This window comes from Oryctolagus cuniculus, chromosome 18 (assembly GCF_051225735.1).
Source record: "Oryctolagus cuniculus isolate XC-2025 breed Fujian yellow rabbit chromosome 18, ASM5122573v1, whole genome shotgun sequence".
Classification (NCBI taxonomy): domain Eukaryota; kingdom Metazoa; phylum Chordata; class Mammalia; order Lagomorpha; family Leporidae; genus Oryctolagus; species Oryctolagus cuniculus.
Genome location: NC_142884.1, coordinates 48,890,731 through 48,961,018, shown reverse-complemented (window position 1 = coordinate 48,961,018; position 70,288 = coordinate 48,890,731). Strand labels below are relative to the sequence as shown.

At 54.9% G+C, this 70,288-nt stretch overlaps 1 long non-coding RNA gene across 26 annotated transcripts; it reads left to right on the top strand.

The window, feature by feature from the left end:
• The first annotated feature begins 32,594 nt into the window (after positions 1–32,594).
• On the top strand, positions 32,595–43,440 carry LOC149120956 (uncharacterized). 26 transcript variants are annotated; one of them, XR_016225151.1, is made up of 7 exons: positions 32,595–32,772; positions 32,902–33,001; positions 37,177–37,289; positions 39,338–39,704; positions 40,188–40,342; positions 41,569–41,864; positions 42,215–43,440. It is a non-coding gene; the product is annotated as an uncharacterized LOC149120956 (long non-coding RNA). The 26 variants fall into 26 exon arrangements; XR_016225152.1 differs by having other exon boundaries at positions 32,596–32,772; positions 40,188–40,320; XR_016225154.1 differs by having other exon boundaries at positions 32,596–32,772; positions 41,648–41,864.
• The last annotated feature ends 26,848 nt before the right edge of the window (positions 43,441–70,288 follow it).

The window sequence follows — 70,288 nt, the reverse complement described above, 5'->3', positions numbered from 1 at the left end:
CTCTGCCTGTCAAAAAATAAAAAAAGATAATAAAGTAATTTTTTTCGATTCCTCCCCATTAAAGTCTACGTAAAACAACCACAAATAAGGCACCCAGCAAGGTGCTTGTGTTTCCATGGAGCAAGGACGCGTCCACAGCGCAGCCCGCCTCTCCTGTGTCTGGCCTCAGCATCCCACACTTGCTCTGCTCGCCCTGGTGCCCTGAGTAAGGCCCACCTCCTGGAGGGCTGTGTCTTGGATCGGAGGGAGCAGAGATGCGGGTGGGGAGCGCCCAGTTTTGCCTGTGGTCTGACTGCCCCCTCGGGTGACAGCGTGGCAGGTGGGGGGCGCGGAGAGAGTGAGAAGCAGGATCCCTGAGCTCGGGGCACCAAGCCTGGGACACGGGACCTCGGCTCCTCCCACATGGAACGCTGCGGGGCCATGTGCCCTTGAGTGCAGAAATCAACCTGGTGACAAAGTCCCGGAGAACACAGCTCTGCGCTAAGGGGGGTGGGGGAGAGGGTGCTCTCCAGCCCCTCCCTGATCCCCCTTCCCAGGCCTCCCTACACCACAAGGGGTCTCCAGGTCGGCTTGTGGGATGTGCATAGCATAAAAATGATGAATGCTGGGACTGGCGCTGTGGTGCAGTGGGTAAAGCCGCCGCCTGCAGTGCCAGCATCCCATATGGGCAGGCACCAGTTCATGTCCCAGCTGCTCCTCTTCTGATCCAGCTCTCTGCTGTGGCCTGGGAAAGCAGTGGAAGATGACTCAAGTCTCTGGGCCCCTGCACCCGTGTGGGAGACTGAAGGAAACTACTGGCTCCCAGCTTCAAATCCACCTAGCTCCAGCCATTGCAGCCAACTGGGGAATGAACCAGCAGATGGAAGACCTCTCTCTCTCTCTCTCTCTCTCTCTCTCTCTCTGCCTCTCCACTCTCTGTGTAACTCTGACTTTCAAATAAATAAAAATCTTTTAAAAAAAGAAACGAATGCTTCATGGGATTCAGCTAGACTGTAAAACAGTAACACCAATCAAAGATGCGTGCTGTGTGAGTTTGCTAGAGTTCCTAGTGCAAACTTCTGTGGACTGAGGAATTTACTGCTCCACAGCTCTGGGGCTGGGGCTCGGAGCTGGAGGTGTGGCAGCGCTCGCTGTGTGCACCTGAGTGTGCACCTGTGCCTCTAAGTCCAGATTTCCCCTTCTTGTAAGGACCCTGGTCGTATTGGCTTGGGAGCCACCCTAACGGCCTGCATTGAACTAGATTAGCTCCCTAAAGACCCCATTTGCACACAAGGTCACCTCTGCAGCTACTGCGGGTGAAGACTTCGACACAGGTGTCCTGGGAGGAAATCACTCAGTTCATGACCAGTGGTGGGGAGGAGAGCTGAGAAAAGAATGGTGTGCATGCTGTTAATGTAAAGTGGCAATGCAGGCCTTCAAAAAACCAAGGGCAGGCGCTGTGGCGTAGCGGCTAAAGCTGCCTCCTGTGATGCCGGCATCCCACATGGGCGCAGGTTCGAGTCCCGGCTGCTCCACTTCCAATCTAGCTCCCTGCTAATGACCTGGGAAAGCAGCAGAGGACGGCCCAAGTGGCTGGGTCCCTTCCACCCACTTGGGAGACCTGTAAGAAGTGCCAGCCTCATGGCTTAGGCCTGGCCCAGCCTTGGCTATTGAGGCCATCTGGCGAGTAAATGAGAGGATGGAAGATTTTTCTCTGTCTCTATCTCTCTCACTGTAACTCTAACTTTCCAATAATAAATGCATCTTTAAAACAAAACAAAGGGGCCGGCGCTGTGGCACAGTAGATTAATCCTCTTCCTGCGGTGCCAGCATCCCATATGGGCTACGGTTTCAAGTCCTGGCTGCTCCACTTCCTATCCAGCTCTCTGCTATGGCCTGGGAAAGCAGTAGAAGATGGCCCAAGTCCTTGGGCTCCTGCACCCACGTGGGGACCCAGAAAAAGCGCCTGGCTCCTGGCTTCCAATCGCCTCAGCTCTGGCCATTGTGGCCATGTGGGGAGTGAACCAGCGGATAGAAGACTCTCTCTCTCTCTCTCCCTCTCCCTCTCCCTCTCCCTCTCCCTCTCCCTCTCCCTCTCCCTCTCCCTCTCACTGTCTGTAACTCTACCTCTCATATAAATAAATAAAATCTTAAAAAAAAAAAAAAACAAGAACACAAAGTGTAGGGCAGCCACTCAGTGCGGTGGCTAAGCCGCCGGTGGGGGGGACGCCCTCCTCCCGTGTCAGGGTCCCGGGGTTGCCGCCCCAGCTCTGCCCCCAGCTCCGACTTCCTGCCAATGCACACCCTGAGAGGCAGCCACTGACGGCTCAAAGCTTCCTGCCAGTGACACGGGGACCTGGACTGAGTTCCTAGCTCCTAACGTTGGCCTGGCCCAGCCTCAAGGTGAGCGAACCGGCAGGTGCAAGATCTCTGTCTCTCTCATTAACTCTCCGCCTTTCAAGTCAATAAGAAATCACTGCATTTTGAAAAGAGAATGACTCCAATTTCTTAATGTTGTTATGATCTCCCCCCACCCCCGGCATTCAATGGGTCTCCTTAGAACAAGCGGCAGAGGGGCTTTCAGCTGAAGTTTAGTGAACCCTTCAAGTCCACTTGGGTTCCTGCTCTGCTAAACGCAGTTCCAGTGGGATTTCTAGAAATCTTTTCATTAGCGCAGTTTTCCCAATGTAGAGCGAGGCAGCAGCCTACGGCGGATGGTTCTAGCACAGCCTGAGAGCTGCTGCCCTACAGGAGTGGTTCTGGAGTGTGAGGGACACCTGGCAAGGTCTGGGGACACTCTCGGTCCTCACTTGGGGCCCAGGGTGGAGAGGCACAGCTGGCGTCCAGTGGGCAGGACCCAGGGATGCTGTGAACATCCTACAGCACAGAGTGCCCACTGTCCTTCCGGACACAAACTCATCGTGTCCAAAATGTCTGCAGAGCCAAGGCAGAGGTCCTGGCCTGGGGGGACGGGCGCCGGGCTGGGGGGAGGGGCACCAGGCTGGGGGGAGTCACAGTCTCGCCCCCACGTGGCCCAAGGTTCAGTTCCCTAAGGCTTCAGGGCCACTGCTATGCTTCTCATGGCAATTTCTAATTTATGCATTTTTCCATTTTATTTGACAGGCAGAGAAAGGGAGGGAGAGGGAGAGAGAGGGAAAGAGAGACAGCGCTTCCAACAACTGGTTTAGGAGCTTGGAAATCCACCTGGGTTTCCCATGCAGGCGGCAGGGACCCGAGAGCCATCACCTGCCGACTCCCAGGGTGTGCGTTACCAGGGAGCTGGAGTTGGGAGCAGAGCCAGCTCTCAAACTCAGGGACTCCACTGTGGGTGCAGGCGTTGCAAGCGCCATCTTTATTTTTTAATTTTTTGACGATTTATTTGTTTATTTTAAAGGCAGAGTTACAGAGAAAGGAGGCACACACAGAGTTACAGAGAAAGAGAGAGAGAGAGAAGAAAAAGAGAGAGAGAGAGAGAGAGCGCAATGTTTCATCCATTGGTTCACTCCCTAGATGGCCATACTGGCCAGGGCTGGGCCAGGCCAAAGCCAGGAGCCAGGAGCTTCTTCTAGGTCCCCCACATAGATGCAGAGGCCCAAGCACTTAGGTCATCTTCTGCTGCTTTCCCAGGCCATTAGCAGGGAGCTGGATCAGAAGTGGAGCAGCTGGGACTCGAACCCGCACCCACATGGGATGCCGCCCCTGCAGGTGGCGGCTTCACCTGCTGCGCCACCACACGCCAGCTCCTAAGTGGCCTCTTCACTGCTGTACCCAGAACTCGCCCTGGGAGGGTTGATTGGCAAAGGCAGTGGTGGGATTGGGCTGTGCTGTCCCGAAGGAACCATCTCTAAGGGGGGCATTGCAGGCACTGCATCAAACAAGCAGTGGGGACTCCCAGCGCCTCACAGACTGTCCCCTGTTTTACCAGCCCTCGTGCCCCCTACACCTCAGTACCCCCCACGCCACCCCCTGTACCCCCAGCCCTCTCGGATCCTGAAGCTCTCGGCTTGCTCACCTGGTCCTCAGAAGCCGCTGGGCTCCACGTGCCCTCCCCAGGGTCCTGGCCCACTCGCAGTCTCTCCCGAGTGCCTTTGAAGATTTCTGGCTCCTCGCGTCCAGAAGCCGCGCGCAGGGTCAGGCACTGGAGCCGGCTAATCACTCCATTCTGCGCGGGCCCGAGTGCCACGAAGCCTCTTTTCATGCCGATTTAAAACCTCCGAGGAGCTTTCAAGTGCTCTTTGATAAATCGCAGTGAGTGTCACGGCGGCGGCCAGGGCCGCGCGCACCTGCCAGGCCCTCCCTGCCCCGCGCCTCCCCCTCCCGGGCCTGGCCCTGGCCCTCCCCGCGTAATTCCTTCCACTTCCGTTTATCTGCGCATTAGGAGCTGCGCCGCTCCGCTCACCCCGCAGACAGTGGACGGCTTGAAAAATGCAACTCTGACAAATACTCGGAAGAGGATAAGAGAGTGGCGAAGAGACTGCGAAAGAGGGGCGCACGCGAGGCAGGGGGATTAAATCTTCGAATCCAGAGACCAGGGAGCTCGGGCACCAGTGAGTCATCCTGCAGTGGCCTCCAGCCAGGGTGGCGTCGGGGTCGCCGCTGGACCGGTCAGCGCCTGCCAATCCTCCCGTTCCCTGCCCGCGGACCTGAGCTCGCTGGCCAGGAGCGGCGCTAACCCGAGGTGGTTCCTGGGGCAGGAAAGGGACACGGGGGCCGAAGCGGTCTCTGCTGCTCCTGAAACCAGAAGCCAGCGCCCCGCCCCTGGGAGGCGGGGCCCCCTGAGTGGTTCCACATCCCCACATCCGTCACCCTTATTGCAACTGGGGTCATTTTGAAGGAGACAGAGGCAGCGCAGAAAGTGACACAAAGCAGGACTTGAAAGGGGGTCTTCTAGAACCCTGCCGTGGCTAGCCCAGGGCCACCTCTTGGAGCCTTGCTCTGAGGTGGAAAGCCACGCCCTCCTCGCTGGCTGGCGGCTGTGACTGGGCTTGCCTGGCCAGCCCCTAGCAGTGCCTCGTGTGAAGACTGGCATGCAGTATATGGCCTGGTTTTACCCCTCACCCTTTGTGCAGTGCACATCCTGCACAACCATACAGGACACCTTGCTGTGACAAGCTGGGACAACTGGTTTCCTGTCTGTGTGTGGATCGGGTGTGGGGGGCATGTGGAGGGGGTGGAATTGGTTCCAGAATCTTCAGGCAGCTCAGGCTGTATCCAGGAAGGGAGGGGGGCTGTGACAAACCAAAAAACTGCAGAAGGATGGAGGAGGAGAGCACAGAACGGCCAGGTCGGGTCGGGCCGAGAGTGGCTACACGCAGGCTGGAGGGGCAGGAGCTGAAGGAGGGGAGGGGCGGGCCTGAGGACGCCGAGGCAGGCACGGCACAGGCTGGAGGCTTGGTGCAGAGGGCAGGCATGGCCCGGACAGGGAAGTGGCAGAGCAGGTGCGAGAGCTCCACCTGCTTGGCTGTTTCCAGACTTCTCTGGCCAGGAGGAGGCTTTTCCCAGAGCAGCTGGCACAGGCCTGGGGAGCGCGGCGTGAGGGCGGGCTCGCCTGAGCCAGCAGCTGTGCCAGCAGCTGAGGCCCGGGGACCTCCCGAGAGACCCAGAGCCTCTTTGCCTGGTGGACAGAGCTCTAGTCAGGCCTTCTTTTAAAAGGATGCATTTATGTATTTATTGATTTCTATGTATTAATTTGAAAAGTAGAGTGTGTTTGTGTGAGAGAGAGAGAGATGGATCTTCCATTCACTGGTTTGCTCCCTGGATGGCTGCAATAGCCAGGGCTGGGCCAGGCTGAAGCAGAAGCCTGGAACTGCATCCTGGTCTCTCATGCAGGCGGTAGGGGCCCAAACACGCGGGCCATCTCCCGCTGCTTTCCCAGGCACATTAGCAGGGAGCTGGATCAGAAGTGGAGCAGCCGGGACTCCAACGGGCCCACACGTGGGATGTTGGCATCACAGGGAGTGGTTTAACCCATGGCACCACAACACTGGCACCAGTCCTCTCCCCTCCCATCCCCTCCCCTCCCCTCCCCTCTCCTCCCCTCCCCTCTCCTATCCTCCCCTCCCCTCCCCTCTCCTCTCCTTTCCTCTCCTGTGTTATTTCAAAGGCAGAGAGACACACAGAGAGCTCTCGGCCACTGGTTCATTCCCCAAACATCTGTGATGGCCAGAGCTGAGTCAAGTCCCCAGTCCAGGGCTCACATGTGGGTGGCAGACACCCAACCCCTGGAGCCATCACCCGTGGCCCGCCAAGAAGCTGGAATCAGAGGCAGAGCCGGGACTTGAACTGAGGCACTGCCACGCGGGGTTTGGGTGTGCATAGTGGCCCCCTGCATCAGGGTCCAAATCCCTGATGCCAAGTGGTGGCCAGATGGTACCGCGCCACGGGGATGAGGAAGGCGATGTTAGCAGGAGGGGCAGGGGACCACCGGGGCTTGGGCCCTGGAGGCAGCAGGAAGGCTGGGCCGGTACAGGAGAGCCAGGCTGTGGGCTCGGCTGCCATGCCTGTGGCCGTGGCCTGTGGCTACAGAATGCAGTCACGGGCCCATGCTCTCCCCACCCGAGCTGCACCAGGCTTGGGAGCCGCTGGCCTTCGCCTCTCAGCGCCTGTGTGCCCTGGCACAAGCGACGTCCTCTGAGACTCAGGCTCCCCGTCTGTACAATGGGCCGCCACTGCCGCATCTGCCTCCGCATTGTCGCTCAGCAGAGGGGGTGCCGTGTCGCTACCCACCCAGCAGTCGCCATCAGCATTAGCAGGGCCCCCGGGGTCTCAGGCCGGCCCCACCCCGTCCTGGCTGGGCTCTGCCCACCTCATGGGTCATCTGGCGACTCCTCCAGTGGCAGGGTGGGAAATACATGGGGTCGTTATCCCCAGGTCCTGACATGGAGCTCTCCAGACCCTTGCATTTCCTGAGTGATAAAGACATCATTTTTTTTTTTATTCGTAACACCCACGGGTTCTTTGCCCGAATGTCCACAACAGCCGGGGCTGGGCCAGGCCGGAGTCAGGAGCTGGGTACTTCTTTGGGGTCTCCGGTGTGCATGGTGGGAACCCAAGGACGTGGGCCGCCATCTGCTGCCTCCCCGGTGCGCTAGCAGGGGGCTGGCTTGGAAGGGGAGAGGGGCTCGATCCCAGGTCCAGAGGCAGTTTACTTGGCTCCTCTACAAAGCTCACCCGGCGACCCCCTCTTATCGCCCCTCGCTCTGCTGACGAGGTATCAGAGGGCGGGGAGACTGGAGGAGGGTGGCGTGGGGACCCCGAGCTGTGGCTGGTCAATCAGAGGTACGTGTGCAAATGTGAGACTTGCCGCCAGCACCCCAGCTGCAGGACTGGGTCCTTAGCCTGAGTGACCTGCAAGCATCTCGCGGGGACTGAATTCAGACTCCCGGGGCGGGGGGGCTACAGAGAGGGGAGAGCCGCCTGCCCGCCCCCGGGGACCCCTCTGTGATGTCACAGGTGGAAAACCATGATGGGGGGCGGGGCAGAGGACAGGACCGCCTCTGTGTTCCGGAGATCACTTTCACTTCTGCTTCGCACACCAGGGCGCGGCAAGGAGCTTGGTCTCGGCCACGTTGGAATCCTGTGCCACGTGGGGTCACTGAACTGGGGCCTCCACAGGCCCCAGAGCCCCTGACCGACTGCTGCGAGCAGATACTGAGCTGTCTTCTCTGTAGTACCTCGCTTTCTTTTCTTCGAATTACCTGATCAAACTGGGAAATGTTGAATGCACACATCTAGATGTTTCCAAGGAGGCTTTGGGGAGAAGCTTTCTTCGAAGGCATGTCACCAAAAGGGTGGAGGGCATCTTAGCAGCACCCCTTTCATGTTCTCTGGCTCCTTCTATCTTGCATTACATACTGTAACACAAAGATGTGATGGTGGGGGTTGTTGCAGCCTTATTGAAGCATGAGGAAAAGACCAGAGCAGTCCAAGAGGACCTTACCCAGAGGCCTGACACTACTGAGCTGCCAAACAGTGCTCCGAGCAGACACGTGTGCTGGGGGCAGGGTTCAGTCAGCTGGGCAAGGCCAGTCTTCCCGGATCAGCGAGAGTTTATCGATGGGCGCTGAGGACTTGATCGACCCTGTGATAAGAAGGGGAGGTCATTACCATGCCGTCCCGCCGTCACAGCCTCTGCTGCACCCAGGACAAGGCGGCTGGCACAGGGGAACAGCTTCTCTTCAGGGCAGCCCTAACCTTGAGTGGCAGCAGGGTCCAGACCTGGGGTGGGTTTCCACGTATAGGGAGCACAAGCCGGTGCGGCCAGGTCTCCAAGGCCTGGCGAAAGATGGCTGTGCAGAGCTGTGCACTGGCTGCTTGAGCGGTAGAGTTACAGACAGTGAGAGAGAAAGAGACAGAGAGAGAGAGAGAGAGAGGTCTTCCGTCTGCTGGTTCACTCCTCAAATGCCTGCAATGGCCAGAGCTGCGCCGATCTGAAGCCAGGAGCCAGGAGCTTCTTCTGGGTCTCCCGCATCGGTGCAGGGGCCCAAGGACTTGGGCCATCTTCTACTGTTTTCCCAGGCCACAGCAGAGAGCTGGATGGGAAGAGGAGCAGCCAGGTCTTGAACCGGCGCCCATACGGGATGCCAATACCACAGGTGGAGGCTTAACCTAGTGCGCCACAGCGCCGGCCCCTCCCACAGAGCTTTATGGCTTGATGAGGTAGCTACTGACACGCGGCTCCCCCAGACTCCAGTGGGGGCTCCTGGGGTGCTGGTGGTGGTCACACTCGGTCTCCCCGGGGCCCGCGTGGGCCTCCCACAGGGACTCTGTGTCCTTGTGATGGAGGCACCCGCGCGAGATGAAGCCCCCCCATCTGTATTACCTATTCATCAAAACTTGCCTGCGTTTGTGCATTTTTCATTACAAGAGTCAACATTTGCCACGTTAATAAAGCAAGGGGCTGCTTCTCTCCGCTCCGCTCCCAGACGGAATATGCAAGGGCTCGGCCTTTGATGTCGCTCAGCCAATACAATATGTATCTGAACGAAGATGAAAGCCGGCCTCTTAGCGCTGGGCTGCCGCCGCCCAGCTGGGCGGGCCCGGGCCGGGGCCGTGGCCGGGGTCAGAGGACGGAGCCCGCTCTCCCTGGCCTTGGCCCTGGCCCCCAGAGACACTTATTTGTGCGAGAGAAGTGACTCGAAAGATCCTTTCACCTCCCAGGCTCACCCACTGCTGCGGCACCCAACATGCAGCGCCCCACTGGGTGGCGTGGGAGGTCGGGACCAGGGGTGAGCCTGTGCTGTGCGAGGCCATCAGCACCCTGGGGGGACAGCACTGCTCTTGTCATCCGAGGCACCGGCGTGTCCTGGGCCCCTGGAGACGGCAGGGAGGGCCTGTGCCCAGCTCTGACCCTGCAGAGCTGACGCCCCGGCTGCGCAGTGGCGCCTGGCACCAGATGTGACGAGCCCAGGTCCCAGGCCAGGTGCAAAGCATCCTGGGAGCCCGGCCAAGCGATGGGCAGGACCCCAGAGCCTTGGCAGCCTGACCCCAGGCCCTCATCCTCGGGGGGCCGCTGCAGGCCGGTTCCTGCCAGGGTCCTGTCACCCCCGCTGTCCCCTGCCAGCCACCTCCCCTGCCTCCTTCTTTCTGGACAGGGCAGTGAGTCGGCAAAGGCTTGGACACTGCACTGGCTCCTCCAGTCACTCCTGGCCTCAGCTGCCGCCTCTGTCCAATGGGGACAAGGGCACCCGTCTCCCAGGTCTGTTGGTACCGGGTGTGAGACCCTACAGAGAGCTGTCACTCTGTACTGAAGGGTCGCCATGGCCCACTCCCTCTACCGGGTCACCTTCATCCCCCCAGCCCTGCCCCAGGCCCCGTGAGTCGGAGGCTCTGGGTGGAAGTGCAGCCGCAGTGTCTCGGATGGAATGCTAGTCTTGTCTGCGGGGGACCTGGTTGTCCACGCACAGCCGCAAAGGCAGCAGGGAGACAGGCTCCAGGTTCTGGCCCTTGGAGCGGCTGTGCCGGGCTGGGTGCTCCTGGTGGCATGCTGCAACCTTGCACGGGCAGGCGCAATGCACTCTCCACAGTTCCTCGGAAGACGGCTGACTCTCGTGAGGACGAGTGGGCGTTCACGGTGCGAGGAAGGACCGTGAAGGCTCCAGGATGGTCGGGGGTGAGTGAGAGGCCCTGATCCCTCAGTTCCACTCAATTCAAGTTCCCGTGGGGCCGACTGACACGGTGCTCGGCCTCAGTGGTGTCGTCTGTAAAATGGAGCGCTTGTTACCCGCTGATCCCTGTGCACGCCTTGCAGGGTCTGTGGAGGCAATGCACATGCAAGACCAGAGAGCCATGTTCTTGCAAGTCCAGTGCCCGTTACTGGGGAACGACACAAGGCAGAGCTAGAACCTTCCTGACGGAGCTGCAAAGAGGATGTGGACTCCTACTCACAGAGTGCCCAGTGCTGTTCCAGACACCCAGGTCCTGCTTCAGCCGCCAGGGGGCTGCAGGGCGTAGGGAGAAGGACAATGACCGCATGGACAAAGTGGCCCTCTGGAGAGGGCAGCCGGAGTCCACTGGCTGAGCGGCTGCCTGGGGTAATTGCTGATAGCACCTCCTTCACTGTAAAGAAAATCAGATCACTGGATGAAAGAGTGACCCAACGGAGCGTGGCTGGATGGGTCTGGCAGGCCGCTCAGAGGGTAAGATATTTCCATGGAGACTTGAGTGGAGGGAAGGGCTGAGCCGTGCCAAAATCTGGGGAGAGAGCATTCCAGTTGGTGAGAACAGCATGGGCAAATGTACTGTGGCATCCTGAGCCTTGGCTGTTGGAGGGACAGGAAGGCTCTTAACACAGTTGGAGCAAAGTGAGCAGAGGAGATGGCCCGGGGTGTGCAGGGCCAGATCACAAAAGGCCTGGGGGCCCCAGGGAAGGGCTTGAACTATCTAAATACTGTTCTCTAGGTCAGAAACCAGCAAACTTTTCCTGTAAGAGGAAAACACTGACATACAGTAAATGTTTTAGGGGCCGGCACTGTGATGTAGTGGGTTAAGTCTCCTCGCATGGTGTCAGCATCCCATATGGGTGCAGGTTTGAGTCCCATCTGTTCCACTTCTGATACAGCTTCGTGCTGGTGGCCTGGGAAAGCAGCAGAGGATGGCCCAAGTGCCTGAGCCCCCGCATCCACATAGGAGACCCAGAAGAAGCTCCTGGCTCCTGACTTCAGATTGGCTCAGCTCCAGCTGTAGCAGCCATTTGGGGAGTGAACCAGCAGGTGGAAGACTCTCTCTCTCTCTCTCTCTCCCTCTCTCTCTCTTTCTCTCTGTAACTCTGCCTCTCAAAAAAATAAATCTTCAAATAAAATTTGAAAAAAAAAAAGTTTTAGACCTTGTTGCAGCCTCTCAACGATTCAACTCTGCTGCTGTAGCAGAAAACGAGCCAGGGACGATAGGCAAGCACATGACAGAGGCTGTGTTCTAATAAAACTTTATTTGTAAGGGCAAGGAATGGACCAGTTTGACGCGGGGCTGTGATTTGCTGACCCTGTTCTGGATAACACGAGACCATGGAAGGATGTTAAGCAATGTCCTGAGGATGGCGTGACCTGATATGGTTTTCATTATTTCGTTGTTCAGTGGCGTTCATTGATTGCCATGAGGGTGAAAGACCGTAGTGGGTCAAGAGGAAGACCTGGTGGCAGGTGCTTGGCTGGTAGTTGACTCTGCTTAGGACAGCCGCTTCCCGTGTTAGAGCACCTGGGTTTGATCCCCGGCTCTGGCTCCCGACCCCAGCTTCCCGCTGGTGTAGACCCAGGGAGACGGCAGTGATGGCTCAAGAACCTGAGTCCCTATCCCTACTCGGGAGACTTGCATTGAGCTCCCAGCTCCTGGCTTCAGCCCCAGCACCTGGGGAGTGGACCACTGGATGAGAGCCCTTGTCTGTCTCTCAAATAAATAATAATAATATGTTCCTTAAATATAGGACATACTTACCCCCCAAAAAACCCTCCACCAAACTGCAGAAGTCCATGGTCTTGAACTTGGGGACCAACAGGGGGCTGGAGAGAAGCGATTGATTCGTGAGCCATTGCACGGGGAGAAGCAATCCAGGAGGGTTTTGCACTAGCTGTGAAGTGTGGGTCAGATACCAGGTGTGGCTCGGAGTGTCCTCCGCACCTTTGCTGCTTGTCGAAGACAGCGGCCCCCAGACCCACCCAATAAGCCGGGAAGAAATTGCCTCCCCAGTTCAAACCACTTACAAAAGCCCAGGCTGCAATTATCAAGCCTCATAGCTGTGCAGCATCCATAAAAAGAGGTAATTTTAATATTTGGTTCAACTTCAAAGCAGTAACTTAGAATTATATATACCCCATTAAAATATAATGTTTTTCCCCAAACTAATCAAATGGCTAAATCAATTGTTGGTGGATTGCCAGTGGCCTGAGGATCAATGGGAATAGAAAATGTATTCTATATTTTCCTTGTTACATAGAGTTAGAGCGCATATTTTATTAATGTTCATCCTTTAGAGACCAGATTTGTGCGTTCGCTAAAATAAACACTCCAATCTTCAGGGCTTGGCTGCATAGAGAGTGCGGAGTGTAAGGGCGAAAATGCCTCGGTCCAGAGCCCCCGCGGGGTGATGGGAAGCGCCCAGGGCTGGGACCCAGGGGCTGAGTCTTGCTCCGACTCCTCCTGTGCTGACTGCCTTTGGAATTGTTCTTTCTCCTCCTAGTCTCCCCGCTGGCCGAAGGAGGAACTTGAACACCGTCAGTCAAGGCGAAAGGGATTCAACTTCATGTAATGGAGCTGGCGGGCGCCACTTGGGGCCTTAGCTGGGAGGACTGGGAGGCCCCGCCCGGGGCCAGGGGAGGGAGAGGGTTCACTTTGATGTATCAGCTGGGCTGGGCTGAGGAATGCCCAGATACCTGGGAAAGCACTATCCTGGGTGTTTCTGGGAGAGAACAGCCCTGGAATCAGTAGACTGGGCCAAGACCTCCCCCACCCCTGCCAGTGTGGGTGGGCATCGCTCCAGTCTGTGGAGCCCCCTTCCCCAGAACGTTCTCCCTATGTTTTCTCACTCACTCGTTGGAGCCGGGACCTCCGTGATCTCCTGCCCTTGGACGCCTGTGCCCTGTCACACGTGGGCTGAGTTCCATCACCAGACGACTTGGCCTCCATAAGTGGGTGAGCCACGTCCCGTACTCTCACCCCCTGCCCCTCTCCCACCGCCCGCATATGTTCTTTTATGTGGGTGGTATGTTAGTTCCCTTTCTCTGAAGAACCATCAATAATACACAAAGAGTGCTGTGATTGATTGGTGATGTCTGCCACGGGCAGAGGTGTAGCCTCTTGTACTCCCAGTGTCTGTGACCCCAGGTTGAGTGAACACAGTTCTATTTGGCTGATGCAACCATGTCTTGTGACTTGTGGGATCTTCTCAGGCCCTCCACAGATGTTCTCTCACCCTTTTCTTGGGCTAGGCTTTGCTGATCTGGGGCCTCCTTAAGGACAGCAGAGTCTGTGCTGTGTCCAATATGCTAATGGCCATGGAGGTGGTGCTGACTGTGTACCAGGCAGCACAGGAGGAGAAGTTCAGAAGCCACAGCCACAGGCTGATGTGAGCAGAGACTGCGGAGAGGGGTGTTTAGATTAAAGCAGGACCAGCAGCCAACACAAAGCACCAAGGCAGCCATGTCCCCCAGAACGTTCCATCCACCCCAGGAAGGAGCCAACCAGGAGGGTGGCTTCTCCTTGTCTTCCCCTGGAGAGCTGTCGCCTCCTCTGTGACAGTCGTACTCTGGTTGCCAGCCACCGTGGCTGACCCAGGCGACAGAGAAATGGATTGGGAAGCTATAGGGAAAAGTTGGGTTTACTGGAAGGAGACCCGGCTCGGCGAAAGGGGTCCTGGGAACAGAAATGGAGCAGTCTGACGGACACTGCCCTCGGAGGCTTTCCTGCTCCAGGTTCTGTCTACGCAGAGAGGGCAGCAGACCACCCTAGCCTCTCTTCTTGACAGGGGACTACAGAGGCCTCGATTTATAGACCCACACTAAGAAGCGGAGAGAACAGCTCCAAAGAGAGGCAGGTGCAGACGGCGAGGGAGGAGAGGTGGATGTTGGGAGACGAAACCCGGAACACCCCTGCGGTAGCGGCCCTTTCGGTTCTTCTGCCGTGAGAGCCAGTGGGAGCCTCCGCTGGTCTTAGTTGAGGGTCACCGAAGGGTACTGACTCTGCTTTTTAAAGGCTTATTCGGTATCTTTGAAAGGCAGAGTGACACAGAGAGAGAGAGAGAAAGAGAAAGAGAGAGAGAAAGAGAGAGAGAGAGAGAGAGCGAGCGTGCCAGGTGTGGGCAGGCTGAAGCCAGAAGTTAGGAACTCCGTCCTGGTCTAAGGACTTGGGCTGTCTTCCACCACCTTCCCAGATCCGTTAGCAGGGAGCTGGACCCAAAGTGGAGCAACCAGGACTTGAACCGATGCTCCAACACAGGATGCCGGCATTGCCAGCGGCAGCCTAGCCCACCGTGTCACTGCACCGGCCCCAGCTCGTCCTTTTTCAATCGACGGTGAAAGCTGTGTCTGGCTATTCTGCAGGATTCGTTTCCTGTGGCTTCCGTAACAAATGGCCTCAGAGTGACTTACAACAACAGGAACGTATCTGGAGGCCCGAAGCCCAGTGTTAAGTGCCACCAGGGCCCAGCCCCCTGGGGGAGCCTGTTCCGCTCCTCCTCCATCACGTGGCGACTGCTGACGGTCACTGCCTTGCGGCTGCTAACCCTTCCCTCCAGCGTCGCCTTCTCCTCCCCCCAAGATCTCCCTGTGTTTGCTTTTTTTTTTTTTTAAAGATTTATTTCTTTATTTTGAAAGGTAGAGTTACAGAGATAGAGAGGGAAAGACAGAGAGATATTCTTCCATCCGCTGGTTCACTCCCCAAATGGCCGCAACGGCCGGAGCTGTGCCAATCCAAAGCCAGGAGCCAGGCGCTTCTTCTGGCTTCCCCACGGGGGGAGCAGGGGCCCAAGGACTTGGACCATCTTCCACTGCTTTCTCAGGCCACAGCAGAGAGCTGGATCGGAACTGGAGCAGCTGGGACTCGAACCAGCGTCCATATGGGATGCTGGCACTGCAGGCGGCGGCTTTACCAGCTGTGCCACAGCACCGGCCCACCGGTGTTTCCTTCAGAGTGACACTGTCGCTAGATCAGGAGCATTTGGGTAATCAGGAGGATCACTTCATCTTAGAACCCTTAACCGAATGATACCTACAAGGATCCGTGCTCTACCAAGGTTGCGTTCCCAGGTTCCAGGGATTAAGCCTTCGGTGCTGGGGGCCGCCGGTCAGCCCATTCTCTGTGGAGACATCACTCTCCCCTGTGAGCTACCTACTTCTCCTGCGGTGCCAGGAGTGGAAGGAATTCGCCCCTTTCTCTGAATCCCTTTTATGAGGTTTGTTTTTTTATATATAGCAAAAGCGTGCTTTGTTAAAACTTTGGAATGGCCAGAGTTCCTACTATGTGCTGGGCATCTTTATGCAGGAGGTTTATCTCAATCCCGACCACCGCTCTCCATGCAAGAGCAGGGCTGCCGGTGGCTCTGCGTCCTTGTGCATCTGGAAGGCACATGACTGAGGCAGCTGCGGAGTGGTGGAGCTGGGACCCTCCCCGGGCCCCTCTGGCTGTCACACCTGCACACTTGCCAGGGCAAACAACTCCTATCTAACTGACCCCTTGCCATTTCGGTTTGAAAAAATACTTGTTTATTTATTTAAAAAGCAGAGGGGGGCAGAGAGAGAGAGAGAGAGAGAGAGAGAGAGCACTTTTGTCCACTGGTACACTTCCCAATTGGTCTCAATGGTCAGGGCTGGTCCAGGCCAAAGCCAGGAGCCCAGAGTTCTCTCTGGGTCTCCCACATGGGTGCCAGGGGCCCAAGGACTCGGGCCATCATCCGTCTTCCCAGGTGGATTCACTGCTTGGGAAGCAGAGCGGCTGGGACTGGCGTCGCGGGTGGTACCTTAACTCACTTCGCCACTACACTGGCCTCCTTGCGGTTTCTTTTTCGCCTGTTTCCGCAGTGACCTTGAGGGAAGTCCCCTGAAGACTAGGTAGCAGGACAGTGTAGACGGCTGCTTGATTGCCAGCTGATAAGTGTCCCTGATGCTGAGTGGATCCTGCCTTCCTCACGGGGGGCTCAAGGGCTCCGTGCCTTTATATGAGGCCACCTCAGGTGCCTCCAAGAGGGCCTAGGGACATGGGGGCACTTCCAGGTAGCCCCTCAGAGCTCATCTGGAAGCGTGGCGGCCTGGGCCCCCACCCAGTCCCCAGGGCTGACCACCAAATGGCTTGGTCCAGAAGAATGGCCTCCGATTCCCCTGTGGCGCCGCGTCTGGGATTCCTCCAGGTTCAAGCTGCCTGCCCCTGCACCCAAGGCCTGGGCTGCGTATTCACTCCGGAAACAAAGTGGTCTCCCCAGGGATGCCATGGGTCCCTGAGCCCCCGTGATGACCCGAGGGGACAGGGCCTTCTCAGTCCCAGAGAGCGTCCCGCTTCAAGCCCGAGACGTCCTTTAGAACTTGGAGTGCTATTAGCAATCATCCCGTCAAACCAGCTCCTGTTCCAGCTGGGGAAACTGTGGCCCCAGGAGGGGCAGAGAGCTGCTCAGGGCCTCACGTCACTCACCGTCTCCCCTGCCGCCCCGGCAGGCAGCACAGAGCCGCGGACTGGCCGGATGAGGCGGTGCCTACACAGACAGCCGGCTGGGGAAGGAGCTCACCAGTTAGTCTGGGAAAGTGACAAGCACATGAAAAATGACCACGAAAAGAAACCTACACATTCCACAAGGTAAATTACATTTCCTCAGAGCCTCAGAAACTGCCCCATGAAGGCTCCTGGCAAGACACCCGAGCACACGCGACGGTCGGGACTCCTGCCCAAGCCACAGTTAAATGTTTTCACCTGGGGCGAGGGTCGGCCTTATTTTTTTTCCCTACTTGAAAATAAGAATCAATTTAATGGCACAAAGGGAACGGGAAGCATGGAGTCATTCATTCATCCCCTCATTCATTCATTCACTTCACAAGCATCCTTTGTCTTCTTATGAGTGGGGCACTAAGGATACCCCAGTGAGCAAGGAAAACTTGGCCTTGGCCCTAAGGGTGTGGTGAGGAAGGAGGTGCAGGCCAGGTCAGTGATGGCCAGGACAGTGCCGGCCAGGACAGTGACGGCAAGGTCAGGGCCGGCCAGGACAATGCCGGCCAGGACAGTGCCGGCCAGGACAGTGACAGCAAGGTCAGGGCCGGCCAGGACAGTGCCGGCACTGAGCTCCTGTTAAGGTGGTGCCAGGTGTTGCACCTGCTCCCTCTTTGCTTACCTCATTGTATCTTTGCAACAAAACCTGTGAGGCAGAGACCGTATCAGCTCCTGCCCGAAGACAAGGACACCAGGCCTGGAGGCTTTCGGGAGCTGTCCAGTGATGCTCGGCTGGCAACTGCTGGGGGCCGGGTTAGACTCGGGCTGGGTGATGTGGCGAGGACACAGACGTTATACTGTTTCCAAACTGAACACGAGGGTGCTTCCAAAAGTTCGTGGAAAATGCAGTTAAAATGAATTCATTTAGGTGCAAAACAACTGGAAATCCACACATAATTTTGTTGTGGGTTGCCTTTTCCGTGAGCTTTTTGAAGACACCCCCCCCCCAATACCACCACGAAGAGTGTGACTTCCAGGCAGCCTGGTGCCGAGCCCTTTAAGGGAGTGCAGGGTAAGGATCTCTTTGCTAAGGGATTTTAGAGGAAGCCTGGAGTGCGAGGAAAGTTCAGCGAGAGGGAAGGGAGGCCACGTGAGTTTCATTACCTGCACCCTGAAACCCTGTCCTTCAAGCACAGTTCCACGTCACACGGAAGACAGGAGGGAGCAGGGCCTGCACAGGGGAAGCTGGAGGCCTGGGCCTTCTCTCTGGTCCCCTGCTCCCTGCGACACCAGGGTGAGCCCCACTGGCAGGAGGGTGAGATCCCAGCCCGGGCTGGATCTGGTGGCCAGGGGCTGTCTGGGCAGAGGAGCAGGGAGTGATGGAAGTCTTCTCCGCTGGCTTAAGACCAGCCTTGGGCGCAGGCAGTGCCGTGTCTGGTGGGTTCTTGGGATGGGAACATGAGGAATGGCAGGCAGCGACACAGGGGTCAGGGCACAGCTCTGCCCCTCCACCGCCCCACTCTGTTCTGCTCTCAAGCTTCCCCATATGGACCCCAGTAGACCCAACCCGGCTGTGCCACTGGCCATCTGTGCGTGGTCCCCACGCCCACCCCATCTTGTGTCTCTGTCAGCCACCATGTCCACATGGATGGCCATGTTTCCCTGCGTGCTCGCGCACTCGCCTCCATCTTTCCCACACTTGACTCATCACCCATGACAGCCTGGTTTCTCCGGGCCTAGCCCTGAGCTCCTGGGAAGGCAGCCTCGGTGCAACTCGCCCCAGACCCCCAGAGGGTGGGGAGGCACAAGGCATGCAAGGAGCCCAGAGGTCACGTGGCTGTGTGACCCCAGGCCAGCTCCTTAACCTCTCAGAGCTGGGGTCTTCCCATCTCTAATGGGGGGGGGGGGTATACTGCACTAACACCTTTGCTGGTGCATCGTGGTCTGTGGCTCTGCTTGTGGGCGGTTGGGTCTTACCAGACAGGGACCACATCAGCACCACCTGCCGCCAGGGGACTGGCAGTGGCCCCTGGTGGCCAATGTACCCTCTGGGTAATCTGCTCTCCCCCCAGGCAATTTCTAAACTCAGACCCCGCAGCTCCAACCCCAGGCCGAGTTTATTGACTGGCTCGCACAGATGGGTGGTGCCCATCAGACTCCTGCATCCGGGAATAACTAAGAGGAAGGGAACAGAACGTCCGCCCACCAATGGAGTCCGAGGAGCGAAGTGGAGAAGGAGGGGCAGCACCAGAGGCACCCTAGTGCTGAACGCTTCTTGGGGCTCAGAGAGCATGAGTGGGGGGAGGGAGGGAGAGGAGCAGAGACACGTGGAGATGCCCTTGGAGAGGGAGCACACAGCCCCCGAGGATGTGAGAGGGGAGGAGACGGAGTCTCCTTGCAGTCGGACCCCAGCACTCACCACCAGTCAGCAAGGAGCCTGGTTAGGAAAGAGCAGTGGCCGACACTAACCAAATCCTGTGGCTCCTCTGCTTCTGATTCCAACTTCCTGTTCAGGTGCATCCTGGGAGGTAGCAGGTGATAGCTCAAGCGCTTGGGCTCCTGCCACCCATTTGGGAGACCCGGATGTAGTTCCTGGCTCCTGGCTTCAGCATGGCCCAGCCCTGGCTACCATGAGTATTTGGGGGGAGTGAACCAATGGATGGAGCATCTCTCTCTCTTCCTGCCTTTCAAATATAGTAAAAGTTAATTACTTAATTAAGTGAACAACCAGGGGGCAGGAATTCAATGCTGTGGAGTACACAACTGTTTTGGAGACCCAGAGCTCAGTGATCCTCACACTGCTCCTACCTGGACAGACTGAGATTACGAAGCTGTGAAGACCACCTGTGACAATTTAGAAATTAAACTGGCCTGAGTTGCAAGGGTATTATTTAAGGAACCTATAATACCACCCTCAGGTGCACCTGCAAGACTTGTGAGTGAGAAGAGCCAGGAGATTTTTTTAGGGGAAAAAAAAGCATAACTAGGGGCGTTTGTGCTGGGCTGTGTTTTCAAGCGGATCACAGAGGCGTGGTAATTGAAACAGTGTGACCTTGGCTTTCGAGTAACAGAAAGATAAAATGCATGCAATTAAGTATTTGCTATATGATAAAGGAGGTGTTTCATTTAAATGAGGAAAAATACGCCATGTATGCCTAAATTAATTCCAAATGAATTCAATATTTTCATGTAAAAAATGAAACTATTATTTCCTCTCAAAAACATATAACCTGAATTTAATCAAAGGGAAACATCAAACAAACCTGGATGAGGGGCTTCTACAAAGCGGTTAGTCTGGAATCTTCCAGCTGTCAGTGCAGATGCAAGCAGAGGCAGAATGAGCTCATAGAACTCAGGAAAGGGACCCAGCGCCAGTGGGCGGGCAGTTACTGAGGGGCAGCACATGTGGCGGTGACACACAGCGGGGCAGCTCGTGCCACCAACAGGCCCCGCCTCCTGCCCCGCTGCTGGTCTGAGCTCCTCTCCAGTGACTGCTGAGTTGTCCATGCACCAGACATTGGAAACTCAGAGAACCAGTCGTGGAAGATTTCTAATGGGGTCCAAAAAGACACTTGATGTAATGTGGGTTTTTATTTTTTTAAGACTCATTTATTTATTATTTGAAAGGCATAGCTACAGAGAGGCAGAGGCAGAGAAAGAGAGAGAGGTCTTCCATCTGCTGGTTCACTTCCCAAATGATCAGAGTGGCCAGAGCTGAGCTGATCCGAAGCCAGGAGCTTCTTCCTGGTCTCCCTCGCGGGTGCAGGGGCCCAAGCACTTGGCCATCTTCTACTGCCTTCCCAGGCCATAGCAGAGAGCTGGATCAGAAGTGTAACAGCCAGGACTCGAACTGGCACCCACGTAGGATGATGGCACTGCAGGCGACGGCTTTACTTGCTACACCACAGCGCCGGCCCCTCAATGTAATGTTAAACAAGATACTGTATAGAGTTTATTACATGCCTGGTTCTAATTCACTCCTCACACTTACCCTCTGAATCAGATCTTATTATTTAAAAAATTTTTTTTAAATTTATTTGAAAGGCAGAGTGACAGAGAAGGAGGAAAGGAGGGAGGGAGAAGGAGAGAGAGAGGGAAGGAGAGAGAAATCTTCTATCCATTGATTCATTCCCCAGATGGCCACAATGGTCAGAGCTGAGCCAGGTGGAGTCTGGGTCTCCCACGTGGGTGGCAGGGACCCAAGCACCTGGGCCACCATCTGCTGCCTTCCAGGTGAATTAGCAGGGCGCTGGAGAAGCGGAACAGCGAGAACTCGAACTGGTACGCTGATACGGGGTGTGGGCACGGCAGGCAGAGGCTTACCTGCTGCACCGCGACATTGCTCCCTGCATAGGTATTATTATTATTATTATTATTACACTTAAACTTGAAGAAACCAAAACAGGCAAAGATGGGCGGCTGTCACTGCTGAGGCTGGGATTTGGTCGTTGGCAGCTGAAAGCCAGGAAGTGCACTCACAGCCACCAGTCTCTACTGCCTCTGCAGAAACCACAAATGTGCCCAGAAGCAAGAGCAGAGAGCGCCCAAATTGCCCAGAGAGTGGGGTGGACTTCTAGAATATTCTATGGTGAGTCAGCACTTTTTTTCCAAGTACGTAATCCATTTTTACACCCTCGTTATGTCTGAGGTCTCCAGGACTTCCTCCTTTCAATGAAGGCTGGTGGCCGCCGTGACCAGTAGCTCCCTTCTCTCCCCACGCCCAGCCCCTGGCAGCTGCCACTGCACTCTCCGTCATTGTGAGTTCAACTGCTTTGTGAGATCCCACGTGTGAGTGAGACTGTGCAGTATTTGTCTTCTTGTGACTGGCTCATTTCCCTTGGCATCACGTCCTCAAGCTTCATGCATTATAGTGAATTATGAGATTTCCTCCTCTTTTCTTTCTTTCTTTCTTTCTTTTTTTTTGACAGGCAGAGTGGCCTTTTTTCAGACCAAATAATATTCCACAGTGTGGGTGGGTGGGCGTCACATTGTCTTTACGCATTCTTCTGTTGGTGGGCACGTGGGCTGTTTCCATATAAGGTCCAGGGAATAACACTGAGCTCAACAAGGGAGTGTAAATATCTCTTCGAGACAGGGTTCTTTTTATATTTCTAAAAATTCTAAAATATAATTATTTCATCAATTTCTAAAAATGCAAAATACAATTATTTCATTAATTTCTAAAAATCATTTCTCAGGAAAAAAATCAACAACTAAATTAAAAAGTTCTACCTGCCCTTCCAGTTCCTTCTGTGGGATTCTGGCCACTGAAGTCCACGCTGCAATCTCACAGCACTCAGGTCCCGCCCTGGACAGCCAGGTGACTGTCAGGTGAGCGCAGCCTTGTGAGCCCCTGAACATGGCCCTGTCTCACCCCCAGGGGCCAACGCAGGTGCTCACCGCTCAAGCCTTTCTTGCTTGTTTCACCCTCTGCCAAGCTCTGTGCCCTGGGCGCCGTCACTCTGCTGCTGTCAGAGAGCTTCAGGAAGCAGGGTCAAGTCAGACATCCCCCAGCTATGCGAGCCCACAGACCCCTCAAGACGCCTCTTGGGGCTCCAGCACGCGCAGCGCCTTGCCTCCCGCTGCCCCAAGGCAAAGGGCATTTTCTCTCCGGGCATTTCCTTGTTGAGCCAGCCCATTAGACTCTTGGTTAAAATGGCTACAACTTCTGCTTCAGCAGGACAAGGGGCCCTGACATCTCCAGGGCCCTGGCCTCGGGCGGCTGAGCCCCCAGGCTTGCCCACCGCATTGAGGAATACATGGGCCACGCCTCAGAAACAGGTGCAGCAGTTGGCCATGGCTGTGGGCCTGCCGAGGGGGAGAGGTCGGCTGGACACCCCTGGGTGATCAGCTCTGAGGCTGCTGTAACAGCTGGCCACACGCTAGGTGGCCGGCGACAGGAGAAATTGCTCCTCTAGCAGTTCCAGAGCCCAGGGTGTGAGGTCCCGGGGTTGGCAGGGCCACGCTCCCTCTGAAGGCTCTGGGCAAGAATGGGAAAGCTGTGTCCTCCAGCTCCTGGCGGCCCCTGGCATTCCTTGGCTACGGCAGGATAACCGCAGTCTATTCCGGCATCTTCGCTGGGTCATCTTCCCTGTGTCTCTGAGTGCCTTCTCTTCTCTGTGCCTTATGGGCACAGCATCATTGACATCACTCTTACCCGGGATGGCCTCATCTTGAGATTCTCACCCTCATTGCTTCTGCAAAGACCCTTATTCTACAAAGGTCGCATTCTGAGGTTCTGGGTGGACAATGATTTGGGGCAAGAGGGGCACTGTTCTATCCAATCCACCTGGGAAAGCTCATGGACCCCTGTGGATAGAGTTATTTATACCTGGTGGACAGGAAGTAGATAACAAGACTATTAAGACATTGGGCAGGGGTCAAGGAGTAAGGCACACCTTCCTGTAAGCCTGAGAAGCTACATGAAGAACCTAGAAGGACCTAGAAGGACCCTCAGCATAATCAGGAGATGAGAACAGGGAGGCCAAAGGGACAGAGACACTGCCCCTCAACCAAGGGTGCTGCATGTGTCTGGTGTACTTTGTGTGTGAGCTGGTCCTGCAGTTTGGACGTGTCCCCCACATTTCGTGTGTTGGGTGCCTAATTCACATGTTATTGGTTTTTGGGTGTGGCATTTTGGAGGCTCTCCCCTCATGGACGGATTAATCCATCGGCTCATTCATGGGCTCCTGGACCGGTGAGTTACAGAGGGAGGGGCTTGGTGCTGAAGGCTCTGTCTGCAAGCTTGCTGCGTCCCCCTCCGTGACTATGCAGCAAGAGGCTCCCACCAGACGCTGGCACCAGGCTGTTGGACATCCGGGCCTCCAGAACCAGGAGCTAAATAAATGTCTTTTCTTTATAAATATCTCAGCCTCAGGTGTTTGTTGTGGTAACAGGAGACACACGAGGGCGGCTAGGTTGGGGCCTGCTTTAGGGGAAACTCCCCCCTGCCACACACACAAGGTCAAGTGGACTTCTCCAGGGACGGCTTCCCCTGTATGAGGCTGCTTTAAAACCTTCATGGAAAGTGGCATTAAAAGTTATTTTGGGGGCTGGCACTGTGGCACAGTGGGTTAACTCCCTGGCCTGAAGTGCCGGCATTCCATATGGGCGCTGGTTCGACCCAGCTGCTCTAATTCCAATCCAGCTCTCTGCTATGGCCTAGGGAAGCAGTAGAAGATGGCCCAAGTGCTTGGGCCCCTGCATCCATGTGGGAGGCCCAGAAGAAGCTCCTGGCTCCTGGCTTCAGATCGGCGCAGCTCCAACCATTGCGGCCAATTGGAGAGTGAACCAGCGGATGGAAGACCTCTCTCTCTGTCTCTACCTCTCTCTGTGTAACTCTTTCAGATAGATAAATAAATCTTTAAAAAAAAGTTATTTTGGTGCAAAAACTTTTGAAATCCATGAATAATTTTTATAAGATTTATGTATTTATTTGAAAGGTAGTTACAAAGAGAGACAGAGAGAGGAAGAGAAAGAGAGAGAGAGATCTATCATTGGCTGGTTTCCTCCCCAATGGCTGCAATGGCTAGGGCTGGGCAGAGCAGAAGCCAGGAGACCAGAGCTCCATCTGTGTCTCCCACGTGGGTGGCAGGGGCCCAAGCACTCGAGCCATCTTCTGCTGTGCATTAGAAGTGCCTCTGAAGTAGAGTCTGGGGACAATGGGACTGCGTGGGGTTCAACATGAACTCAGAGCGTAGTGAATCAAAGACGGGTGGCCTGGAAGAGCAAGGCAAGGCTTCTCAGAGGAGGGGACCGGTGGGGACACCCGGCTGGGGGAGAGCAGGATGTTGGGGGAGGGAGGAAGGAGGAGGGCATTTTCATTGAGGAGCCCTGTCCAAGATGGAAGAGGGAGTGGCCCTGGTACCTCTTGACACGGTCACCCGGATGGCTCCTGATGCCTCTTCCGCTGTGTCAGGGTGTAAGATGAATGAAAGTGCTTGATGTGAGAGCCGAGGCCACAGCACTGAGTTGGGCACACTTAGCTGTGTCATTCTCAGGCCGCATGGTTGTAGCCATGCTACCTGACCTCTCCGAGACTTGCTTGTCCTTTCTATAGAATGGAGAGAAGAATGGCGCCACATCATGGCGAGGCTGGGAAGATTACCTGACTGAAGCCTCAGAGAAAGTCAACCCCTGGTGAGGTCATCATATATAACAAGAATGATACAATCACATATCATTCTTGCTCTGCTTCTTATGTCTGACTCTTGCGTTGGGAATGTGTGGGGACCATGGCATGCGTGAGAAGCATAGCTTTGGACAGAGAATTGCACATCACCCAGTGGATGCATAGTCTGCTGCAATCAGATTCCCAGACTACAAGAAGGTCCCACCTATGACGAAAGAGATATCCCAGAACAATGCTATCCCACATGTGGTCAGTGGCGCCACACCAACCCACGCACTCCTTGTAATACAGCTGCGATGAGACAACTACAAAGGCTGGGGTAAATGTTCAGTAACTTCTATAGCAATTTTACATTCCTGTGACATCCAGGAATGCATGCTCAGTAGGCTTGTTTCATCGAACAGGGTCTAGACCAGTTCAATTGTTGTTGAATTTCCATGGCAAATTGCAGGTGTACAGTACATGTGTCAACCTGTGAGGGATGAGAAATAGTTAAAACTATTTCATTTGCCTTGAGAAACACTGCTTTAGAGGCAGGCAGAGATCTTTAAAGCCTGAGTTGAAAGATATATCAGTCAAGATCTTTCAGGATAAAAAGGAGTGTCCTAGGTGACCCAAGCATAGAGAATTGAACAGAGGGTATTGATTACCTAGGCAATGAAATATCTAGGAATCCAAAATTGGGACCGTGCTACAAGCCAGAGATTAGTGACAGCAGGAAGATGCTGTGACTCCTAGGGCTGTAGGGACAGTAGAAGAAAGTCATGTAGCCAAATCTCAAGGTTTGGTGCTATGCAGAGGGAGCTAGATCTATGGCTAGGACCGCCCAGCCCTAGAAGCCATGAAGGAGACCTTGGCACTGTCAGGTATGCCATTGGAGACAAAGAACAAGAAAGAGCAATTCTCGGCTTTCCCATCCCATCCTCCAGTCTGTGGTCTTTCATTGGTTGAAATTACCCAGAAGTCAGCAGGCACGGGAACCTGGGGGTCGAGGGCAGGGTGGGGACAGTGAATGGATGTGAGAGCAGGGCTGGAAGGTGGCACAGCAGGTTAAGCTGTCGCCTGCAACTCTGGCATTCCACATGAGCACCGGTTCTAGACCCGGCTGCTCCACTTCCCATCCAGCTCCCTGCTAATGTGCCTGGGAAAGCACTGGAAAATGTTCCAAGAGCTTGGGCTCCTGTTACACACATGGGAGACCTGCTTGGAGTTCTAAGCTCCTGGCTTCAGTCTGGCCCAGCCTAGGCCACAGTGGCCTTTTGGACAGTGAATCCTCTCTCTCTGTAATTCTGCCTTTCAAATAAATTTTGAAAATCTTAAAAAAAAAAAAAAATCTACCAGTGACTGCCATGGGGGTGAGAAAGCAGCCAACAATGCAGATGGAAATGAACTCCAATGACTCCTGCCCCAGGGGGAATGCATGGAGAAACAGAACCAGAACAGCTGCTAGTCATCCTTCTCACCATTGCTCTGTCTTTGGATGTGGAGAAGGCCAAGGATGATGCCACCATAAGTACCTTCAACCCTACAGGTGGGATTAAGAAACCAGACTAAGATCCCAGGGCTGGCGCTGTGGTACAGTGGTTTAAACCGCTGCCTACAATGCCGGCATCACATGTGGGTGCCGGTTTGAGTCCTGGCTGCTCCACTTCTGCTCCAGCTCCCTGCTAATGCACCTGGGAAAGCAGGGGAAGGTGGCCCACGTGCTTGTGCTCCTGCCTCCACATGGGAGACCTGGAAGAAGCTCCTGGCTCCTGGCTTCAGTCTGACTCATGCTAGCCATTGAGGCCATTTGGAGAGTGACCCAGCAGTTGGAAGATGTCTTTCTGTGTCTCTCCCTCTCTCTCTGTAACTCTGCCTTTCAAATAAATAAATAAATCTTTAAAAAAAATAGTCTTTAAAAAAAAATCTGCTTTTCCGGAAGTTCCCTTCAGCTTCCCTCTTGTGGAACAACTTCCAAGTGGAAAAAGAATCCGTGAAGTCTCTATTTTTAAGTGGAGCTGGTACGGTCCTCCATGGGCATTATGGAGAAGATTTAGGAGAATTTCTTAGGAAATGGAGAAAGAACTCCAGGGACAAGTGAAGGCAGAAAAACAAAAATCAGGAGGTTGTGAGAATAGAACACTTTTCAAACGAACCTGCCAGGTTGGGATGCAGGGAGAAAATTGATATTAATGAAACATCATGAGTGCATTAAGACAGCCAAAGTGCTCTCAGATGTCTGTGGGGACTGCTCCTCTCCACGGCTTTTGGAAAAACTTAACATGTAAAACTTCCTCATAAACACAAGTATTTTAAGAATGTCAACTTGGAGACATTCCTGGCCAGCAGTGCTCATGCAGTTGGGAATACCTTTGATTAACTCCGGCTGGTAATTAGGTTCGGGGCTGCCCGTGCCAAGCGCCCTCCAGAGCAGCAGGGAAGGTGAGGGAGGCAGGCAGGGCACCCGGGCGAGGTCCCTCACCTCTGCCTTCTGGCTGCGTAAGCCTGATGGCCACTTCTGGCTTTAGGCACAAGACGGGTGCGAGAGGGCTCTCAGGTCATCTCAAGATTGTCACCCAAACCGCTGTGTGTGGACTGCAGACGACGCCAACCGACGAGCCTCTCTTCTCTGCAAACGCTCCCCGCTCCTGTAGGTGGACTCAGGCAGCCATGTTGATTTCAAAGGATCCCGGCCATGGGCATAATCGATTGGATGGGGGCAGTCACCTGACCAAGGCCGAGCCAATCAGATGCTTCCTTCCCCCCCCCCAAACCATTTGGCGCTGGCTGTTTGAGGAGGCTGGGCAGGCTGCGCTTTTTGCCTGGCCTGTGGCACTGCGGACTCGGGATGCTGCCTGGCTGCCTCGCATAGAATAGCCAGCTTGCAGAGAAAGAAAAGATGGAGAGGATGCTGGGGAAAAAAAAAAAACCAAGTGATTCAAAGCAATGGCTTGTGGGACAGAACCTGATTAAGGGGGTCCTAGCTTCCATGGGGAAGGAGGCCCAGTTTATAGGTGCCTTCTTGGGACACGCAGCCAGTAGAGTCTTTTCTTGTGCAAATTTAAAGCGGTCCTGATCTTTGCAGTGAGGATAATGAGTGAGAAAGTGGTGGCGGTCGTGTCACAGCCTCAGGTGGCTCTAGGGCCTACGGCGAGGGCAGTCAGGACCCTTTCTCCCACTCAGGAAACATTTATGCAGCGCCTCTTAGGTCAAACTACGACAGCCTGAATGTGTTTCCTCCAAAATTCACGGGGAAACCTAAGCCCAGAGCAACTCACGGAGAGGTGGGGCTCCAAGCTGGAGCGTGCGCCACGAGATCTCTGTCCCATGGAGGCAACGAATGTGGTCCTTTTCTGTCCTTGTGCTGTGTGAGGACACAGCGTTCATGGCCGCAGGAGTCTTGGAAGAAGAGGACAGGCCCTCAGCTGACACCACACCAGCCAGCACCTTGGTCTTGGCCTCTCAGCTTCCGGAACTGAGAGCGATACGTTTGTGCCATTCACGAATTGCCCAGTCTATTTTGCTGCACCAAGAAGAACAGCCCAAACCACTCCGATCTGGGGATGCCAGTCAGGAGAGAAGCGGTGAATATGCTGTGTAATTTAGTGACCCACAAAAGGCGGCCATGACCAAAAGCTGCCCCTCGTGACTTGCCGATGTCCCGCTGCTCAACTCATGGGACTCTACAGAGATCAACCCCAGGCTGCGCCCTGGGGCAGGAGCGAGCCCCACTGTGCAGAACATGACAGTCAGAGCTTAGGGGATGATTTCTTGAAGCACCCAGCAGTGTTCTGGGCACCTGGTTTATGCCTGATGGGACCAACTTAGCGTCAGCACCAAGCTGAGATCTATGAGCCACTTCGGTGTTGGCTGCCGGTACAATGCCACCAGCCTGGTTCCGTAGCATCCGTGGGCCTTGGGGTCAGCAGAAGGCGGAAGAATGGACTGAAGTGGTGAGAATTAAGTTCAGATGTCTGCTCTCACCATTGGGATTAAACCAGCTTCAACTCCAACCATTCACTGTACTTCATTAACTTGGACTGAAGGTGGGGATTTATTAATATCCTCCAAGTACAAGCAGATGGTTTTGTTCAAGGGGGAAAGATGTAAATAAGAGTGTCAGGGTTCTCCTTAAGGCAGTCAGCCTTACACACACACACACACAAACACACACACACATACACAATGGTGCGCTTGTTAATGATACATCAGATTTTATTCATTAAAGTAGATCATTGGGGACCACTATTTGCTGAACACTGTTCCTGGCATATGGTAGAGGCTCGATAAATATTTGTTGAATTAATAAATAAGTCAACATATTGTCACTGTAGAAGTCACCACATGTTCTTTGGATTACAGAAGTTTCTAAAAGAAATGTTTTGTATTTGGAAGTCTCAACAGAAAATGAGCTGCCCTCCCTCCAGAACGTGGAAGGCCAGAGGTCATGGATCCCACACTTGGGTTGGGCACCGTCCCTGGTTTTGCTGCCAAGGTTCCCAGCCTTTGAACTGGCCCTCGGCAGACTCTTGAGCTTGCTCCAGCCCTGCTCAGTTTGGGGAAGGGGTTGGCTTGGCTTCCTGTACCTCCCTCGTGTGCTGTCCTAGGAAAGCAGCCGCCCACTGGGCTCAGCCTCCCCTCCAGCTGTAGTCTTTCCGGGGATTCTCCATGCATGCTACAGGCGCTCTTGGACTTGCCAACCAAGTTCCAGAACCCCCAGCTGACATGATTTGAGGGCATCTCCTGCAGCAGTGAGTGTCTGCAGGGGCCTCTAATTCTAATTCTGGTGTTGTCGTTTACAATAAAGCCTTTTTTCATGTTGAAAACACTGTTGTTTAAATATTTTTTCCTGAGGTTTCACCTGATCCCAAACCTTTCCTCCGATTCTCCTCCTAGAGGCACATACCCACGTTGAAAAGCGCAAGAGTACTTCAGAACATTCATGGGAAATGGAGCTTAAAGCTAACTCTGGGAGCCAGCGCTGTGGTGCAGCGGCCGCTGCCTGCGGTGTTGGCATCCCAAAAAGGCACCAGTTCGAATCCCAGCTGCTCCTCTTCTGATCCAGCTGCTTGCTAAGGAGACTGGGAAAGCAGTAGAAGATGGCACAAGTGCTCGGGCCCCTGCACCCACGTGGGAGACCCAAACCCAGATGAAGCTTCTGGCTCCTGGCTTCAGATCAGCCAAGCCATTTGGAGAGTGAACCAGAGGATGGAAGATTTCTCTCTCTCTCTCTCTCTCTCTCTCCCCCTCCCTCCCTCCCTCTCTGTAAATCTGCCTTTAAAAAGAAGATAACTCTAGTTTGGTGCAAAAAAAATTTGAAATCCATGCATATGTGGGGTCTTCAAAAAGTGCATGGAAAATGTGTCTCCTGAACACTCGATGCCTGAATTTCACATTTTTTGGCAATATAATGAGTTTGTCTTTTAGTCCCATTTTTCCATGAACTTTTTGAAAGACCTGATGAGTTGAGCCGGAAAGAGGCTTAAAGCAGAGTGACTAGGACAGAGAAGGAGCCGTGACCTGGGCCCAGAGGGGTGGTGAGATGATGCGAGGTGAGGTGACTGTCCCCAGGAGAAGGGGCTGAGGGAGGGCGTGGCAGCTGTCTCCCCATGTCTGGAGGTGAAACTGAAATCTGGACAAACCAAGAACATGTGTCCAGGTAATGAACACAAGCTCTGGGCACCCCCAGGGAGTGGGGCCCTGGCTCATGGAAAGGCACAGGTGCCTCTTCCCCCTGGGTGTCTACTCCCCGCCTCCCAGGTCCTGGTGTCGTCCAGCTGCTGTTGGGACCGTGGAACACAGCGCTCACCTTTCATTTCTCAGTGTTGTGTAGCACAGCTTGAATTATTTGTTTTCAAACCAGTTACACCTTTAGCCCATCTCCACTCAAGATCCCGATGAGGCCACCTAGCCAGCTTCCTCACCTCCTTGGTGAATTTTGCTGTTTCAAGAATGTGGCTCCACAAAGCAGGATGCCTCCAGGAGTGTGAGTGAGAGAAAGGGAGGTTTCAGCAGAGAGAAGAAAACCTGGGGTGGGCGTTGGGACTCCATGGGTTAAGCTGACCCTTGGGGCGCCTGTAGCTCATATTTAAGCACCTCATTCGTGAGTCGTGGCTTGTCCACGCTCCAGATCCGGCTTCTTGTTGATGCGCCCGAGAGGTAGCAGGTGGTGGCACAAGTGCTTGGGTTCCTGCCCCCCACGTGGGAGACCCAAATGGAGTCCCAGCTTCCAGGCTTAGCCTGGCCCGGCCCCAGCTATCACAGGCGTTGGAGGAGTGAATGAACCAGCAGAGGGAAGACCGCTCTTTCCTCTCTGTTGCTCTGCCTTTCAAAGAAATAAAGATTTTTAAAGCAAAGAAAGAAAGAAAGGGAGAGCTTCTGAAGACTGGAGCTATCTAGCAGTGGAGGGGAGTGACCTGGGCACGTGCACCTCGGTGACAGCAGGTGCACCTCAGTGACGGCAGGTGCACCTCGGTGACGGCAGGTGCATGAGCGGCAGCTACCAGCCTACTCACGTCCAGAGCTTCGAGTGGGCTCTCATGCCATAATTCCTCTCCCGTCCAGGTTGGGGCTTACACCAAGCTCATCAAGGGCTGGAGGGCCCTGTGGAAAACACCAGCAGTTGCAGTCTGCAAAGCTTCGGGTGGAGAAGGTGGCATGGGCCTCTACACAGGCTGCCACAGGGGACGGTCCCAGGGGGCTCTGTCACCCCGTCTTCCCAGCCCAGAAGAGCATGCCCATGCTTGTCATGCCTTGGGGGTCTCAGTGCCCCATGACGAGGATTCTACTGGCCCTGCTGTCACCCCCAGCCACCCCCTCAAGTATGCATTTCCACCCTGAAATGGACCAGTCAGTCCTGCACCCTCAGTTTCCTGCCTTGGTCCAGAGGTAGTTGCAATGCTTCTGATTTGACCACTCAGCTTCTGTTCTTGTTTATAATTCATTATTCTCCCCAACTTTCCCTCCCAAACAAACAAACAAACTGGGATTTCAAAGGAACAGAGATTTCCAGGGTCCCTGTAAAATTCAGATCCAGAAATGGGTCCTAGCTGGAACCCTTTGCAAGGTGCGTCACCTTCTCCAGTTCAGCCCTGTTGCTGCCATCATCACCCTCTCGTCTTGGTTTGGTCTCCCCCTGAAGTAGATTCTTATTTTTTATAAGTTTTTTAAATTAATTTATTTGAGAGGTAGAGTTACAGACAGTGAGAGGGAGAGACAGAGAGAAAGGTCTTCCGTCTGTTGGTTCACTCCCCAAATGGCCACAATGGCCGGCGCTGCGCCGATCCAAAGCCAGGAGCCAGGAGCTTCTTCCAGGTCTCCCACGTGGGTACAGGGGCCCAAGCACCTGGGCCATCTTCCACTGCTTTCCCAGGCCATAGCAGAGAGCTGGATCGTAAGTGGTGCAGCTGGGACTCAAACCGGCGTCCATATGGGATGCTGGCACTGCAGGCAGAAGATTAACCTACTGTGCCACTGCGTCAGCCCCTGAAGTAGATTCTAAGAGCAGGTGCTCTGGCATGAGCGTCCCCCAAAAGTGTGTGCGGGGAACTTGCAGCCCAGGGCAACAGCGTTGCGAGGTGAGGCCCAGGGGAAGGCTGTACTCTCAGGAGTGGATTAGCGCTGATTACAAAAGGGCTTGAGGCTGTGTGTTTGATTGATTGATTTCTTTCTCTCTCACATCCAAGAGGACTCACACCAAATGAAGGCCCTCACCAGACGTAGCCCCCTCAGTCTGGACTTCCCAGCCTCCAGGACGGTAATAAATCAGTCTCTGCTCTTAGCAACTCACCCAGTGGCGGGTATTCTGCGACAGCAAGACCCAGCGGACTGAGACAGAGGACTGGCGGGCAGAGAGCAGCCCCGGGCAGGTGAGCCTGAGCAACACCTGTGGAGGGTGAGCAGGGGAGTCCGGGAGAAGAAAGGCCATAAAAGGCAGGGGCACGGGCAAGCTGCTACGGCCGGCAGACTCCAGGTCCTCACCGTCCCTTAACAGGGTCGCCCACCTTCCTCCCAAGTCCCCAGGTGGGACCCACGCATGTTCTTGACACGGGAGGCAGAACCAAGTGAGCGAGCGAACGAGCGAGCGAGCGAGCACGCTGGTTCTCCTGCCGCGCCCGCCACCGAGCCAGGCCTGCTCTTTCCTCTGGAACATCTCAGACCCTCAGGTCCTCTGCTCTCTCCTCCACTTTCAGGTTAGAACGCCAACCTGGTTCGAAGGCCACTGGCGGGGAGACGAATTGCAGGGCAGCGATTCACGGCCTTGCCTAAGCCTAAGCCGGGATCCACGCCTTGGTAAGTGCTTCCATGGTTGCTGGCATTCCCTCTGCTGACCAAAGGAAAACAATGGACCCCCCCCCCATCCCCACCCTCACTCCCACCCTGGCGGCCACAACACTTTCTGGAACCGAGAGGCTGGAAACATGGACCAACGAGAGGGCAGCGCCCCTCTCCCCGGCAGATGGGAGCCAGTCTCCCCGTGGCCCTGCTGTATTCTGAGTGCCTGGGAAGCCCTGAGCGGGTGGCTGTTGCTTCCAGATTACGGCGGAACCTGTTGACAGCCTTGCTGCCAAGGCTGCTTCGGTTTGGGGCATTCAGACGCTGGGAACCGCGACCCTTTTCTCCACACGTCTCGTGTCTCTGCTGCGTTTATTTTGGTGGCGACCAAGGGATTTTGTTTTTGTTTTCGTTTTTGTTTTTTTCTTCCTGTGTCTTTGCATATGGAGGGTCTGGGCTCAGCACTGATGACAGCCTCTTCTGCATCAGGTGAACCTGGTCCCTGGCCCTTTCTCATCATGTTCCCTTTCTCGGATGCTATAAACTGAGACCGTGGAGCACCTGGCGCACCCAAGGGTTCTGCCTTCCAAAGTGTGTGGTTCCCCTGAGCAAAGGAGGTGCTGGGGAGTGGGTAAGGACATAGGGACGTAGGGCCGATTGTGTGGGCCTGGGCCTGGGGCCAGTCACACACCTTCTCTCTGCTTCCTTGTCTATAAAATGGAACAAGGACAGCACAGACCTCACGGCGTTGAGAAGAGAAAACGTGATCCTAGGGCCTGGCTTTGCAGCACACAGGCTAAACCCCCTCTGGCATCCTGTCTCTGAGCTCCGATTCAAGTCCCAGACGCTCCACTTCCGATCCAGCTCCCTGCTAATGGCCTGGGAAGGCAGTGGAGGCTGGCCCAAGTGCTTGGGCCCCTGCCACCCACATGGGAGACATGGAAGAAGCTCCTGGCTCCAGGCTTTGGATTGGCCCTGTCCTGGCCATTGCGGGGACGAAGATCTCCCTCCCTCCCTCCCTCTGTCTGTCTGTCTGTCTCTCTCTGTAAGTATGCCTTTCAAATAAATATTTTTTTAAAAAGAGAAGGATCAGAAGGAGCTTCCTAAATGATGGTCATTTGGAGATTTGCCTGGAAGAATGGGCAGAACTTAGGCAAATGTGCAGCCATCAGGGGAAGGGGTGAATCAAGAGAGGAGCAAGGAGGGCAACCCAGATAAGGTCAGAAGGCCTGCGCAGGTGTATCCAGGGATCCGCGGCTAACTCACATGGCTGGAGGGGTGAGGCCAGGCCTAACTGCCAGGCTCGGGGAGGGGCGGGCGCCAAGGAGACCTCCTCGGTCAGAGCAGGGAGTGCGTGCATTTGAGAACAACTGCTTTCTAGGAGAGCCCAGGCCTCTGGGACCAGGACACTCTCCTTTGCCCTTAGCAAAATGGTGACGGCATGCTTGGGTGTTCGGTTTGTCAAACGACAGCCTTAGCTCTGACAGCAAAGCCGAAGCCGGGCCGCAGTGGCCGGCAGTGGGAGGGGTGGGACGTTTTATTGCGCGGTATTGGATTGTCTCAGACCCCTGCTATTCCCCTGGAAGGGGCCACGGCTGTGGGGTCAATTTACCCTCCAACCCGAAGCCACAAAGTTGATAATCAGCTGCCACCGTCTTTGGGGGAGGGGAACTGCCTTGCGGAGCTGTTCAATAAATCCCCTATTAGCAGGGAAAGTGCTTACACGCACTTAAAAAAAATTAAACAACAAAATAAGAGCAGTTGATTGACAAGGCATCAATAAAGCCCTGTGCTGCCCCGGTGACCTCCCCTGCAACACGCACACGCGCACCTGCCAATCTGTGTTTATTAGAAACCAGTTCCTATAAATAGCTCGTGGCAGAGCAAACGGTGAGCTGCTTCTCAACGGTGGGACTGGGAGGCGCTAACTCTTTCACACGTGGTTCTTGGTTCTGCTGGGTGATGGCTTAGTGCAGCGGGACTGTGGGGAGTTGGGAGGAAGGGGTTGTTGTCCTGAGCAAGCGGTTAATCATTTTTTAATTTCCACCTTCGGGGCAGAACTGCCTCTCCGTCCCAGATCGATTTTTTTTCTTTTTGTTGACCAACTGAACCCCAGTTTGTTTTCTAGATAGCAATGTGCTGCTCTAAACAAACCCTAGCTTTCCTATTTAAAGGTAGGGCTGCCCACAGGCAGACACAAACAAAGGCCTCTGGGAAAATTGTTGTCATGCTGATGCACCTGCCACCTCTTTCCCCTTGTTCCTTGTTTTCATCCTGCCTGGGGTGTGTGTGTAAGTCTGGACGCTTGGCAGCTGTGTTGTGACTATGAAATCACAAGCGTGAGGTGGACACCAGTGTGCTGAGCATGGCAGAGCAGAGAGATGACTGTGGCTGAAGTTCTTGATGTCATGGAGACACTGACACCCCAGGCTGTCTGTTCATAGACTGTTGTGTGATGCAATATCAATTACTGGGGCTGGGGTGTGGCTAAGCTGCTGCTCGGGATGTCTGTGTTCCGTATCTGAGAGCCTGGTTTGAGTCCATCTGCTCTGCTTCGGGTTCAGCTTCCTGCTAATTAATGTACATCCTGGCAAGCAGAAAATGATGGCTCAAGGACTTGAGTCCCTGCCGCCAGTGTGGGAGACCCAGATGCAGTTCTTGGCTCCTGGCTTCAGCCTGGCCCAGCCCTCGCTGTTGTAGGCATTTGGGGAATGAACCAAAGGATAGAAAAGATTCTCTCTCTATCTCTTTCTCTCTTTCTCTCTCTCTCTGTCATTCTGCCTTTCAATTAAATAAGTAAACATTTTAAAAATACATCATTTGGTTTAAGCCACTGTGGGATTGTCAGTTAACTGCAGCCAACTACAACCCTAATTGATGCAACTTTATGCCACGATCTCATCCCAAATTTATCCTACAAGAATGTGAAGTTGCATACTGGAGCACATGCAGTGTGGGTAAAGTAGACAACCCAGCAATTCAGAGTAGAGTGTGACGGCTCTTGGACCAAAGGTAGCTGGGTTCCCGTCCAGGAGAGAGCCAGCACTTCCCAGCCGTGTGGCCCTGGTCGAGTCGGCGAGCCTCACTTGCCTCATCTGCAAGGTGGGGTTATGCCACATGCTCCATAGTTTGCTGGGAGCCTCTGGTGGTGAGTGTAAAAGCTGAGCTGCTTCTAGAATCTTGTATCCTCTTAGTCCAGCCAGCTGCCCAGTTCCTCCCCATAACTCTCCACACGTGTAATAAGCCTTCTCGCCTCTGGGCCTTGAGTGTCTTTCCAGACCTCTGTGTCCTGGTCTGGCTGTCAGCTGTGCAGCATGGGTGGCCCTAAACTCGCTGGCCCAAGCCTCAGACTCACTCTGAAGACCGGCAGGGCTGGGAGCCTTTTTGCCACTGCACTAAGGTGGATAGCAGCGCAGCCCGTAGCCTGTGCAACCTCACTCTGCAGGCAAAAAAGGACAGGGTGCGTCTCCTGGCGTACTGGCCAGAGCCTACCTGTCCGGCTGGTTCACCCAGCCCTCAGAGTGTCAGGGCTGGCTGCTAGGGGTCTCCACAGCCTTGTCCTGGCAGAAGGTAAACCCCTTTGCCTGAGGGGGTGAGCTCCTCAGGCCCCAAGTAGCCTGTGATGGAGTGACGTGAGGGGACAGAGCCTGCACACCTTGCCTGCGGGTGGAACCATCTCTGAGCTGCATTCAAGCTCCAGGCTCCTGGTTGGGTCAGGCCGAGGCCAGATGCCTGTCAAGACCAGGTTCTTGCTTCGCTGCCTGCTTTGCTCTGTCCCCTTCCCCTACTCCCTTCCACTGGGGAAAAAGGAACCATCTGTGTTCCGGGCTTCCGGGGAAACTGTCCTAAGGCATTGGAGTGCAAGGCTGCAATTGCCTAGCCCAGCTAGGAGCCCACCCCTTCCTTGGGCCCAGGCCAGGATGGGCGCTGGTCCCCACTAAGGCTTTCCCCTGCCGTCTTGTCACTGCTTGACCGAGAGATGCCAGAGGGCAGGACAGCCATGTCTGTGTCTTCCTGCTCAGCACTTGTGCATGGAGAGCACGGGTGATGACAACAAGATGATAAATTCAGCTCACACCTCCTAAAGGTGCGCAGTGTGCCAGCCACAGTTCTGGTGACTTCTCGCGTCTTCGTCCAGTCATGCCCCTCGCCGATCTTCCTAAGTAGGAGCTGTTCTTCTACCCATTTTGCAGCTGAGGCCTGAGTCTGAGAGGGAAGAATCAGGACTGGAAGGCTCTACTCCTGACTGCCGACGAGGGCTCCCTCCATGCCCCTGCTCAGCCAGGAGGCCCCACCGCCGGCAAGGGTAGGTGAGAATTTGTCCAGAGGGTTCTCCAACGGTGTCTCTCACCTCACTCTCTGGGTGGAAGAAGGGGGCGGCCATGCTTGACAAAGGCAAAGCACAATGAAACTAAACACCGAGGTCTTACAGCGTGGATCATGCAAAGCCAGGGAGGAGAGATTGATTAGCGAATGGGGAGTCTCGGCTCCGATCAATATTTCATCAACATGAGGAAGGCGGGCAGGGGCCCCTGGCATGCAGGAAGGAAGCTCTGTCTTCATGTTTTCGCCATCTCTGCCCTCGAAGACACTGCTGCCTCCATGGGAGACGCGCCGGCTCGCGGACACGGCGTCTCTGCTCCTCCCTCTCAGATCTGAGTCACAGAAAGACTCGCTGCGGCTGAAGGCTGCGAGGGACGTTAGGGCTCGTCTAACCCAGCCCGGTGCAGAGATGGGAATGGCAGTAACGAGTTAGCACGTGCTGAGCGCATACTGTGTAACAGGCACCCTGCGCAGGGCTCTCCGTGTTCGGCTCAACCATCTTAGGAGGCAGCTACTGCAGGCATTTCCAACTTGCTGAAAAGGCAGTGAGGCGCAGAGAGGTGAAGCAACTTGTTTAAAATCACACGAACAGGGGCTGGTGCTGCGGCATGGCGGGGGAAGCCGCCGCCAGTGCTGCCATCCCATGTGGGCGCCGGTTTGGGTCTTGGCTGCTCCATTTCCGATCCAGCTCTCTGCTGTGGCCTGGGAGAGCAGTGAAAGATGGCCCTTGGGCCCCTGCACCCATGTGGGAGACCTGGAGGAGGCTCCTCGCTCCTGGCTTCAGATTGGTGCAGCTTCGGCCATTGCGGCGGGTTCGGGAGTGAACCAGCAGATGGAAGACCTCTCTCTCCTCTCTCTCCTCTCTCTCCTCTCTCTCCTCTCTCTCCTCTCTCTCCTCTCTCTCCTCTCTCTCCTCTCTCTCCTCTCTCTCCTCTCTCTCCTCTCTCTCCTCTCTCTCCTCTCCCTCCTCTCCCTCCTCTCCCTCCTCTCCCTCCTCTCCCTCCTCTCCCTCCTCTCCCTCCTCTCCCTCCTCTCCCTCCTCTCCCTCCTCTCCCTCCTCTCCCTCCTCTCCCTCCTCTCTCTGTGTAACTCTGACTTTCAAATAAATGAATAAATCTTTTAAAAAAAAAATCACACGGACAGTAACTAAGTGTGTTCAGGGAGTACCATCTCTACAACAAGCTATGCCTGCCACGTTAATGACCGGCACAATAGAAACTTGTCTCTGGATTCCCCAGGGTTCCCACGCAGGTGTTTCTGCTCACTGGATCCTCTCCTCTCCTTCCATCTTTGTAGCTCTGCCTTCCCTTGGGGCCTTGCCTCTGTCCGTCATCCCCACCCTGTGAAAGGACTCAGCACGGAGACTACACCCTTCTTAGGCTCTTGGTCCAGAACTGACTTGTGTCATTTCTTTTTTTAATTTTTTAAAAATTTATTTGAAAGGCAGAGTTACTGAGAGAGGAAGAGGAGTGGAGAGGGAGGAGGTAGCGGAAGGAAAGAGAGAGAGAGAGATTTTGCATCCACTGGTTCACTCCCCAGATGGTCAAAATGGCCAGGCTGAAGCCAGGAGCCAGGAGCTTCTTCCTGGTCTCCCATGTAGGTGCTGGAATCCACAGACTTGGGCCATCCTCTGCTGCTTTCCCAGGTGCATTAGCAGAGAGCTAGATCAGAAGTGGGGCAGCTGGGACTTGAACTGGCGCCCAAATGGAATGCCGGCCCTGTGCCATTTCCTTTCCTATTGCGTTGGTGAGAATGGGTGAGGTGATGTAGGCACATACCTTTGCCAGAGGGTAAAGCAGTCACTTCTCAGGTACAGCTCTGCACTGTGGATGGACAGGAATGAACCTGGGTGAAAACTAGCCATCTATGCTAGTCCTCGATGAAGGGAGAGAAAAGGCCATGACCTCTTCATCTTCCCCTTCAATCAAGAATGTAAAGCATTCCCAGAACTCTGCCAGCAGATGTCCACTTAGGTCTCCTTGGCCACGACAAAGTCACATGCACCCCCACCCCCACCCCCCACCCCCGCAGCTGCAAGAGAAGCCGGGAACCAGAGAACGGGTTCTTCCCGCCTAGCAAGCGTTCATCACATCCCACCACCTGGCGGCGAGCATATCCCTTCTAGAAGTTAAGCAGGATCCAACAAGCAAGTGAGAAGGGGAGCAGATAGGTCTGCCTGCCCACGTTCACGATTCCAAAGTGAGCCCCAAAGAGGTTGGCTGGGCACCCCCGTGGTGCCAGCTGCTGGGAGAGGTGGCTTTTCTACTGTCCAAGGGCGTTCCGACTTCCACTCACCACTGCACTGAAATTGCTCCCACTTGGAACATCAAGGCTGGTAACTCCCAGAGGCACCTTCCAGAGAGCCTCCCCCACCCCCTGGCTGCGGGAGACGCTTTTGGTAAGTCAAGGTCATCTCTCTTTCTTGGCGCGGCCAGGAGCCAACCCCAGGGCTGGAAGTCAGGCATGGAAACAGCATGAAAGACGTGGAGGCGCTCTCCCCACCAAGCCCATCAGCAGAGAGGCTGGTGAGGAACCAGAAACCCACCAGCCATCCCCTGCCTGGATCCCTGGAGGAGAGAGAGAGGAGGGGCCTTTCCCAGCATTTCTGATGATTGAACCAAGTTCATGTTCAGAATGTACATAAAGTTATTTGGGCCAAATTTCCATGTTAACTGTTCAGATCAGAAACGCTCAGTGTCAGTTAAATTTGGTTGGGTTATAAGACAACGCCGTCAAGATCAACAACATGTGGTCTGATTTGATTTAACCCAGAGAAGAAAGGCCTTTTCCCTTCTGCTCCGCTGTAACATTCTACATATAAAGATACATGCGCGCTTGCTCTCTGCCAGAAATGTCAACTGCTTTTGATCTCTCCCCTTAGATATTAAAGTTTGCCCGGCCTGCCCCTCTGCTTGGCGGGCCCCGTAAGGGCTTTCAAACCAATAAACAAGCCTGGAGCTGCCGAGAGAGTGGAAGCTGTTTGCCTTTTGGAGCTGGAGCCCCGTGGCCCGAAGGTCGTGTTTAATCAGCCTCAAGGTTTCGGTTAACATTGACTTGGAGTTTAAAATAGCATTTCAATAACCTCAGCCCCTTCCTGCTCCCCGCCCCGTCAGCTGTGGGAGGAGGGAGATGGAGGCCCTTGGGTTTGGGGCTTTGCTGTTTGTTGTTAAGGATCTGAAGCAAACGAGCTGTGCTTGGCTGGTGGCCACGGCCGGTGGAGAGCTCCCCTCTTGGTTTCAGGGAGGGACCTGGCCGCAGTGCCCTCTCATAAGGGCTTCTGTTCCTTTCTTCTCAGATTCTTTTTAAAGAAAATTTCTATTTATTTATTTTTATGTGAAAGGCAGAGAGACAGAGAGAGATTGATTTTTTTTTTTTCATCCACTGATTTATTCTCCAAATGCCCCCAGCAGCCAGGGCTGGGCCAGAAGTCGGGAGTCTAGAACTCTGTCCAGCTCTCCCACGTGGGTGACAGAAACTCCGGGACTTGAGCCATTATCTGTCACCTCCCAGCACAAAGATGGAGCTGTGAGCTGGAACTTGGACCCGGGCACTTTGATACGGATGCAAGAGACCCAAGCAGTGTCTTTGTGCCAAATGCCCGTCCTGTGTCTCCGAAGGTTCTAGAGATAGATAATGCTCTTTAGAAGAGGGTGTGGGGCTGGTGCTGTGGTGTAGTAGACTAAGCCTCCACCTGCGGTGCCGGCATCCCATATGGGTGCTGTTTCCAGTCCTGGCTACTCCACTTCTCATCCAGCTCTCTGCTGTGGCCTGGGAAAGCAGTAGAAGATGGCCCAAGTCCTTGGGCCCCTGCACCCACGTGGGAGACCCGGAAGAAGCTCCTGGCTCCTGGCTTTGGATCAGCGCAGCTCCAGCCATTGAGGCCAACTAGGGAGTGAACCAGCAGATGGAAGACCTCTCTCTCTGTCTCTACCTCTCTCTGTCTATAATGCTGCCTCTCAAATAAGTCGATAAATCCTAAAAAGAAGAAGAAGAGGGCATGAAATGCCAGTTTTGCCCCACAGAGTGAGTGGAAGGGGGGCACAGAGGCGTTACTGTGGGCTGACTGCACTCCCACCCGAGACTGGAGGTGGAAGACAGTGAGAGCCCTCACAGCACACCTCTGCTGACACGGGTGCGTGGCTGCTTCTGCCCTCTCTGGTCCGCCTCCCTCCTGATCTCTGGACTCTTGAGAGCCTCCAGATAGACTTGTCCAAGCCAAACCCTCTGCCTTTCCTTCCTGCTTGCCCCTCTCCGAATCACAGTAGAGCATGCTGGGAACGCAAGAGCCCGTGAGAGAGGTGCTGCCTGCGACAGCTGTGGCTGTATTCCTGCCCCTGCCAGGCGACGGAGCATCTTTGTGCCTCTCTTCCCGGAAGCAGCACCGCCCTGTGAGTCCTGCTGCCCCAGGACCTGCTGCCTTCCGGGTCTCTCCGCTGTGGTGCGAGAGGGCGTGTGCAGCTGAGACTCCACCCCCTTACCCCAGGCAGCTTTCTTGAGCCTCAGGGAGAAGTTCTCACTGGATCCCAGGTCTCTGTGGCTCCTGGCTGCCCATGAGAAGGTGAGAACGCCATGTCTTGTAACGCGCAAGTGAATGGGTTCTGTCTCACGGAACTGAGGCAAGTGGCAGAACAGCAGCTCAGGCCAGAGTGGGTGCGAGTGTTTGGTGGTTGCCATGGCGAGGACCTTGCTGCCCTCCATGCAGTGGGAATCCCTCCTTGGGTTGGTTACCCGAGAGCCTCTTTCCTGCCCAGCCCCCTGCAGGGTCCCAGCTCTCCGCTGGGGAGATCACCCCAGAGCCATCCTTGCATTCTGCTGGTAGAGAGGCTCCGCTATGAAAGATTTCGAGGATTTGCCTCTTCTCCATAGAGTTGCCTGTTCAAAGAGTCTTTTAATGTGTTTTCCTTAAAGATGACCCCCTTGTCTGGCCACCTCGTGAGTCTGCAGGCTAACCCTCCAGTTTGGCGTCTGGTATCTCGGCTACCTTGTATCACCCAGCATGGGTCAGGCCTGTGCCATGGTAACAGAATCACTGGGTCTTAATCTGAAGCAGGTCATTTGTCACCCATGTCACTTCCTGTCCACGTGATCCGCTCTCCCGGGCATCAGCTGACCATGCAGTGACCCAGTGCCCCGCACGCCAGCTCCTCTCATCTCCGCCCACAGCCTCCAGGATCACTGAAGAGGAACCTGAGGGCAGGATACTGTCCCTGCTAAACACTTTGGCCCAGAAGCAGCACTCATCGCCTCTGCTCGGAGCCTCTAGGCAGGACCCGTCCCTCGGCCCTTCTGGCTGCAAGAGATGCCGAGAGCCCGGGCAGCGTGCAGACACCAGGCGAGCGGGACATCCTCTGTCCCCCATTCCTCCACCTGTCTCTCGGAACGCTCTGCATCCCCCTAAGAGGACTCATGGGATCACCAGGGCACAGAGAAATCTCTTCTGAACCTGTTACAAGGGCTGGCCCGGGGTATGTCCCACCCTTGAAGAGGCGGCGGAAGGAACAGCCATGGACCAACATGAGCTAATATTTATCCAGTACTCTCTTTGTGACAGGCACAGGCTAGACCTTTTGGGAGTGAAGGGATTGGACCATGTCTCTCGGCCAACACCCAGCAGAGGCGCAGCCGTGGTAGACCTCAGAGCCTGGGGCTGCGCCCTGGTCAGCACTGCAGGGTCGCTTTCAACTTCTCCAGCTGCAGCTGGTGGTGGTCGCCAGCCTCAGCGATCCCCGGAACAACCCCCTGGGGACCCTGACCCTCGGGACACTAGAGCCTCATTGACCAGGCCTTCTCAGTGGCCACAGCTTCTCCAGGGTCAGATGCACGTGGAGGAGCTGCCCCCATCCTGGCTGGGGACCTCAGACCAGCCGTCCTGGCGCTCAGAAGAGAGGTGGGCAAGTCCAAGGCTATGCCCAAAGCAGAGCCCTAGGCAGAGAGCGGCGCCTGGCCACGGCCTCACCCACTGCCCACAGCCCATGGGGGGCTCTTTGTGTCTCCCATGAGGCCTAACACGTGGAGGTCTGTGCCACTCTGACCCCAGCTGAATCATCAGGGGCGTGGGAAAGTTCACGGTCAAATCCTGACCCGGGCCTGCATGTGGCAGGAAGTCTTTCACACACTCGGACACTGATGCAGGAGCTCATGGCGGTGCCAGGCACTCTGTCCAGCCCAGAAAGGTGAATGATCTGGGCATCCTGCCCACGAGGACCTGCTAGCCTCCTGCAGGTGGCAGATAGACAAGTCGTCCCAGGAGAGGGGGGGATCACTTCCCCATGTGATGGGACCCAGGCAAGGCAGCCTCTTCCTGTGGGTAGGGAAGGCTCTGGTGAGGAGGTGAGGACTCTGAAGGACCCCCCCCTCCTTTGGCGTGTGCAAATGCATGATGTGTCTGGATGGTGCAGATTAATCCAACAGGACTGTCACCTCGGGCACAGCCTGCAGGCAGGAGATGGAAATGCCTGCAGGGACAGGCACTGGGAGAAAGTCACAGAGAAGGTGGCGTCGTGCTTGAGCCCTCCTGACAGTTCGCTGGAGGTGCAGGTGGAGCTACGCCCTCAGTAGAGACCCCAGAGCAAGGGGGACAAGACCCGGGGGAGGACCTGGGTGCCCCAGGCAGACCGTGTGCTCCCCTAGTACCGTGTGACGGGTGACCTCCAACTCAGTGGAGGAGGGTGGCACTGCTGGACGAGCCCCCAGCTCTGTGGGCCACGAGTCTGGCCCTGGAGTGGTTAAGGTCTCTGCTCGGACCCTGGCTGGCTGAAATCAAGGTGCTGACTGGGGCTGCCCGTCTTCTTCCATTTCTCTGCGGCTGTAGGACTGGGCTCCCGATTTCCAGGGCCGGCCTCCCGCGCGGAGGGGCAGCCCCTCTCTCTCGTAGCTCGTGGCATGAAGCTTGCTTTCTCCCAGGCCGGTGGCTCTCGCCGACTGCTCCTGCTGCATCCAGGGGGAGAACGCTCCCTGGTTAGGTCAGAGCCACCCAGATAACCAGCTAAATTGAAGATCGGCTAAGTTGAATCCCCTCACAGCAGCACCTAGGTTAGTGCTGGATTGACTCACCGGGGGTGGGGAATCTGGAGGGCAGGCTCAGAATTCTGCTTCCCACGGGAGGAGAGAGGGGCTCCGTGGTGCTGGAGCGAGGTGCAGGGCATGTGAAGTAGAGTAATGGCAGGGAGAGGAGGCTCAACCTAGTGATGAGCCTGAGGCCTGGAGGGCTGGCACTCCCTAGGGCTGGGCTCAGGGTGGACTGTGTGCAAGGGATGTGAGGTTAATGAAGTGGCCAGGCCTTCAGCTGGGCCCTGGCCAGGCTTGGCAGACCAGTGTGGGTGGGAAGAAGTGGGACGAAGACCTGCGGGGAACACTCTGCGTGCACCACCTATCCCAGCCCCACTAGCCTCACCTGCGCTGGGCCTTCCAGGGCTGTGGCTGTCCCGGAAGCAGGAAGCCCCCTCCCCAGGTCCTGCTGACCCCGTGACATGTTCCCCCTGCCCAGGTTGAAGGACCAGGGAGGAAGCAGGTAAGTGACACTGCTATGTCTGCTTCCAGGGCAGCCTGGCCCAGATCCGGCTATTGTAGGCATTTGGGGATTGAACCAGAAGATTTTAAGATTCTCTCTCTCTCTCTCCCCTCCCCTCCCCTCCCCCCCTCCCCTCCCCCCCTCCTCCCTATGTGGCTCGGAGACAGCACATGCTGGGTGCAGCTCAGAGCCTGCAGGGACAGAGGACAACCCAAGCTCCACACTTCTGCTTGTTCGCTCAAGTCTCTGGTCCCTGCCCAGTTGCAGGGGGTGCATCTCTTTTTCCTTTGCCTCTTCCTGGAAATGCGAGGGCTTGAGCCTTCCTACCTGGAAAATGAGGTCCCCAGTGCACCTGCCGAGGAGTCCATGGGAACTTGCAGGGCTGCTCCGACAAGGTGGCAGTGAGCTGGTGCCTCACTCGGAAGACAAAGCCATGCTTCGCCCCCAAGAAAGCCATTGCCAGGGCAGCGTGTGAGACGGAGGCCGAGGGGAGAGAGAAGAGTTTCGGGGGGAGGAGGGCGGGGCATCTTCTTGGGCTCCGAAGGCACAGCCCGTTTCTCTTGGGCTCCTCTCCACCTGTCACCTAAATGGAGGCTCTGCTCTGCCCCCTTGACTGCTGGACCCACTTTCTTTCCCCAGCTTGGAGCTCAGCACGGGCAGCCACGAGAGCAGCTTGAGTCAGGTGTCAGGCTCCCCACAGGACGTGGGCCAGAGGGAGGCACGAGGGGCACCCCACGAACACAGCCTGCAAAGGGATGTCCCCAGCTCCACCCTCACCCCCCGCGCAGACCCCAACGGCAGCTGCGCAGGCGCGCACTTTGGTGCCCAGGTGGAAGGGAGCTGGTAATATCCCCCCTGAGCACATGGAAGCAGATGCCTGGGAAAGCCGCTGGATTACTTGCCTGGCATGCACGACCCACTAATTAAGTCTCGCTATTTACTTCTGGAAAGAGAAGGGGCTTGCTGCGCTCTGCAGAGGGCCTGGCCCCTCCCCGAGCCCCTCCCCTCCCACCCACCACCCAGAATCAGTCCTGCTGGCTCCATGCAAAGGATGGGTCAAGCCCTGGGGTCTGGGGGCAGAAGCAGCAGGAGCAACCCACGCCCACACCCCAGGCTTCTTCTGTGGGTCAAGAGTGAGACTGAGAGGGGAGGGGGAACAGAAGTGGAGGGAGCTCGGCCCAAGGCTGTTTGCCTCATTTGCAGGCTGTGGAGACAACGACATGGACCTGTGGGGGTTGTTGGACGGCTTAGAAGGGCGTCCGGGGCCGAGGCTCGATGCCCACCCAACACCCGTTCTGCCCTTCCTCGTACCCTGCACACCCTGACTGTGTTTAGGCACTCAAGAGCCAGTAAAAGTCTCCATTTCTCGCCTCCCTTGCAGCTAAGGATGACCCATGAGCTATGAGTCGAAGTTACTGGTGTAAGGGTCGAGTTTTCTGGAACAGTAGAGGGGGCCCCTTAACTGAGAGACAAGTCTTCCCTCTCTGCTTCCTCCTGCTTCTGGCCTGAATTGAAACATGGTGGCTGGAGCTCCAGCAGCCACCTTGTAGCATGAAGTACCCTTACGAACACATCTGGGAGATGAAGATGGTGAAATAAAAGATATCATGCTGCCCTGAGCTGTTTATGAATGAGTTTCTTTTGAGACCCTGTAATTGGACGTCAATTTGTTTAAGTGGTTAGTCCTCAAACATGAGCACACATTTGAATCATCTGGTGGGATTGTTATTTAAAAAAAAGTTGCGGGGCCGGCGCTGTGGTGCAGTAGGTTAATCCTCCACCTGCGGTGCCGGCATCCCATATGGGTGCTGGGTTCTTGTCCCGGTTGCCCCTCTTCCAGTCCAGCTCTCTGCTGTGGTCCGGGAGTGCAGTGGAGGATGGCCCAAGTGCTTGGGTCCCTGCACCCGCATGGGAGACCAGGAAGAAGCACCTGGCTCCTGGCTTCGGATTGGCGCTGCACCGGCTGTAACGGCCATTTGGGGGGTGAACCAGTGGAAGGAAGACCTTTCTCTCTGTCTCTCACTGTCTGTAATTCTGTCAAATAAATAAAAATCTTAAAAAAAAAAAAAAAAGGTTGCAGGGCTTCACCACAGATTTCTTGATTCAGTGGGCCAGAGTAGGGCCTGATAACTTTATTTGCCAGGTGCTGCTCTGCTGGCGGCCTGGGTACCACACTTTGAGGGTCTCTCGTTCGAGCCACCATTGGTCAGATTTCTGTTTTATGAGGCAGAGCCCAACCGCAAACGACGCAGCACTCAGTCCGTGCGGTGCCTGTTTTGTAGGTGGAGGCAGTGATGGAGGGGCTACCTCGTCACCCCCTGGGACCCAGGCACAGGAGCAAATTGGGGTGGGGGGGGCCAGGGCTGGAGGAGAGGGATGACCACTCTGCTCGCCGCCACTGAAGAGCAGGCGTGGCCTCAGGACCCCCAAAGGACACCGTCATGCCAAGGCCTGTGTGCGGGGAGAGGCCGGAGTCCCCCCTTTCTCATGCTTGCCGCCGAGTGTCTCCTGTGCTCCCTAGAAACCTGGCAAATGAGAAAGCGCATTTCTGAATGCGGGGAGCTCGTATGGGCCGCCTCCTGAGCCGAGCCCTCTGCGCGCACTGTCGCAGGGAATCCTGGTGACCCATTCCCCAGGTGAGGAACTGAGGTCCTGGTGAGTAAGCAACTTGCCCACAACCATGAAACACCGGCCAGTGAGGGAGCCTGCACTTGACCACGGGCTGAGTGCATGCCACCTGCCCCACCAGGACGCAAGGCGGGCGTCACCCCGTCCCAGTACTGGGCTACGTGCGATTGCGCTCCTAAAGACAGGAGGGCAGGTCTTGGGGCAGCTTTGGCCTGGACCAAAGCCAGGACTGCCCTCCCCTCCTCCCGTGTCTGTGGTCCCCATTAAGGACTGAACACCAAGCCCTGCAGGGGCTTAGCAGAGGCGGCCTTCCACCCAGCAGGTGCGCCGTGCTGACAGATCGGGAACCACGCTTCTCTCGGGCGGCAGGGGCGGAAGCCCGGCACTGCCAGCTGTTCCAGTAAAATATGAAGGTGGGGAACTCCAGGCGACCCTGCTGTCTGCTGAGTGATGCCCTTGTAATCGGCTCCCCAGTCCGCGTGATTGATTGGCTTCAACCTGAGCAGAGGCGCTGAGGGATGAATGAGCGCTGGGGGCCTGCAGACAGAGCAGCGTCCCTGGGAGCCTCTGGCTGCCGGGGTGGGGACCGTTTGTCACCCCCACGGCCCGCTCATGTGGGACGATGAAACCAGGAGGTGTGGGGTGTGCTGTATATATCAAGGCCTTCCGCACAGCCACCTGGGACTGTTCTGCTGGGTCGGGGAGCCCCAGGACATGGGCCCACATCTCCTGCCTCCATCTCTTTGCTAAGGAGGCAGCCCAGGCCCCGGGCCTCAGCAGGGCGCTGCAGGGAGGGACTGAGAACCTCCATGCTGTTAGAGCCGGAGTGCCCTGGGCTCAAGTCCTGATTCTGCCTGTACCTTCTCTCCTGGGCAGCGGTAAGAGGTGGGCGTGGCTGGCAGCACTCACTCTCCATCTGAATCCAGGCTCCACCCTTTATCTCCTTCCAAGTGAAGTTACTTTGCATCAAATTGAGAAGTTTCTGTACTTCAAAAGATATAGTCAGGAAAGTGAAGAGACAACCGACAGAATGGGAAAAAATATTTGCAAACTATGCAACAGATAAAGGGTTGATAACCAGAATCTACAAAGAAATCAAGAAACTCCACAACATCAAAGCAAACAACCCACTTAAGAGATGGGCCAAGGACCTCAATAGACATTTTTCAAAAGAGAAAATCCAAAGGGCCAACAGACACATGAAAAAATGTTCAAGATCACTAGCAATCAGGGAAATGCATATCAAAACCACAATGAGGTTTCACCTCACCCCAGTGAGAATGGCTCACATTCAGAAATCTACCAACAACAGATGCTGGCGAGGATGTGGGGAGAAAGGGACACTAACCCACTGTTGGTGGGAATGCAAACTGGTTAAGCCACTATGGAAGTCAGTCTGGAGATTCCTCAGAAACCTGAATATAACCCTACCATTCAACCCAGCCATCCCACTCCTTGGAATTTACCCAAAGGAAATTAAATTGGCAAACAAAAAAGCTGTCTGCACCTTAATGTTTATTGCAGCTCAATTCATAATAGCTAAGACCTGGAACCAACCCAAATGCCCATCAACAGAAGACTGGATAAAGAAATTATGGGACATGTACTCTATAGAATACTATACAGCAATCAAAAACAATGAAATCTGGTCATTTTCAACAAGATGGAGGAATCTGGAAAACATCATGCTGAGTGAATTAAGCCAGTCCCAAAGGGACAAATATCATATGTTCTCCCTGATTGGTGACAACTAACTGAGCACCAAAGGGGAAACCTGTTGAAGTGAAATGGACACTATGAGAAACTGTGACTTGATCAGCCCTTGTCCTGACTGTTGATGTACAATGTAATACTTCATCCACTTTAGTATTTTTTTTGTTCTAGTACTATTGGTTGAACTCTGTAATTAACACACAATTATTCTTAGGTGTTTGAATTTTAACTGAAAAGTGATCCCTGTTAAATATAAGAGTGGGAATAAGAGAGGGAGGAGATGTACAATTTGGGACATGCTCAATTGGACTTGCCCCAAATGGTGGAGTTAGAAACATGCCAGGGGATTCCAATACAATCCTATCAAGGTGGCATGTACCAATGCCATCTCACTAGTCCAAGTGATCAACTTCAGTTCACAATTGATCACACTGATAGGTCTAAGAGGCAAAGGGATCACACAAACAAGACTAGTGTCTGCTAATACTAACTGATAGAATAAAAAAGGGAGAGAATGATCCAACATAGGAAGCGGGAAACACAGCAGACTCATAGAATGGCAGATGTCCTAAATAGCACTCTGGCCTCAGAATCAGCCCTTAAGGCATTCGGATCTGGCTGAAGAGCCCATGAGAGTATTTTAGGCATGGAAAGCCAAGACACTCTGGAAAAAAAAAATAAAAGAAGACCTAAATGAAAGATCTCTGCGAGTGAGATCCCAGTGGAAAGAACGGGGCCATCAAAGAAGGAGGTACCTTTCTCTGAAGGGAGGAGAGAACTTCCACTTTGACTATGACCCTGTCAGAATAAGATCAAAGTCGGTGAACCCAAAAGGCTTCCATAGCCTTGGCAACTCATGACTAAATCCTAGGGAGATTACTGATGCCATAAACAAGAGTGTCAAATTGTTAAGTCAACAACAGGAGTCACTGTGTACTTACTTCTCATGTGGGATCTGTCCTTAATGTGTTGTCCAATGTGAAGTAATGCTATAACTAGTACTGAAATAGTATTTTTACACTTTTTGTTTCTGTGTGGGTACAAACTGATGAAATCTTTACTTAATATATACTGAAATGATTTTCTGTATATAAAGATAATTGAAAATGAATCTTGATGTGAATGGAATGGGAGAGGGAGTGGGAGATGGGAGGGGTGTGAGTGGGAGGGAAATTATGGGGGGGGGAGCCAATGTAATCCATAAACTGTACTTTGGAAATTTATATTTACTAAATAAATAAAAAAATGTAAATGCTATGTATAGTTGTGATAGTTTGTGGAATAGCAACAATAAAAAGTCTGTACATGTAAAAAAAACAATGTAAATGCTATGTATAGTTGTGATATTGTTTGTGGAATAGCAACAATAAAAAGTCTGTACATGTAAAAAAAAAAAAAAGATTGTCTAGGGGCTGGCACTGTGGCATAGCAGGTAAAGCCACCGCCTGCAGTGCCAGAACCCATATGGGCGCCAGTTCGAGTCTCGGCTGCTCCACTTCTGATCCTGCTCCCTGCTAATGCAGAGGATGGCCCAAGTCCTTGGGTCCCTGTACCCCCATGGGAGACCCAGAAGAAGCTCCTGGCTCCTGGCTTCAGATTGGCTGAGCTCTGGCCGTTGCGGCCATTTAGGGAATGAAACAGCAGATGGAAGATCCTCTCTCTCTCTGCCTCTGTAACTCTGCCTTTCAAATAAATACATAATAATCTTAAAAAAAAAATACTTTGTGCCTCAATTTCCACACCTGTAAATTAGAGCTAACAATACACGGGCACGTCAGAAAGTTGGTGGAAAATGGAATTAAAAGATAAATTTAGTACAAAAATGTTGAAATACAATGTGTCATTTTTTTTTTATTTTATTTGCAAGGCAGAGAAACAGAGAAAGATGGAGAGACAGAGAAATCGTCTATGCTGATTCACTACCCAAACAGCCACCACAGCCATTGCTGGACCAGGCGGAAGCCGTGAGCCCCAAACTCCCTCCAGATCTCCCACGTGAGTGCCAGGGACCCACGCACTTGGGCCTTCACCTGCTGCCTCCCAGGATGTGTGTCAGCAGGAAGCTGGATCAGAAGCAGCAGAGGGAGGCGGGACTCAAGCCAGGCGGACCCCACGGGTCATGAGCACCCCAAGTGGGCACTTGACCTCCACGCCCTTGAACTTCATGCCGCCATGAACTGCTTGCTGTCCCTCGTGCTGCTTGATGGATAAAGCCATGCTGGTGAGGATTCCTAATCCGAAACACTTGTGGCCAGAGTGCTTCAGATTTCCGAGTTTTTCTGAGTTCAGAAAATTCTATAGATGTCTTTACCAGTTGAGTCCCTTTAATTCAGACACCAGAACTCCACCTTGTTGAGCACCAACAAAGTTCCAGATTCAAGAGCTTGCAGTCATGTATTTCCGGATTAGGGACGCTCGACTCGTGGTACTTTGCCCCCTAACAAAGCAGCACGCACGTGGTGACTTCACACAACACAGGTGCATTCTCTCCTGGTTCTGGAGACGGGACGATTGAAGTCAGGGTGTGGGCGGGGTGCCCCTTGGAGGTTTTTGGGGAGAATCCTTCCTTGCCCCCTTCTGTCTCTGGTGGTCCCCAGGGGTCCTTGGCTTGTGGCCGCATCCCAGTCCCCGCCTCCTGCTCTTCCCGTGTCTTCTCCTCTGTGGCTCACCAGGACACTGGTCACTGGACTTCAGGCCCATTCAATTTAGGCGTAATCCAAGGTGACTCCATCTCACGATGCAGACTTAGGTGGGCGTGGCAGGGCAGCACTGTTGGAAGCCCACATCCCATCCAGGAGGGCCTAGGATCATACCCCGCTTCCGCTTCTGCCCCAGCTCCCTGCCAATGCACACCCTGGGAGGCGGTGGGTGGTGGCTCATGTTGGTCCCCAACCCCCACGTAGGAGACCTGAATGGCACTCCAGGCTCCTGGCTTTGGCCTGGCCCAACTCTAGCTGCTGCAGGCATCTGGGGAGTGAACCAGCTGATGGAAGATCTCTCCTTTCAAATAAATAAAAACAAATAAACTTTCAAAAAGCCAATTGTAATTAATTTGCCAAGACCCCTCTCCCCATGAGGTCATGTTCACTGGTCCCAGGGCTTAGGACTTGGAAATACCTTTTGGAGGGGCTGCTGTTCAACCTTGTGCAACAGCTATTGCAAAAACTAATGAATTACTCTAAGTAAGGCCGTCATGTAAGCACTTGCATACATAAACCTGGACAGTGGAGGCCAGAGAGCTGCTGGACTGGTGAATACAGCCATGGGCTGGGCATGCCATGGAGACGGGGGCTCCTGCGCTCAGGATTCCTCCAGACTCACCCTATGGACCCCTTTGCTTAGGAGTCTACTTGTATCTTCTCATTTAACAAATCAACCATTCTAGAAAATTCAGGAAGGGGGTTCTAAGAATCTTCGATTTGTAACCAGGTTGATCAGAAGCAGTGCAGGCCTGGGACTTGACAACTGGCTTCGGAAGTCAGGGGCAGCCTGGGGGACTGACCCTTAACTGATGGGGTCTGATGCTAGCTAGTTAGTGGCAGAATTGAATTGAGTCATTGGACACTGAGGGAGTCAGCTTTCTGTCGCTACAGTGCAGATCCGGAGGCAGGCTTGGTTACAATGAAATATGTTTTGGCTCCTGCTGCTGGAGGTTCAGGGTTTAAGATCAGGCCGTCTGCACTGGGTAGCCTCTGGGGACGGTGAGTTTGCCAGCAGAGAATGGAGGAGGCATGGGGATCTCATGGCAAAAGAGAGCAAACTCCCATGTCTGACTGGATCTACACGGCCCCCCTCTTCTCTCATAGAGGTTGGATAATCACGAGGGCTCCACCTAAGGGCCTAATCGAATGTTAATAGTTTCCCCAGAGGCCCACCTGTAACACTGTGATTGGATTAAAGCTTCCTCGCTCTTAGTAAGTGATGTATTTATGGCAAGGGTTCAGGGGCCAAAACGTATTCAAACCACAGCAGGCATCCAGCTGGTGTTGGCACAAACTTGGAGGCTTGCTTGGCGTGGAAATTCCACACGTGTGGTATCAGAAGCGTTGTACAAAAATGAGTTTTCCTTGCACCCAGCCAGAGGGTGGCAGAGAAGAGGAAGGCATTTGGCAGGTGGAACTAGAAGGGGCCAAGGTGTCCGCACAGCCCAAAGCAGCTGGGTGCTGGGGCCCGGCTGACATGCAGGAAGCTCTGGCTGTAAGCTGGTCACGCCAAGTGGACAAGGGATTTCGGGGGCCCTGTGAGGGCTCGGAGCTCTATATGGCCCCCACCAAAACACTGGGTTGCTGTGGTCTGACCAAGAACAGCCCTGAAGCTTTGCATTTTGCTTCCAACTGAAGATCTGGGGACATAGGGACAAAGGGACAGGGGGCAGTGGGAGAGGCTTGGGATAGGCGTGAAATCATCAACGTAGCTCTCATTTATGTCGCACTGGGCGCCGGACACCGAGCTTGTGTTGGATCTGCATGGTCAGATTTGGTCCTCACCTCTCTACACTTGATCTTAGCCAAAATCCTCCCCTCTCTGGGAAAGCTGAAGGCTGCAGGAACTAGCACTGGCTCTCCCAGCCAGCAAGTCGCACCCTGCTGTGGCTTACAAGGTCATGTGTGATTGATCTGGCCCCAACTGCTTCGGCTTCGTCTGCTCCTCCCTGACGCGAGGCTCCAGGGCTGGCCTCCCTCTCCTCCTCAGCTCATCACCACCCGGATTCTTGTCCCGTAGTCTCAGCTGGGACGTCGCCCCCTGAGGAGGCCATCCACACACTGGCCTGAGGAGCCTCTATCAGTGTTTCATGAGGTCCGAGCCATATCTCTTCAGGTCACCCGGGACTTGGTTGCAGCTAGCGGTGGTGGAAAGTTCTGGAACACATTGGCCCCATCACATCGCAAGTACCCCCTTACTCCTCAGCTTTTTTCCAAGGTCTTGGCAGCTTGCTCAGCCTTGCGGATGTCATTGGCAGTTAGGGGAACGATTCAGGGGAGTTAATGTTCCATTCAACCAAAGAGGGCCAGACAAATGCCACAGCCTCACGTGACCTTCAGAGGGAGAATTTGAAACATATTCTTGCCAAGACCTCAGGGGCCCCCAGCAGATCAGGTATTGGGGTGCACTTGCTGGTTCACCCTTTCGCTGCTTCCCCTTGCTTTTTCTTGTTTGCTTTCTGACATCAACACCTACCTCACCCAGGAAACATGGACCAAGGCCATGCAGCTTCCCCACCCCTATTGTGTTGTGTCATGGTGCCGTGCTCACTTGGCTCCAGTCACTTATCACGATCTGTCCTTAATTCGCTGGTGTGTTATGACAGAGAGCTCCCGGATGTCCCCCGACCTGCCTCCCCTCCAAGTAGTCACAGCCTCGTGTGGCCCGTCATGCTCCCCTGGGTCAGGGCGGCTCGGTGTGGCCCAAGGACTCCAGCGGGGGTAATGGCATGCGCCTTCTAAGGCTAGCCCACGAAACACTGCCTCTCCACGCGGCTCACTCACGCCAGGAGCAGTGAGCCACCACGAGGCGCAGACAGCAAGCCGTGCTCCAGAGAGGACCGTGCAGAGAGAAACTGAGTCAGCCGGCGGCTGAGAGACTCCTCCAGGCCCAGGTGAGCCTTCGGAGGACCACACGTGGTGGAAACTCGAGTACAACTTCACAACAGACCGTGAGTTTCACACACCTGGCGAATCCGGCCCCGGCTTCCTGACCACTAAGCAGTGTGAAACAATAAACGCTCACGGTGGTGTACGCTGCTCAGGCTGCGGACCGATTGGTTACTCAGCAATGCGTGACTAATACATTTGTTTAATTGCATTCATTTCGGGAATGTTTACTGCATACCCAGTGGTGGGGCAGGTGCTGGCGTGGGAATCCTGACCCGGACAGACAGATGCACACACTCGCACAATTACGGCTGTAGTCAGCGCTCTTGGGAAGAGAGACCTGGTGCTGTGGTGAGGAACTGGCCTCTTCCAGGAGGTCAGGGAAGGCTTCCCGGAGGAAGTGACAATGGTTTGAGAGCTGAAGGATGAGTAGGGATGGGTCAAATGAAGAGGGGGCAAAAGAAGGTTCCAGCTCATGGGAGCAGTGTGTGGAGTCCCGCTCAGCACTTTCGCTCAGGCTGGTTTTTTTGTTAATGTTTATGTATGCATGTGTGTATGTATTTGAAAGACAAAAAGACAGACAACAGAAAGAGAGAGAGAGAGATCTCCAATTCACCGGTCCACTCCCCAAATGCCCAAAGTGGACAGGGACAGGCCAGGGCCCAAACCGGAAGCTGGCAGCTCACCCTAGGTCTCCCATATGGGTGACAAGGGTGACAGGGACTCAATCCCCAGAGCCATCGATGCTTCCTCCCGGGGTCTGCATGAGCAGGCAGTGAGAGTCAGGAGTCGGAGCAAGTAGGGAGCCCAGGTGCGTGGATATGGGCTGGGGACACAGTGACTGGCGTGCTAACTACCAGGCTAAATGCCCACCCAGGAACTTCTTTCTCTACCAGGAATTCCCTTCGCCCACTGTCTACTTCCTGTCATCATTACTGGCAAGTCTCAACTCATGAACAACCATCTGCATGCAAACCTCCCCATTCCTCATTGTGCAATTGCTGCCTTACCTGGTGCCTACAGGTGCGCGGGACGCCTAATTAACACAGCTCTCAACACGCTCCTTCATTCTCCTTCGGTGTCGTGTGTAACATAATGGGCTCTAAAGTCAGACGGCACCCACTCCAATCTCAACTCACCACTTACTCATTATTTAACCTCGCTGCTCTCATCTATAAAACAGAGGGAGCAAGAATTACTACCTCATAAAGGTTTTCACAAGGATGAAATGGCTAACGTATGCATTAGTCACCCGTTGCCACCACAGTGCTACGTAAGAGACCACCCCAAAGCTAGGGAGCTTACACAACCGAAGCATCTTCCTGCTCGTGCCTCTGGGGGCGGGCTGGCTCTGCTGAGCGTAGCCACCAAGTTGCAGGACCCGTGAGTCTGTTCTGTGGATCTGTCCCCTCCTTGAACCAGTGAGCTGGCGGAAACAGACGAGGACAAGCCCACATCTGCGGGCACATTTCAAGCTGGTGCTGCTTTGACATAGGTGAACGGCTCCTTGGTCAAAGCTGGTCACACGGTGAACTCAATGTCAAGAACAGCCGAGTCACATGACCCGGAGGCTGGCTATGAGCCGACAATTCCATCCATTGTGATACGTGGGAAACAGAACAGTCTAAGCAGCGTTGGGGGTATTCAGCTCATTTGGGGGCTATGACAGTCGACCCTGGATGTCCACAGGGGATGGGTTCCAGGACCACGTGTGGATCCCCAAGGCCCACAGGTGCTCAGGTCCCTTAGATGCAATGGTGTAGCCTTTACACTCCCTCTGTGCGCACCCTCCCTATACATCACGTCTAGGTTACTTAAGGTCCCTAGGACAATGTAAGCAATAGAAGACACTGTGGGGGCCGGCGCTCTGGCTCAGGAGGTTAAGCCCCCATCTGCAGCACAAGAATCCCATATAGCTGCCGGTTCGAATCCCGGCTGCTCCACTCTGATCCAGCTCCCTGCTGATGGCCTGGGAAAGCAGTGGAAGATGACCCAAGTGCTTGGCTCCCTACACACGGCATGGGAGTCCCAGAGGAAGGAAACTCCTGGCTCCTGGCTTCGGATCAGCTCAGCTCTGGCCATTGGCAGTCATTAGGGGAATGACCCAGCGGATGGAAGACCTCTGTTTCTGTCTATCCCTCTCTCTTTTGGTAACTCTGCCTCTCAGATAAATAAATACATCTTATAAAAAAAGAAGACACTGTGAGTGCAGAGAGCTGTTATATTGTATTGTGGGAATAAGGACACAAAAGAAATCTGCACATGTTCAGTCCAGACCTGATTTTTAATGACATTTGCCACCTGCCATGGGTTGAATCCACAGATGTGGCCTCTGCAGACGTGGACCCTGCGAGAAGGTCGGCTGCACTGTATCTCATTTTTCTCCCCCGTGCCCAGGTGCCCACGTGGCCACTGCAGCCCCTTTCAGAAGGAAGGAGGCTAAGCAGTGCTCTGCACACCTGTGGGCCAGGCATGGTGCCTCCCTACACACGGCACACCTGTGGGCCAGGCGCGGTGCCCCCCCTGCATCCAACACACCTGTGGGCCAGGTGCGGTGCCCCCCTGCATCCAGCACACCTGTGGGCCAGGTGTGGTGCCTCCCTGCATGCAGCACACCTGTGGGCCAGGCGCGGTGCCCCCCTGCATCCAACACACCTGTGGGACAGGCGCAGTGCCTCCCTACACACGGCATACCTGTGGGCCAGGTGCGGTGACCCCCTGCATCCAGCTCACCTGTGGGCCAGGCGCTGTGCCTCCCTGCATCCAGCTCACCTGTGGGCCAGGCGCTGTGCCTCCCTGCATCCAGCTCACCTGTGGGTCAGGCGCGGTGCCCCACTGCATCCAGCTCACCTGTAGGACATGTGCGGTAACCTCTGCACACAGCTCACCTGTGGGCCAGGTGCGGTGACCCCCTGCATCCAGCTCACCTGTGGGCCAGGCGCTGTGCCTCCCTGCATCCAGCTCACCTGTGGGCCAGGCGCTGTGCCTCCCTGCATCCAGCTCACCTGTGGGTCAGGCGCGGTGCCCCACTGCATCCAGCTCACCTGTAGGACATGTGCGGTAACCTCTGCACACAGCACACCTGTGGGTTAGGTGAGGTGCCCCCTGCACTCAGTATACCTGTGGGCCAGGTGCGGTAATCCCTGCACACAGCACACCTGTGGGCTAGGTGAGGTGCCCCCCCCCCCGTACTCAGCACACCTGTGGGCCAGGCGTGGTGCCCCCGTGCATGCACCTGCTCCGAAACCCTCAGTACAGAACACCCTAATTCAACCTGTGAGAGATGAGGAAGTCGAGGCTCGGAGAGTAGGCAGCTTGCTCAAGAACACAGAGCTCATCAATGGTTTTCTTAGTTGATTCAGGTCTCTGCTTAAATGTCGCCTCTTACATAGGCCTCCCCCAACCCTTTGTCTAAAGCGGTGCCATCTTTCTCTGCACGCACGCCATGATCCTTTCTTTTCTCCACAGTGTAGGTTTTCCCCTGACAGGAGATGGGGTTGATGACTCTATCACTCCCCCACTCCCTGCTGGGATCAATGACCTTGCCTGTCTGGCCCATGGCCGTCACACTGGTATCTGGTAAGAGCTCAGTACATGAGTTTATATTAAATAAAGTGTTGTGTATGAGCTATAATCTTTCTGACAATCCAATGAAATAGTAAGACACGTATCCATTTTAATGACGAGTAAACTGAGGTTCAGAGCAGTAAAATGACTTGCTCAAGGTTGCACATGCAGGAAGGGTTACCTCTGGGATTGGAAGCACATTGCTGCAAGATCGCAGACATTTGCATTTCCTCTACCCCATGTTCTTACCCAGGGACCCCGTCATGGTAATAGCCAGCATCCATGCACCTGCTCAGACTTCAACCCAACTCAACATAGGTCCCTTGAACGTGGCTTTTGGGACACACTCCCCTCCTCTTCACTGACACTATGTTCAGAGAAGGACCTGCTGCTGGTACCCCAGGGCTGCTCGCAGCCAGCATTCCCTCCCATTGATCTGTGTGAGCCTGGACAATCCTTCCCTCGCTGGCCTTGGCCCCGTGTTCTAAAGAGAGCCCCAGGAGGCTCCGTTGTGGGTGAGGGCCAGTGGGCAGGTCTCCGAGCCCCCACTCCGGCTCCCGGCTTCATCTGAAGCAGCTCTACGTATGGGTTCCACAGACTGGAGTTTCCAGTGAAACAGCCCTGGGCACACATCTATGAGGACAGTGTGGGAATGTGACGGTGTCAATTGCTGGTGGGACTGCAGCACGATACAACCACTTATAAAGCCATGTGGTGGTTTCTTAGAATGCTGAGCATAGAGTTACCATATGACCCACAGCCTGCCTGTATTTACCAAAAGTAATGTACATGCAAACCCCCGTACACAAATGTTCACAGAAATTTTACGAGGGTACTTCAAAATGCTGGTGGAAAAGGAATTAAAAGAATAAGTTTATTTCCATCCAAAAAAATGTTGAAACCCAGGCATAGTCTGTTCATGGTGTGCAGATTCCATGAACTCTCTGAAGATCTCCCATATGCACGGATTTCAACATTCTGTTGCGCCAACATTAACTCACACTTTAGTTCCTTTGTCTGTCAGTTTCTGAAGTGTCCTCACACTCATGGCAGCCGAAAAGTAGCTCACGTGGGAAATGGATAAACTGTGGTCCAACCATCCAGTTGAGAAAGAACGAATTAATGAGACACACGGCCGCATGCATGTATCGCCAGTGCATTTCGTTAAGTGAAATGGCTACGGTGTGTGTGATTCCACTCACAGAACATTCTGGAAAAGGCAGGACTTTAGGGAAACAAAGCATCTGAGGTTGGCAGGGCGGGGGAGGGGGAGGGTGTGGGCCACAAAGGAACACGGGGGCACTGAGGGCACCCGGGGGCTCTCCTGGATCCCCGCGGTTGTAGTGACACCACTGTGTGTGTTTGTTAAAGGAGCAGAAGCCTACGCTCAAAGGGTGACTTTTACTCGATGCAAATTATACCTCAATGCGAACGTTTACAATAGCCTTGCAAGGAACGGAGTGTTGCTGCAAACCAAAGCTGGAATGGCCCAGCCTGGGGCAAACCAGAGGTCTACACCGATCCACCAGTGTGGACCCCAGCGCTGCCCTTGTCGGCTCTGAGCTGGGGTCGGGGGCCGCGCCTTAAGGGTTTAACGCCCCATGGGTCCAGGTAGGCGCTGGGCAGACGCCGGGTCCTCCCAGGCCTGCCTGTGTGGCCTCCACTGTCTCCGGCCATTCCTCCTTCCCTCCCGCTCCATCTCAGGGCCTCAAAACCAGGGTCCATCTCCGGATCTGGGCACCTTGGAGGTGGTGGAGAGAGGGAGACTTGAACCGGGGACAGGAGCTGGCAGGTGGTGATTTCGGGGGAGGGGGGGACAGGACATGCTGGTACAGGGCCCCTCTTGCCTCCTGGGCAGGGGCAGGGATGAGCCAAGAGGGGAGCCCAGGGGACACCTCCCTGCCTGCCTGCCACCTGCAGGTTCCACTGCCCTGGCCTGCAGGTGAGGAAGAGGTGCCAGGGCCTCCAGAGAGGAGGGCAGCCCTGGGTAGGGGCAGGAAGCACACAGGCCTGACTTTGCCTGGGCCTCAGTCTCCCTACCTGTTAAGTGGGGATGCCAATCCCTGGTCTTCCACTTCATTCACTGATTCAGGTACCCAGGCGAAGGCACTGGAGTTGTTGCTGGGAGGAAAGGGGTGAGCCTCGTTGTTGGGGTCCCTAGCCCCACGGGGCCCATGAATCCACACTGATTATGGCCCCAGTCTATGGAGAGAGCTTGGAGCTGGCGTCCTGCTGAATCTCTCTGGGGGACAACTCCAGGGCGACAGGGGTGGGGAGGCTGTGGCTAGAAGCACAGGTGGGGATGCGGGAGGATGCAGATGCTGGAGTTTCTCTGGTGACTGCTCCTTGACCCTCCCATCCTGGAGGTCCCTTAAGCCCATCCTTGGGTGCTCTTCGGGCCGAGATGACCCCAGCTGCAACCCTTACCCAGCCAACTGTGGGGTGGACACGCCCAGGGCCAGGGCCAGGGTCAGCGTGCCCAGGACCACGCGCTGAGGTGTGTACCCTCACACCCACAGACGCTTGCCTGGGTGTAGCTACGAGTGCCTATGCGTGTGTATGCAGGAGACTGTGCGTGCTCCTGCATGTGTGTCTGTGAGCAGGGGCATGATGGGCTGTGTGTGCTTCCTCTGTGTTCCTGGGTGTGCATGTGTGCCTGTGTTGGTGTGCACTGGTATGTGAGTGTCCATCCGTATCTCTTGCCCTGGGAGCACACGCAGCATGCAGGTGAGAGTCTGTGACTGTGTGTGTGTGTGTGCAAATCTCCAGGACCATCATCTAAGGCAGGGGCTACTCCTCCAGCTACCAAGGGCACCCCCGGCTGCCTTCTTCCCAGCTTTAAGAGCAGGCACGGGGCATGGCGGGGCTGGGCCAGGCCGGGAGGGAGGTCAGCAGGGCGAGCTTGCACCCTTCATGTGGTGGCTCGGGCCTATTTCTGTCTTGTTTGCCTCCCGCCAGCCGGGTGTTCCCGGCTAGTGATGGCCTCTTTCCCCACCCGGCTATTTCGGCCGAGGAATGTACTGTTTGTGTCTCGGGCAGAAAACCCCAAACCCCCATTATGGTTAGCTGTCCCGCGGCTGCGAGCAGCCATGGATTTATTTAGCTTTCTCCTGGTCTATATTTGTCAACGGATGACAAGGTGAACTTGGAAGGCAGGGCTTGGAGGGGACCAGGGCGTCTGTGGGGAGGCTGGGGCATCCTCAGGGAGCCCCCCTCTGCCCGGGCACTGTTCACCATCTCCTCTAGGGGGAGCTGGCTTTTCTGCACTTCCCCACCAGGACCCGGGACTCACGACACTGGAATTTCCCCGGGCCAGCCCTCTCCCCGACCCCACCCGCCTGCCTCGGTTTGGCTACAGGTGTTACCCCTGACAGTGCTTTACCAGAGCCTGGCTCCACACCCCCAGAGCGGCATGGGCCCAGGTAAGTGGCAGGATCTGGAACCAAGCCATCTGGTTCAAGCCTTGGCTCAGCCACCAACTGGCTGCAGGGCCTCCGGCGAGCTCCTTAGCCTCTTCGTGCTGCTCTCCCTCATCTACGGAGGAGACACGATGCTCTCGTCCCCGGGCCGGAAGACGCACATGGCACACGCTGACACTGGATGCTGTTGGCCACCTTCCTTCTCCACCTTAGGAGTGTGTTTTACAGTTGATAACACTGACGATTCTATGAAATACGCTAGTACTATATATGGTACATTCAAACGAGGAAGATCTGAGCAGGCTTTTTTTTTTTAAAGATTTACTTTTATTTGTTTGAAAGGCACAGTTACAGAGAGGGAGAGGCACAGAATAGGATACAGAGAGATCCTCCATCCGCCTGTTCACTCCACAAATGGCCACGATGGTCAGGGCTGGGCCAGACTAAAGCCAGGAGCCAGGAGCCTCCTCCAGGTCTCCCACATGGGTGCAGGGGCACAAACACCTGGGCCATCCTCCGCTGCTTTCCCAGGCACCTTAGCAGGGAGCTGGATTGAAAGTGGAGCAGCCAGGACTCGAACCAGTGCCCACATGGGATGCCAGCATTGCAGATGGTGGCTGTATTCGCTACACCACAGCGCCGGCCCCTCCGAGCAGGTATTAACAAAGGGGGACGAGGTGTTAGGACCCTGTGCCTTGGAGAAGAGGCAGCGGGATTGGTTACAGAACCTTGAAGGAGACTGTTGATAGGGGACATTTTAAAAGCGATGCCCTTGGCCGGCGCCGTGGCTCACTAGGCTAATCCTCCACCTAGCGGTGCCGGCACACTGGGTTCTAGTCCCGGTCGGGGTGCCGGATTCTGTCCCAGTTGCCCCTCTTCCAGGCCAGCTCTCTGCTGTGGCCCGGGAAGGTAGTGGAGGATGGCCCAAGTGCTTGGGCCCTGCACCCCATGGGAGACCAGGGGAAGCACCTGGCTCCTGCCTTCTGATCAGTGCAGTGTGCCGGCCGCAGCACGCCAGCCGAGGCAGCCATTGGAGGGTGAACCAACGGCAAAAGGAAGACCTTTCTTTCTGTCTTTCTCTCTCACTATCCACTCTGCCTGTCAAAAAAAAAAAAAAAAAAAGGCGATGCCCTTCAGTGGGAGGACATAACCACCCTGGGGCCAGCCGCTGGCTCCCCATCAATTGGATGAGACCTTGGGCAAGTTATTTAACTTCTCTGACCTCAGTTTGCTCATCTGTAAAATGGGAATGGAAATGGTTATTACCCCATAGGACTGTTGTTAGGCTTCATAAGCAAAGGCACGTGCAGCGTTTAGAGCCCCTCAGTAAAGATCGCCAATGACGATCACCATATCCCCTCAGTGGTACCTCGAGCAGTTCTGTCTGTTCTTCCAAGCTGCCCCGGTTCACATCCTAGCTCCCAGACTAACTCCCCATACTCCTATCTGTTCTGTGAACCATGCATTATCTCTGCAGTACATTCCTTTTTATTTTCATTTATTTATGTGGGAGCGAAAGAGAGAGAACTCACACCTGTTGCTTCACTCCACAAACACCTGCAACACCAGGGTTGGGCTGGGCCAAAGCCGAGAGCTGAGAACTCAACCCAGGTCTCGTGTGTGGGAGACAAGAATCCAGTCACCTGAGCCATCACCACCTCTGTGTGGGCTTTGCAGCGGCCGCAGGCTGGAATCAGAGCAGGCGCTTAACATGGGATGTGGGCATCCGCACGGACATCCCACCACGAGGCCAAATGCTTGCCCTGACAAGCCACTTTTTTCCCTTCAGCCAGCACAGGTTGATTTCTACCGCCAGAAGCCCTAATGCTGTGCTGACACAGTCACAGCTTCCTGCCGAGTGCGGGCCTGGGCCCCTGCCTCCCACCCACCACCGCAGTGCAGACTGCAGTGTGGACAGGGTCAGCTCTGGCATCCTGGGCTGGGGGCGGGGGGCATGGAGAATCAACAGCCCTACTCCTTCTACTTTTCCCTCCTCCCTTTCCCATACTCCAACCCCCCCACCCCAATCCCAGCCTTGGAACTCCTCCAGCTCTGGCTGCCCACTTGAGCCAAACTAAAGCCCCCCCAACCATGCGTCTCAGCCCACCCACTGCCAGCGGTGGTGAGGGTGAAGCGCCCCCTGGGAGCACACCCCGGCCCCGCACAGTGGGCAGCGGCTGACTCACAACCCAGCTGCAACACCTCCATGTTTCCGAGCCTCGCAGTTATTGGAAAATGACAGGGCCCACGCTCCGCTGGTGCAAATACGCCTCCCGACATGCCATGGGGTTAACCAACAACCACCGCAAGCCGAGCCGATGACGAGGGAACCAAACCAGCAGCCATTCCTAATTAAAATGTAAGAATAGCAGCGCCCAAAAACCAGGCCCAGCCAGAGGCAGCCCTGACAGTGCCCTGGGCTGGACGGATCCTGCCCTAACGCCTCCCCCACCCCGCCGCTCCGTGCCACTGCCTGCGCGTGGGAACACGTGATCTCGCCTCGCAAGGGGCCTCCCCTCCTCTCGGCCGGAAGCTGTCTGTACCAAAACCTTTCTCATGTGCTCACTCTCGCTTATACACACCCAAGTTTCACAGCGCTGGGTGGCTCCCTGGGCTTGTGAGTGAGTGGCTCTCAGTCTACAGAATCGTGCAACATGGGTTGAAGAAGGCTGTATGTTGGAGAAACACAGCTTCTGGGGCCCCCTGTGCTTGTTTTAGGGAAACCAGTCCCTTTTTATTTTTGACTGAGGACAAACTTTGTTTGAAACGCTCCTCATTCCTGACTCGGATTCACGCAGAGATGGGAGCAGGCAGCACTGCCCGGGGCTCTGGGGTCTCACTGCTGTGGCCATGTCCAGCTAGACGTGAGTGTGGGCAGAGCGCATCTTGGAACATACAGGAGATGCTAAATGGTGGTTGGCATTCCCAGGAGGGGACCAGGCTGGCGGCGGGCAGAGACTCTGTCCTTCCATCCCCCCTCCCAGCGACAGGGCTGCCCCCATGGCCCCCAGGCTGATAAATAACCAGCACACCCCCTCTTCCCCCCCAACACACACATTGCAAGCTGGGATTCCAGACCTGGTCGTCTGCATCCTGACCTTCCAGGCCTCCTGGAAGGTTGTGCCGGGCAGTGCCATCTGTCGCAGCAGGCCCTCAAACCCAATGCTGTGTAAGGAGCCTCTCACGGCCCCGGGGTGGGCATTCCCAGGACAGGCGACAGGGTGGTGGCTTCCACAACTTGATGGCATTTTCCGGGGCTCGGTTCTGTCTCCTTGCTCTGCCTTCCACCTCACTGTGTTCAAGCAACAGCACAAATGTGTAATTAGAGAATGTATTGGGGAGGAGGGAGCTGGGAGGGAGGCAGAGGGAGGCGAGATTGGGTGGCAGCATCCGGGCCCCATCATGCCTCGCGAGAGGTCTCAGCAAGGCAGTCAGGAGTCATCCAGCCAAAGTCACCCCTTGTTGGACAAGTCCCGTGCCTCCCTGAGACCAGGAGCCCTGGCAGCCCCGCCATGCTCCTGCCCTGGCACAGAGTAGCCCTTGGGAGAGGTAGCCTTCCTGAAAAGGTGGCAGTGAATTTTGGGACACAGCTGTGGCGGCTCCTGGCTGCAGGAGTGCGGGGGAGCCTTGCAACCCTCTCTGCCTGGGTGATGCTGGGCCCACCCATGAACCAACCCCCGGGGGGGGGCCTCCAGCCTTCTGTATCTCTGCACGCCCCCTCCCTCTCCTATCCACTAGAGCCACGGGGCCATGACACCGTGCTGACACTGGGACTCGCTCTTCCTACCCCAGAACAAGTGCGCGCCATCCCTTGGAGCACTTGCTACAGTATTAAGTACCCATACCCCAGAGAGCACCCTCGAGCCGATGAACGCTTGCTTTGTGGCCCTCCCCCTTGAGTAAGCGCCCTGCAAGGCCACTCCTGGACCCCCTCGGGCTGCTGCAGTCGGTGCCTACATTTCTGTAGGTGTCCTAGCCCCTCCTTTGCTTACCGTAATCAATGGCGATGCTGGGATTTAACCCCAGTTATCTGTGCAGCAGAGGGAGGGGGCAGCTCCCAAGGGAAGTGCTCTATTCATTGTCCCATGAGGGAGAACTTGAGACTCTCCCAGTACAGAGGAAGTGAGCGCTCCTTAGGAGAGGGAGCCTTGAAACTGCCTTGGCGGTGCAGCGGGTCTGGGGCCCTGCGCTCTGCGCTGTGCGGGAGGAGCCTTCAGTCTCTGAGCCGCCCTGTGCGGGGCTGCAGGGCATTTACCAGCCCACCCCGTCTTCCCAGGCGCAGCCTGCTCCGGGGCTTCCGAACGCCCTTGCCTGGCCGCTGACTCCACTAGGAATTTCCCCAGGGTCCTCTCGGATGAAATCCTTAGCAGCCGGGAGTATCTGTGCTCCACCCACCAACCAAGCCCACGCCCTCTTCTGCCACGTGGTGGGGGAGCCAATCGCCAATCTTCTCTGCACCTGTGTTCTCAGAGGACTTTGGGGATCCCTGGAATTATCTCCGTGCCACAGGAGAGGGGAAGGGAAGACAGGGCAAGTGTTCAGATGCAGGGGGTTGAAGCCGGCCAGCGTGCGATCCTCAGAGGAGCGAGTAGGACGTCCTTCCCCCTCCTCACGCTGGCAGCAAGTGTGACATGGACACAAGCGTGGCGATGGGTTTTAGAGCGCCCGGGACCCTTGGGTGTCAGAATCTCTCCAGGCAGAGGCCCGTTCTCATGGCTGCCTCGCTGAGGCTGGGTCCCCTCGCCTGACAATGGCGGTCGCGTGGGTGGAGGCCTCGTGCTCCCTTGTTGAAGTTCCCCAAGGCAGAGGAAAATGGAGAGCTGCCCTCCTCGTACAAGGCCAAGGCCTTCCTGGACCTCAGCGACACGAGTCAAGACAGGGGCCCACGCCTCAGTGGCAGCACTAGCAGCTTGCCAGTGGCTGAGCTGTAGTCCATGCCTGGGGCTGGCCGGAGAGGGGCGGAGATCCAAATCAGGAAGACCTGGGCCTCTGGGCCGGCACTGGGGGGCCAACAGGTGGAAGGAGCTACAAAGCAGACCCTTAGGACAGGGACGCACTGTGGACTGGGGCAGAGGCGGGCGCCCCTCCCAGGGTGGGTTACACCGGGGCAGCCCTGCAGTGCCCAGGGCAGAGCCAAGCCAGCCAGGGGTTCCAGGCCTGGCCTCAGCCTCCTCTTCTCATGGTTCTAGGCTCAGGTTGTCGTTTTGGTTTGCCAATGCCCTCCCTGTAGGGAGTCTGCCTCATCTCCCCAGAACCCTGGAGCAGCACCCAGGAGTGAACTTGCAGTTAATGCCAGTGAGATATTTTTAGAGCGATTAAATGCAGCCGTAATGCCTTGCTTTCTCTTAAGGCTCATTTCCTATTTCTCTATTAAAAGGGATAAAAATCCTTCCTGGAATGCTGCCCGGCACCCTCTTGGGGGAAGAAGGTGGGACCGGACACCAGGCAGTAGCAGCCAAGGTCATGTGGAGTTTGCCCATGCATCCTGCGTGACACTCATTGGACAGAGCGGCTCCCCTGCCTCGGCCAGGCTCCCGGGGCCAGGCCTGGGATCCTGCTGCAGCTGGGGCCTGGTCCCCGGGCCTTGCTCTGCAAGCAGCCATCAGAGGACCCACTCTCCTGGTGTCATCTCCGTCTTGTGCACCGCACCCCCCAGCACACACCCCGAATCACCTCCACTTTCTGTAGCCAGAAATCCTGCTCTCCAGCATTTCCTCTGGCTGGCTCAGCAGAGGGCTGAGGCTACCCCTGACATTTGCTTCCCGGGTTCCCTGTCTCTGCAAACCACTCCCTTTTCCAAGGAAAACACCCTGGGAGAGAGACTCCCATGATGGCCTCTTCATAGGTCAGTGTGGCTTCTGGGAGAGAGAGTGCTGGACCCGGGCCTGGAGGCCTGGGTTTGAATCCCGCCTCTGCCTTCTATGAGCTGCATGGTCATTTTTTTTTTTACTTTTTATTTGGAAACAATTTTATACTTGCAGAAAAGGTTGCAAGAACACTATTAAGAATGCATAAACCTTGTACTACTTGCTAATTAATTTGAAAGGCAGAGAGACACAGAGAGAGAGCGACAGAGACGGAGAGCTCCACTCGGCTGGTTCACTCTGCAGATGCCTACGAAGGCTGAAGCTGAGCCAGGAGGAATTCTGCACCCAGGAACTCAATCTGGTCTCTTATATGGGTGGTGGGGGGAGCCAAGTATCTTAGCCGTCATCTGTTGCCTCCCACGGTGTGCATGAGCAGGAAGCTGGATGGGGGGCAGGGGTGGGACTTGAACCTAGGGACTCTGGTATGAGAGGCAGTGTCCCATGCAGCATCGTAACCGATACCTCAAATGCCTGCCTGCTAATACAGTTTAAAATAAATGTTATCTATATTTAAGGTGTACGGCATGGTGTTAGGAGATGTACATAGAGAGTAAGTGGGTACCGTAGTGAAGAAAATTAACATATCCATCATCTCCCTTTGTGTATGTTCATGTGTGTATGTGTATGGGTATGTGTGTGTCTGTGTATTTTCGTGTATGTGCATGTGTGTATATGTGTATGTGAGTATTTGTATGCATGTGTATGTGCATATATGTGCATGTGTGTGCATGTATGTATTTATGCATGTGTGTATGTGTACATGTGTGTGCGTGTGTGTATGTGTCTGTGTGTGTGTGTTTGTATGTGTGTATGTGTGTGTATGTATTTGTATGTGTTTGTATGCGTGTCCCAAGAGCAGCTGGAGCCCAAATGGAATACATCATTGCTAACTATACTACTTATGTTGTACATCAGCTCTCCAGATCCATTCTTGTTATATATGGTTGTTTTGTGTTCTTTGACCATGTCCCCACCCCGATGAGCACTGTTCCATTCTGTTCTCTGTGTATCGGCTTTAGTTTTAGATTGCACATGTAAGCGGGATCCTGTAGTGTGTCTTTCTGTGTCAGCATTAGTTTACTTAGCACAACGTCTTCCAGGTTCATCCAGGTTGTGGGACAATACCTTTGTGAGTAGGTAACTTCACTCCCTTTAGATACAGTAAGGCCGGCAGAGAGACTGCTGTATCATACAATCATTCTCTGAGAATGTCTTTAAGGGCCTCCATACTGTGTTCCATGTAGGCTGTAGCAATCTACTTTTCCAACTGTGTGCAAGGATTCTCTTTCTCTCCACGCCCTTCCTGGCTTTTGTCATCACTCGTTCTAGACATGAGCCCTGAAGAGAACACAGGCAGAGAGGCAGCATCGCCCTTGGGAACGATATTTTGAATATTACACCAAATACTCAGGTCCTGAAAGCAAAAATACATATACAGGACTACCTCAAATTAAAAACAATCAACGGAATGGAAAGGTGATCTAAATACTGTGAAAAAAACTCTTGCAAACCATACGTGTGAGGGGCTCATAGCCATATAAAGAACTCATACGATTTAACAGCAAGAGCCTAAATAGAGAGCTCTCCAAAGAAGACATTCAAATGGCCACTAGGTGTGTGAGACGCTCAGCGTCTCTTGTTGTCCGGGACGTACAAACGCGATGACGTCTCTCCACACAGCTGTGAGCTGTCGTCAGGAGGATGCGGCACTTACATCAGCCCAGTGCTCCCGAAGAGGCTGTTGACCCTCACAAGTCCCCACGTCCTCACCTTTCTGCTGGGGGCGAGACTTGCCAGGCCGCCCTCCCGGGTTTAATGGTTTAACTCAGTGCCTTGGAAGCTGTGAAGCTGCGTTAATCAGGTTAGGTTAAGGCTGCACTGCATTGACAAAGAAGCCCTGAAGCCTCAGCGGCTTAACACAGAATTGGTTCTCTCTCTGGCTCCTGACTCCCGGTTTCCTGTCCATGCAGACCTCGGTAGCAGCAAGTGATGGCTCGAGTAATCAGGTTCTGGTTACCGGTATGAGTTCCTACTTCCTGACTTAGGCCAGTGCAGTCCTGGCTGTTGTGGGAATGAGCCAGTGGACGGGGCCTTTCTCTCTCTCTCTCTCTCTCTCTCTCTCTCTGTGTGTGTGTGTGTGTATGTGTGTGTGTGTGTTTATGAAAGCATTGCTAGGAGAATGAAGAAGGCCCACGTCTGTCCAAGCCCTGCCTAGTAAGATGAGGCTGCTGGTAAAGCACTTGTGGCCTGGGCAGCATTACGTGCTGTGGACATGAAGCCTTCTTCAATGTTTCTCTCTCAGCCGCCCGGTTCGAGGCTCAGCACTGCCTCCCAAACACACGTGAGTGGCCTCACTCTAGATACAAGCTCTTGGTGGGCAGAGCTGGAGTTTCGCCAACACAGGAGACCTGGGAATACCCAGCTCAACAGCCGGCAGGGTGCAGGAGCCGGCTGCTGATCAATGGGGACCTCCAACCTGAGCCCCGGGAACTTGGGAAGGGCGATCTCCCGGAGGCGTGAATAACGACGCGAGCACCCCAGGTTCGAGCCTGGCCCTTCCTTCCGATTCCACGTCGCTGCCTCGGCCGCCCCACACCCCCACGCCAGAAGCACTCACTCACTTTTATGGCCTTTGCCTACTCAAGTCTATATTAATTAAAGAGCAGGTTTGAGATAGCAGAGCCAAG